At 45.4% G+C, this 71,200-nt stretch overlaps 2 protein-coding genes and 1 pseudogene across 5 annotated transcripts; 2 read left to right on the forward strand and 1 right to left on the reverse strand.

The window, feature by feature from the left end:
- The first annotated feature begins 5,984 nt into the window (after positions 1 to 5,984).
- On the forward strand, positions 5,985 to 20,850 carry LOC132235001 (zinc finger protein 709-like). Of its 4 annotated transcripts, XM_059696685.1 has the most exons (5): positions 5,985 to 6,240; positions 14,624 to 15,766; positions 17,540 to 17,666; positions 17,868 to 17,928; positions 18,299 to 20,850. In XM_059696685.1, exons 3-5 carry the CDS (start codon positions 17,633 to 17,635, stop codon positions 19,962 to 19,964), a joined length of 1,761 nt encoding a protein of 586 aa, XP_059552668.1. In that variant the 5' UTR covers positions 5,985 to 6,240; positions 14,624 to 15,766; positions 17,540 to 17,632; the 3' UTR covers positions 19,965 to 20,850. The 4 variants fall into 4 exon arrangements, with proteins under 4 accessions (XP_059552668.1, XP_059552667.1, XP_059552669.1 ...); XM_059696684.1 differs by lacking the exon at positions 14,624 to 15,766 and having other exon boundaries at positions 5,986 to 6,240; XM_059696686.1 differs by lacking the exons at positions 5,985 to 6,240; positions 14,624 to 15,766 and adding an exon at positions 7,739 to 8,150.
- Positions 20,851 to 31,034: 10,184 nt separating this feature from the next.
- On the forward strand, positions 31,035 to 51,027 carry LOC132235003 (zinc finger protein 709-like). Its single transcript, XM_059696689.1, has 4 exons — positions 31,035 to 31,416; positions 43,517 to 43,643; positions 47,276 to 47,348; positions 49,073 to 51,027. The coding sequence occupies exons 1-4, from the start codon at positions 31,414 to 31,416 to the stop codon at positions 50,553 to 50,555; spliced, it is 1,686 nt and encodes a 561-aa protein (XP_059552672.1). The 5' UTR covers positions 31,035 to 31,413; the 3' UTR covers positions 50,556 to 51,027.
- Positions 51,028 to 54,930: 3,903 nt separating this feature from the next.
- LOC132235014 (ATP-dependent RNA helicase DHX15-like) lies at positions 54,931 to 59,556 on the reverse strand (annotated as a pseudogene).
- Between the last annotated feature and the right edge of the window lie 11,644 nt (positions 59,557 to 71,200).

Below are 71,200 nucleotides of genomic sequence, written 5' to 3' on the forward strand. Positions count from 1 at the left end.
GAAATAGGAATGGGTATAATTGTTACAGTTACAGGTGTTAACGTAAAAAACCATTGAAACCTGTAAAGAATTTTTGTGAGTTTATTTGAGCCAAACTGTCAACATATGCCGGGAAGCAGAACCTCAATGGATTGAGATAATGCTCCAGAGAATGGCGGGTTACATCTGTATTTATACATTGCAATCAAAGGAGGGATGTAGGTGGGTTACATGAAATCCATTGGTGATAGACTAGAGAGGCGGGAGAAAGCAAAGGGGGGGAGGGAGAGAAACCCTGGGATTGGATGAAAAGTAAAATGATGGACACATACTAGGGTGGCTGCAGGAACAATTAACATGATAATGAAGGAATTTGTGGTAGCTGTCCTGGCACCCAACAAATTAGGTTGTTCCCCAAGGGGTCCAGAAAAAGGGAAGTTACAAATTATCCAGACATTTCAAAGGGTATATTATCATAGATGCAAAGGCACGTAGGCTCAGTGAAGGTAAAGGTTGATCTTGTCAGTAAAGATACCTGCCTAGGACATAACTACCCACCATAACTGCTTTTAGTTGAAGTTTAATTTCAGACCATCCTTTGTGGTACCTTTGGGTCTCTGAGTTTGCAAGACTGCCATGCAGGCCTCCCCTGAGCTTCTCAGGTTAGCATGTGGCCCTTTCGTCCACACAGGCAATGTGGCCTGGGGGTTTGCAAAGGGCAGGGGGCATCTGGGACTATATTACTTCCTTTCTGCAACATGGTTGTTAGTCTTTTCATGATAACAGGCAGCTCAGAGATGGGGAGGATGGGCTGAATTTCCAGGTGAGCTCCCAGGTCTCACGTGCAACTCCCAGCCAGATTAGAAAGTGCTTTTAAAATATATATGTGTGTGTGTGTGTGTGTGTGTGTGTGTGTGTGTATAATTGATTTCAGAGAGGAAGGGAGAAGAATAGAGAGATAGAAACATCAATGATGAGAGAGAGTCATTGATCGTCTGCCTTCTGCACGCCCTGCACTGGGGACCAAGCCCGAAACCCGGGCATGTGTCCTTGACTGGAATTGAACCTGGGACCCTTCAGTCCACAGACCGATGCTCTATCCACTGAACCAAACCAGCTAGGGCTAGAAAGTGCTTTTTAAAAATCAAAACAAAACAATTACGGTTAATGTTATGCCCATATTTCAAGATCCCCAATAGACCACACCAGGGAGCCAGCCGTGTCCAATGCAAAAGCAAAGAGTCTTTATTCGAGCTAGCTCGAGCTCCCCATCCACCACACTCACCGACACAACGGCAAGCCAAGTGGCAGAGAGAAGGAACTCTGTATCGAGAGAGGTTTTATAGGGTTGGAAGGGGAGGAGAAAGGACTGTGGGCCCTGCCAACTGGCCAGGCACAAGTCGGTGTCTAGTTACACAGGATGTGGTCATATCTACAGCGACTTCCCTTGATTGTCATTGGTTAGTTTAAAGAAGTCCTGGGTGTTGCTAGCAGAGGCTTGGGCTTCTGGGAAGAAGCCTTGCTGAGCATGTGGCCAAGGTAAGATGGAGGGCGTAGCCCTTACCCTGGGGCAAGATGGAGAGCGTAGTCCTCGCCCTTTCAGTTAACAGAGCATGATTAAATTTTCTTATTTCTTATAACTAAGACCTGCCTATTAATCAGTGGTGCTTTCAGAGAAAGAGCTCCCCCACCCTCCCAGGAAAAGATTTTGATCAGAAGGGAGAAATGATAAAGATTATGATGAGACTTTAAACTTTTGAACTTTAAAGTTTAAGGGAACATGATCAGTCTGGAGGGTCTGTGGAAGGAGTTAGGGTTTATGGGAGGAGTTATTGCACTCTCATCCTGAGAACCCTACAGGAAGAACTCTATGCTTACAACAAAGTTCTATGTTTGTAACTACCCCTTTCCAATAGAAAGGAAAAGGGAAGTTAAGGGATGCTGGGCACTATGTGCACATGGCTTGCCATGCCTGCATACACTGGATTGCATTTCTTTCTCTTTCCCAAATAAATCCTTTTTGGTGACAAAATGAGATAGGCAAGCACTCCACAAGTCCAGTTGTCAGGAGCCAAAAACTCATTAATCGATCCTTATATCCTTATATCATCCCTTCTTTTTACAGCCAATTAGCTGCTAGACTGAAGGACACTGCTGTCTGCAAGTTTTACTTTGATGGGCTTACATTTTGTGCCTTCCAGTCATGCATGTGCACTAGCAAAAAAGGCTGTCTTCCCCCCTTCCCTCCCTCATGACCCTCCCTCATTTAAATGCTAAAAGCCACATCCCTGGGTGGAGATTTAGCGTGCTGATTAGATATGCCCTCCTGGAAGAAGCTTGTAGTTCCACTGCAGGCCCGCAAATTCTCCACCACTCTATACTGAAATGTCACACTTAGATGTCATCTATTCCGCCTCAAATTCCTTAAAACTGTTCCCTGGCTTTTGTTCAGAGAGCAACATTTCTCCTTTTCCCTTTAAATGTTGTCTCCCTTGGTGTACAAGCTATTTAATAAACCTCCACCTGAGCCTTAATTCTTGTGGTGCACTTTGTTCATTTCTATCTTGGGATTTCCTAAAAAGCTAGGATGGGCCCTAACCAGTTTGGCTCAGTGGATAGAGTGTCGGCCTGCGGACCAAAGGGTTCAATTCTGGTCAAGGGCACGTACCTCAGTTGTAGGCTCCTTCCCAGCCCAGGTCCTGGTCAGGGCACTTGCAGAAGGCAACCAATTCTGAAAATCAATGGGAAAATATCCTCACTCTAGCCCAGTGATTCTCAACCTTCTGGCCCTTTAAATACAGTTCCTCATGTTGTGACCCCAACCATAAAATTATTTTTGTTGCTACTTCAATAACTGTAATTTTGCTACTGTTATGAATCATAATGTAAATATCTGATATGCAGGATGGTCTTAGGCGACCCCTGTGAAAGGGTCATTCGACCGCCAAAGGGGTCGCGACCCACAGGTTGAGAACCGCTGCTCTAGTCGGTTTACTCAGTGGATAGAGCGCTGGCCTGCAGACTGAAGGATCCCAGGTTTGATTCGGTCAAGGGCACATGCCCGTGTTTCAGGCTCGATCCCCAATAGGGGGCGTGCAGAAGGCAGCTGATCAATAACTCTTATTGATGTTTTTCCATCTCTTTCCCCCTCTCTCTTCCTCTCTGAAATCAATAAAAAATGTATTGAAAGAAAGAAAGAAAGAAAGAAAGAAAGAAAGAAAGAAAGAAAGAAAGAAAGAAAGAAAGAAGGAAGGAAGGAAGGAAGGAAGGAAGGAAGGAAGGAAGGAAGGAAGGAAGGAAGGAAGGAAGAAAGAAAGAAAGAAAGAAAGAAAGAAAGAAAGAAAGAAAGAAAGAAAGAAAGAAAGAAAGAAAGAAAGAAAGAAAGAAAGAAAGAAAGAAAGAAAGAAAGAAAGAAAGAAAGAAAGAAGGAAAGAAAGAAGGAAAGAAAGGAAGAAAGAAAGAAAGAAGCCCTTGGGTGAGGATAAAAAATTTAAAATAAGCCAGGATGGTTTAGCGGTAGAATTTTCACCTGACATATAAGAGCTCCTGTTTTAATTTCCAGCCAAAACTCTATATTGGTGTTGGTGATCTCTTTTGCCCTCTATCCTGGGAGATCACAAGAACCCAGGGAGCCGATAACAGAAACACCTGGTCAATATTGATTTTCAGTGGACGTAATGGAATATTCTTCAACCATAAAAACAAATGAAGTATTGATACATACCACAACAGGAATGTGCCCTGAGAAAAATGATGCTCAGTGAGTGAAGTCAGTCATGAAGACCATATCTACACTAATAAAAGAGAAAAATGGTAACTGGCATATGACGCTACCCTTTTCATTGGCTAATCAGGGCTATATGCAAATTAACTGCCAACTAGATGGTGCTTAATTTGCATATGTAGGCACAATGCAGGGAGGCGAAAGGGAAAGCAGGAAGAAGGCCCCTGCCACTGACAGTGATCAGAAACCCAGGGGGGAGCTAAGAGCTGGGGGGCAGGGCAAAGGCGGCCCCAGGGCCGCCTTTGCCCTGCCCCCCAGCCATGATCAGAGAATCAGGTGCCTTTTCTTCCCTGGCCAGTGATAGCAGGAAGTAGGGGTGGAGCCAGCGATGGGAGCTGGGCACGGTCGAAGCTGGCAGTCCCAGGAGCTAGGGGTCCCTTGCCTGGGCCTAAAGCGAAGCCCACGATCGCAGGGCCGCTGCAGCTGCGGGTCCCCGCTGCCCGGGCCGGATGCCTCAGCCAGAGGCGTTAGGCCTGGGCAGGGGCGGAGCCTGCAACCGTGGGGAGCTGGGAGTCCCCTGCCCAGGCCTAATGCCTCGGCCAGAGGCGTTAGGCCTGGGCAGGGGCGGAGCCTGCAACCGTGGGGAGCTGGGAGTCCCCTGCCCAGGCCTAACACCTCTGCTGGAGGCCTCAGGCCTGGTCAAGGGGCCGATCCGGTGATTGGTGATCAGAGGGTGATGAGGGTCAACTCCTCTGGCCGAGGCATCAGGCCTGGGCGGGGGGCGGAGCCGGGGATTGGGGGGATATGATGGTGCCCTTGCCCAGGCCTGAAGCCTGGGTCAGAGGCGTCAGGCTTGGGTGGGGGGTGGAGCAAGCGATCAGAGGGAGATGGGGATCCCTTGCCCAGGCATGATTCCTGGGCCAGAGGCCTCAGGCCTGGGCAGGGGCCAGAGCCAGTGATCGGGGGGAGATGGGGGTCCCCTGTCCAGGGCTGACACCTCTGGCAGAGGCGTCAGGCCTGGGCAAGGGGCCGATCAGGCGATCGGAGGGTGATGGGGTCTACGCCTCTGGCCGAGGCATCAGGCCTGGGCAAGGGGCAGAGCCAGCAATCTGAGGGGGCTGGGGGCAGAACCAGTGATGGGGGGAAATGAGGGTCCCCTGCCCAGGCCTGACGCCTCTGTCAGACAGAGGCGTCAGGCCTGGGCAAGGGGCCGATCCTGCGATTGGAGGGTGATGGGGGTCAACGCCTGAGGGCTCCCAGTATGTGAGAGGGGGCAGGCTGGGCTGAGGGACACTCCCCCCCACACACACCCAGTGCACGAATTTCGTGCACCGGGCCCCTAGTATTATATAATACCATGCATATGAAAGACCCCAGTAGTAACTCTAAGGTAGATTAGTGATTGCCCAGGGGTGGGGATTGGAGAAGGAAGATGGGAAGACTGAGAGTGATAGATAAATTGTACAATGCAGTATATGTACATCAAATCATCTTATTGTAATCTTTGTAAAGCGAAAAAGAAGTTTTCAAGCGCATCCCAAAGTTACATGACAATTTCTAAGTTTTGCTTATATCAGTAATTAAACCTTCGGGATATTAAACCCGTTGACATGTTGGAGTTTTCTAGGGTCACATGGAGAAACTGACCTAAAATAAATTTCCTTTAGTGCCAAAGGAAATCATTCCTCTCCCTTCCTCTCTGAAATCAATACACCTGAAAATGTAATGAACACACCTCCCACCTTGTGGTTAGCTTGAGAAAATCCTTGTGTTCAGCGGGGTTCCATTTCACACCAGCACCAAGTGCTCTGGGTTCTTTCTCTTAGGGACCAAATGAGAGGCAATGAGAAAGGCATAGGTGGAAGGTTCAAGGCTTGCAAGAACCAAAGACCCAAATGGAGCCAGACTCTATTACAGAAGGTCGGATTGTCTGTGTTTCTAAACCAGGGTCACAGTTCTACGAGTGAAGTCGCAGCCTTACGCCAAATCCTTGACTCCCTGCAAGACATCAAACCATCTTCCGCCAGGGCGGTCTGGCTGAACCTACTCTCTTGTCTGTACTTGCTCCATCTTGAAACTGAATCACGAATTCTCGGCGCACACCTCCGACCACGCCTTCCCACGACGCTGTGGAAAAGACAAAGGAGTCAGCCCCCGGCCAGGAAAAAAGTTCTGTTTGAAAGCCAATGTTAGTGGGGTAGGATGGGGGTGGGGGCGGGGTGGGGGCGGGCGTAGACTCCCGGCCTCAGACAGAAGCTAGGTCTGCAGAACCCCAGGTCCTCCCGGCGGTTGTCACTCAGGCACGCGGGGGCGCGGCCTTCCAAACCGACCAATCGGAGGCCTCCCTGGAACGGATGGGTGGGGCGACGGCCGGCCCCGGCGTGGAGGTCGTTTCTCCCCTGGCAACGCTCTAGGTCGCTCCTCGGCTGCCTCACGCCGACCCTGGTGGCTTGGCCACGGCCGCTGTCGCGCTGTGGTCTGTGCCGGTGGTGAGAGTCGTAGGCCGGACTCGGGGAGACCCAGGAAGCCTAGCCATGGTGAGTGTGCGGGCCGGGTACGGAGGAGGAGATATGGTGCGGGTCGGTACCGCCGGAACCGCCGGAACCTGCCTGGCCGGCCGGCCTCCCCAGAATCAGGTCCGAGTCCGCCTACCTGGGTGCCCCGGCCCACCGCTCGGATCCGTCTTCTCTGGCTCGCAGCGTGGGGGCCGGACCGGCCGCCGGGACCCCGGGCGTCCCGTCAGGTCTCCGCGGGACCAGTTGGGCCGGGCCTGGCACCTCCGTTGGCAGCTCTGCGCTCGCTGCCCGGCGTCTCCCCAGAGCGGGGAGGGTCGCGGGGAGACCGTCCGACTCCGCTCCCGAGTTTGTCTGTGGGAGGAGCTGTGGAGTGTGGCACCCGAGTCCCTCATTTCTCCCCATCGGCACTTGTTTTTTCCCTGAGTTTTCCAGATGTTGGGGGAGCAGGATGTCAGATCCACGTCCCGGGCCCCCCGCCAAGCTCTTCCCGGGGCTGGCAAAAAAATAAATAAATAAAAATTTAAAAAATCCCCCAATTTCCAGGTCCCTCCCCTCGTTCCCAAATGCGCTTCCCCTCTCGGATTCACTGCGTCATCATCCACTGTTTGTCATCGGTGGTGCAGCGGAGACAGCCCCAGTATTTTACTTTTTTACCCGTTTTTCACATAGTCATGAAGATGTGTTGTTGTTTGGTCTGAATATTGTACGTGAGAGGAGGTCCGAGAATACCCACCCGGAATACGTTGTATGAAATGCCCGTTGCTCCGCCAGGAGCTTGGCCGGCACAGGCGCCTCCTGGGAATCCTTCGGATGGCGGTTCTGTTGTTGTTGTTGATCCTCTGGTGAGGCTATTTTCTCCATTGATTTTTAGAGAGAGCGGAAGGGAGGGGGAGAGACGGAGCGAAACAGGCACCTGAGAGAGACACGTCCATCGGCCGCCTCCCGCACCTGCCCCACCTGGGGCGGGGGATCGTGCTGGCGACCCTGCAGCCCGAGGGCGGACGCTCTGTCCACTGAGACAAACCGCTTAGAGCTGGAGGTTCTTCTTTGTTTTTTTAATATATTTTTATTGACTTTAGAGAGGAAGAGAGAGGGAGAGAGAAATATCTATGATGAGAATCATTGATTGGCTGCCTCCTGCACGCCCCCTACTGGGGAGCAAGCCCGCAACCCAGGCATGTGCCTTTGACTGGAATCGAACCCGGACCCTTTGGTCCGCAGGCCAACGCTCTGTCCACTGAGCCAAACCGGTTAGGAGGTTCTTTTTATATATATATATATATTTCTTTATTGATTTCAGAGAGGAAGGGAGGAGAGAGAGATAGAAACATCAATGATGAGAATCATTGATGGGCTGCCTCCTGCATGTCCCCACTGGGGATCAAGCCCCAAACCCAGGCATGTGCCCTTGGCCGGAATCGAACCTGGGACCATTCAATCCGCAGGCTGATGCTCTATCCACTGGGCCAAACCGGCCAAGGCTGGAGGTTCTTTTTTTTTTAATCTTTTCTGGATGACCTGCTTTTCCCCAGGTTTGTCACCCTGATGAGGTTTATTGATTTATTTGCTTTCATTTTTCAGTGGGGATAGAATGTATTTAGTCAATAGAGCAAGAAAGACTGTAAAGTAGTTCTAAAGTGGTAAGAGAGTGGTGACTTTCAGAAAAAAAAATCCAGTATTCCCAATTAATTTGTAAAAAATTCTGATTTCACTATTTTCTTCCCTTCAGCATGTGTAGTAAGTCCCGAGGTCTCTTCTTTACTTTTGCATGTTTTCCAATGAAATTCCAGAGCTTAGACTTGGAGAGCAGATGTGTTCAAGTGTGATTTATTATTACAAAACAATGTGTTGCCATGGAAATCATAATCAACTGACAGCTTTATTTTCTGAAGGGAACAGATACTTGGGCTTTTCTGGTTTAACTGATAAAAGTGAGTTACAGTTTTCTTTCCCCTTTCCACATTATCACTGGATTTGAGTGATTTTGCTGTATTGTTCAGAAATTGGTTTATGTAATTTAAATATCAGTGGTGGTACCAGGCGTCTCCGGTGGGGAGCAGAGACCTGTAGTCAGTAACACAATCTAAGGCCTCGTTGAGCCTGCACAAGGACTTACTAGTAATGGAAGGCCCAGTTGTTCTTCCTGGGGAGCCTCCCCTGCAAGTGTCCTTCCTACCTGCTCACACCCACCATGGGCAGAGCGGTTACACTGAGAAGCTGCAGCCCTGGAAAGCTGCGGGTGCAGGTGCACAAGGAGGGGGAGTGGGGATGAGGCTCTTTCTGAGGCTGTGGTTTCTTAAGTCTAGACATTTTTAGATCCTATGTTTTAATTTTGCAGCCACAGTATAAGTGCACTCAAAGTATAATTTTTGCGCATAGAGAGTCTGTGAAGATCAGGTGGACAAAGGGTTTATGATTTGGGGACCTCATCTGGGTCAAAACATTGAACAATATCAGGCTGAGTTGCCTAATGTGACTGGAAGCCTGGGGGAGGGGAGCTCTTCTATGCTTATTTTAGTTTGGTGGTATTCTGTCATTTTTCCCCCCTCTGTCTTCTCTTTTTGTTGTTGTTAATCCTCACCTGAGAATATTTTTTCCCATTTTTTTTTTTCTTCTTAGAGAGAGAGTGGAAGGGGGAGGGGGAGAGGGAGAGAGAGAGAAACATTGACGTGAGAGAGATGCATTGATTGGTTGCCTCTCACTCCTGCCCCTACTGGGGCCAGGGATCAAACCTGCAACCCTTTACTGGGAATAGAGCCCGAGACCCTTTGGTGCTCGGGCCTGCACTCTAACCCAGTGTTTCTCAACCTTGACTACACATTAGAATCACCTGGGAATCTTTTTAAAATCCTGATTTCTGGGCCTCATCCTCCGGAAATTCTGTTTCTTTGTTACTAATGTTGTGGCCCCACCCCATAACATAGGCTTTTTTAAAAAATATTTTTTAAAATACATTTTTATTGATTTGAGAGAAGAAGGGAGAGGGAGAGAGAGATAGAAACATCAATGATTAGAATCATTGATCAGCTGCCTGCATGCCCCGCAATGGAGATGGAGCCCGCAATCCGGGCATGGCCTTGACCAAGAATCAAACTGTGACCTCCTGGTTCATAGGTCGATGCTCAACCACTGAGCCACACTGGCCAGGCTTTAATAATTTTTTTTTTTTTTTTAGTGTTAAAAGTATTACGTATGTCCCCATTTTTCCCCCCATTAACCCCTCCAGCCTGCCTCCTCCCCCATCCCCAGCCTAGGCCCTTATCATTGTCTGTGTCCATGGGCTATGCATATATGCATACAACATCCTTGGTTGGTTACCTCCCACCCACCCACCCTCCCCCACTTTCCCTCCAAGATTCATAGGCTTGATGCAAGAAGCTCTACACACTATATACCATTAGAGCTGTAGCTATGATTACCTACGGATCTCTCTTGAAAATAGAGGCTCTTGTGAGTACTGAGCATGTGATTATCTGCCCAGCTGCCCATTATGCTTTTGTTCCTGGAAGCAGCACTCCATCAGGTCAACACACTTGCCAACACCTTCATGTGACGAGATGGAGCCAAACCTTGACCCTCTGGCTTAAGCCACCTGTAGGAAGTTAATCTCTTCTTTCTTCAGTCCATTGAAAGTTGCTGTGGTGTTGGATGAGGTCACCATTCCCCCCAACAGTTCCCTCACGAATTCCTTGGGGTTAACTGAGTGTACAGCCCTGGGGAGTGCACAGACTTTAAGGACAAAGTTGCACATTTCTACATGATAGTGCTCAGTGGAGAGTTGCTGCTCTTCATCAGTTACAGAAGAAGGGAGAAGAACCAAGCAACACTTAGAGAGATGGAGTTACATTTATTATTACGCGTGGGGCCAGAGAAAAATGTCTCTAGAATTCTGGGCGAAGTCACACAGGAAGTTTCCTGTATTTATACCTTTTTACCCTCTTGGTCTCCCAAATATGGGATTTTCCGGTCCACTTTGCAAGTTCTTAAAGAGAGCCCTATGTGCTGGGGCTTTGAGACCTCAACCAAAGGCTTGGCCTGGTGCCAGCACTGATAACTTCGTCTGGGGAAGGTTTCATGGCCTCTCTGAAATGGGAGTAGTCTTATTTTCCTTTTTATTTAAGCAAGCAAGCATTTACAGAAGCCAAAACGCAGGGTTAAAATTTCAAACAGCAGTTTTTATATAAGATGGATGCTTTACAGCCGAAACCGGTTTGGCTCAGTGGATAGAGCGTCGGCCTGCGGACTGAAGGGTCCCAGGTTCGATTCCGGTCAAGGGCATGTACCTGGGTTGCGGGCACATCCCCAGTGGGAGGTGTGCAGGAGGCAGCTGATCGATGTTTCTCTCTCATCGATGTTTCTAACTCTCTATCTCTCTCCCTTCTTCTCTGTAAAAAAATCAATAAAATATATTTAAAAAAAAAAAAAGATGGATGCTTTACATCCATTAATTTGGACATTCCTGATAAAGGACCAATCCCAATGTCACCAAACATCAGGCAGTCATCTTACTAGTGGCCAAAAATTGCCCCATCTACATGTATTCATAGTTAACTTAATGATTGACTTTTAGAGGGGCCCCTTTGTGATAAAAGAACTGCAGCAATCTTTTGACTCACAGATGCCCAAATTATAAATCAGGGTAACACTTATCTCTACATGTACTAGGTCCACAATACAAGGACTCAAAAGGACACTCCTCATTCACATTGGAGTTCCAGAATATACAGTGCCCCGCGCTTTAACAGGGCTGTCAATGGAATTTTCACCCCCCTTACTGGTCTAGATTCATATAGTACCATACTGGCTTATTGAAATAAGTTCAAATGAGTTGAATGAAAAATGCCCTATTTCAGTCATAGTATCAAGGTGAATTGTAATAATTCTTCATTTTTTTTCTACCACAGGTTTTTGTGGGGTTGTTGTTGTTTTTTAGAGCAACTTGAGTATCTACACAGTTTGCACACTTTTTTAAAAAAATCTTTACCTGAGGATATTTTTTCCCTTGATTTTTAGAGTGACGGGGCGGGGGAGAAGAGAGAAACATCAATGTGAGAGAGACACATTGACTGGTTGCTACAGACTGGGGCCAGGGATCGAACCTGCAACCAAGATGCATGCCCTTGCCTGGGAATCAAATCCAAGACCCTTTGGTCTGCGGCCGATGCTCTAATCACTGAGCAAAACTGGCCAGGCAATTTTTTTTATTCTTGTATGACTGTGGTACATTTGTAACAATTGCTCAACCAGTATTGATAAAGTGCACTATTTATAATGGCATTGATTTGTTTTATCAATATGTGGGTTTTGGCAGATGTTTTTTTGTTTGTTTGTATTTGTTTTTATACCCGAGAGTGCTGGGGGCAGGGCGGAGGGGAGGGCAGGCAGCCCCATTCGCTCCCTGGCCCTCTCCCCCTGTGTCTCCTCCATGCCACTTGGCAGATGTTTAATGACATGTATCCTGTATTTCTGTATCATATCCTTTCACTTCCCAAAAAATGTCTTAAGCCCTACCTATTGTTTCATCCCTCCCCCTGACCTCAAGTCCTTTACAACCAGAGATCTTTATATTGCCTCATAGTTTTATCTTTCCCAGAATGCCCTATATTTAGAATCAAAAAGTGCATAGCCTTGTCAGATTGCTTTCTTTCTCTTAGCAATAATAGATATCCAGCCGAAACCAGTTTGGCTCGGTGGATAGAGTGTCGGCCTGCGGACTGGGGGGTCCCAGGTTCGATTCCGGTCAGGGGCGTGTGCCTGGGTTGCGGGCACATCCCCAGTGGGGGATGTGCAGGAGGCAGCTGATCGATGTTTCTCTCTCCTCGATGTTTCTAGCTCTCTGTCTCTCTCCCTTCCTCTCTGTAAAAAATCAATAAAATATATTTTTAAAAAATAGATATCCACATACAGTACTAATTACCTTAGTACTTTTAAGGTTCCTTCATGTGTTTTCATGGCTTAATACCTCATTTCTTATCACTGAACAGTATTTCATTGCATGGATTTACTACTGGATGTTTGCGTTTTGAAGGGTATCTCACAACTCTAATTCTTGCTAATCCTAATATATAAAAACCCTGGGTCTTAATGACCTGTCACAACAAAGGCTCAACTGGAAGTCAGTCCTACAGTCAGCGCTGACTGCTTCCACTGCAGGCATGGTGCCCAGCACTGGCTGCTGAGGGGGCTGTGAATCAGGGCCAGAGAGAGGCCTGAAGAGAGAAGCAGGGACTGATCCTTTGCCTCTGTGGCAGCTTTTGATCAGCACTTACGCCTGTCTCTCTCTCTCTCTCTCTCTCTCTCTCTCTCTCTCTCTCTCTCTCTCGCAGTCTGGCCAGCAGCCACACCTCCATTTCTCTCCAGGCCTCCACAGGAGCTGCTAATCAGCCTTGCCTTTCTGGTCAGGCCCCATTGATAGGCTCAGAAACGCTGACTGGCATAGGAACCAACCAATCAGAATGGAATCTGGGTGCTATGAGGAGCGAATGGCAACCTAGGAGACGGAGCTTTTAACGTTGATTGACATAGGAACCGACCAATTAGAACCAAATATGGGTGCTGTGAAGAAACAATAGCTGTCTAGGAGGCAGAGCTTTTGACGTTGACTGGCATAGGAACCGACCAATCAGAACCAAATCTGGGTGCTGTGAGGAGACAAAGGCTGCCTAGGAGGCAGAGCTTTTGACGCTGACTGACATAGAAACTGGCCAATCAGAACCAAATTGGCCAGCAGAGGAGGGCAGTTGGGAGCGAGATCAGGCTGGCAAGGGAGGGCAGTTGGGGACAACCAGGCCAGCAGGGGAGGGCAGTTGGGGGCGAAATCAGGCTGGCAGAGGGCAGTTAGGGGTGATCAGGCTGGCAGGCAGAGGCAATTAGGGGTGATCAGGCAGGCAGAGGCAGTTAGTGGCGATCAGGCAGGCAGGCAGGTGAGCAGTTAGGAGCCAGCGGTCCCAGATTGCCGGCAGTCGGACATCCTCCAAGGGGTCCCCAATTGCAGAGGGTGCAAGCTGAGCTGAGGGAACCCCCCCTCCATGCACGAATTTTGTGCACTGGGCCACTAATTATGAATAAAAGGCCTACAAACATTGACGTGTAGGTTTTTGTATAAACATAAGGTTTCAATGCATTAGGTCAATACCAAGGTATGTGATTGCTGGATTTTACTATATGTAGTAATTAAAGCTGGGGACAGTAAAACAAGGAAGGGCTTCACATAGAAGAATCAATAGAGAGCCTAGGCAAGGCTGCTTTGGCTCGTTGAGAAGTCAAAGAAAGGAGACTTTGGAGACAGGGTCAGCGGGTTAGCCCAAGATGAGCTGCTACTGCGCATTGTTCCCCTGGTTGTAAATCTGGTGGGGTCACTTAGAGTTTAGGAGATGCGTGCCTGTGGGGAAGAGAGGGAAGGGCAAAGGGCAGGCATGCTCCCAGGAGGGAGAGCTCCATATTTAGTTTTGACAGAAAGTTCCTGTCTCCCACAACCTAGGTATGTGCCCTGACTGGGAATCAAACCCGGAACCTTTTATTTTTCAGGAATATGCTCCAAACCAATTGACCCATCCACTAGAGCAGGAGTTTTTGATTTTAATAAAGTGAAACTTTTTTTTTGGTGTCTTATCTAAAAATGTATCACAAACACAAAGTCACCTAGATTTTCTTATATTTTAAATTCTAGGAATTGTTTTTACTTTTGTATTTTACATTTAGATGTATGATCTATTTTGAGTTAATTTTTGTGCAAAGTTTAAATTCTGTACACGTACATTCATTTTTCATGTATGTATGTGTTGTATGTGGATATCAATTATGGTTTATTTAAAAGACTTTCTTTTTTCTTATAATTACCTTTACTCATTTGTCAAAGATCAGTTTACTATGTGTCTATAGGGAACCAGTTGACTTGTATATTCTTCAGTCTGGCTATTCCAGGCATTATCTCTGTTATTGTGTTTTTCCCCCCAGATGTTTTACATAGACAGTCATGTCAAATGGAATAAAGACATTTTTGATTCTTGCTCCCCAATCTGTGTACCTTCTATATTCTTTGCTTTTAAAAAAATATTTTTATTGATTCTAGAAGGAGTAAGAGATAGAAACATCAATGATTAGAGAGAATGTTCGATTGGCTGCCTCCTGCACACCCCCTACTAGGGATTGAGCCCACAACAGAGGCATGTGCCCTGACCAGAAATTGAACCATGACCTCCTGGTTCATAGGTCGATGCTCAATCACTGAGCCACTCTGGCCAGGTATATTCTTTTCTTATTACATGGCTAGGGCTTCCAGTACCATATTGAATGGGACGGTGAGAGGATACCTTTCTCTTCTCATCTTACCAGAAAAGCATCTAGTTTTAATTATCTATAATAATAAAAGGGTAATATGCTAATTAGACTGGACGTCTTCCAGACGTCCTTCCTGATGAAGCCGGGGCCTGAGGGAAGCCAGGCCAGATTCCAGATGCCTGCCGGAGGCTGGAGGAAGGAAGCCCAGGTCCTGGGTGCCGGAGGGAAGCCAGTGCCAGCAGCTGGGGGAAGGAAGGCCTACTCTTGCACAATTTTCATGCATCGGGCCTCTAGTATTAAATATGTTAACAATAGGTATCGTGATGTTTTCTCAAGAGAGAATTTCCTCTATTACTAGATTATTGTCATAAACAGATGTTGGATGGAATAAAATACCTTTTCTTGTTCGTTTGCCCTTCCTTTCACTTCTAATAGTAATTTCTATCTTCCCTCTTTTCAATTATCTTGACTAGATGTTTATAAATTTTTTTCAGTGGACCAACTTTTGGTGTTTTTTTCTTTCATACTTGAAACATTTTACTCCACTTTCTTCTTGTTTGCATGGTTTCTGAGAAGAGGTCTGATTTAATTCTAATCTTTTTTTTTCTCTATACTAAAGGATGTTTCCCCTTCTGACTTTTTTCAATGTATTTTCATCTTTGATTTTTCTCTAGTTTGGACATGATATTCTTGGTTTGCATTTCTGGTATTTTTCATGCATAGCTTTCACTGAGCTTTTAAAAAAATTTTATTCTTGATTTGAGAGTGAGAGAGAAACATCGATTTATTATTTCACTTATTTGTGCATTCATTGGTTGATTCTTGTATGTTCCCTCACTGAAGATTGAACCTGCAACCTTGGCGTATCAGGATGACACTAATAAACTGAGCTACCCAGCCAGGGTAGTTCACTGGGCTTCTTAATTATACAATTTGCTGACTATTATTAATTTTAGTAGGAAAATCTCAGTGATTACTACTTAACTATTTTTTCTGTTTGTCTTTTCCTTCAGGTATCCCCATTATGTGCATTTCAATCTTCTGTAATTGCTCCAATGGTTCATGGATATTGTGTTTTGTGATGTTTGTTCTTTTTGTCTTTGCATTACAGGCCCTGACAGAATATTGGGGCTATATTTTAAAATGCTGTTTTATTTTCTCTTTTGCAATGTTGAAGAGAGTGGCTTGATTTTTACTTCAGTCCTCTGATAGATCTAAGAAAAGTTGTTCATTACTAGTTTTTGTTTTGTTTTGCTTTTTCTACGAGGTCAGTAATGATGGCTTCCAAGTTCCTTAAATGTCCAACCAGAAACTGGAATTCTCTGACTCCAGTTGATGATTGACAGATGACAGCTTTCCAGTCTCATCCCTCCTCATTCCCCTTTGACTCACATCTACACAAAGTGATGAGTTCCTTGGTGCTCCTTTCTTTAAAGGTGGCAGAAGATTTGGTTCTCTAGGGTCCTGCTCTCGTGTGTGAACCATAACTCTAACTCATCCACTAACCTCAATTTTACAAACGGTCCAGGCATCTCTTTTTGCTTTCTTCCGCCATCTCATGACTACTAGAGAGGCCTGCCTGCCTTGCTTTTTCCACAGGCCTCAAGTATGGGAGTAATAAACTCCTTGTACATTCTTTGCAATAGGTGGTGTCCTCAACTATGGGATTTGAGATGTGCTCAGGGTTCGAGACATCATGCTGCCTTAATCCACGTGGGAGCTTGGGAATTAGAGAACTTGGGAGTGTACCCTCTAGGGTGGCTGGTCAGGAAACACTTTCTTCTGTAATTTAAAAATGGAGATTATATGACCCAGCAAGTGTTGCTCAGTGGTTTAGTGTTAACCCATGAGCCAAGAGGTCACAGTTCAATTCCCGGCTCATGACTGGGTTGCAGGCTGGATCCCCAGTAGGGGGTATGCAGGAGGCAGCTGATCTATGTTCCTCTCATGTCTATCTCTCTTTCTGTCTCTCTCTAATCAATAAAAACATATTACATATATTTTTTTAAAATGGAGATTACATGTTCTTTTGAAGGAAAGCACTGCTGAATCCTTCGATGTATGTTATGCTCATGGGCAAATTTGCAATCAAACCTTTGTGTATTTCACTGAACGCAGTTGCAGTTGGCAACTCTCAGCCTGTTCCTCAGGGTCAAGAAGGTGCAGGGCAGTGTTCTGTTTCTGCCGTAAAGAGCTCTTCTGGCACATTTATTACTGTATGTTCCCATGTCTGCCAAAAATTGTCTCCATGCAGCCCTGAGGCACGTGAGTATAGGGATTTCGTGGTCTGAGTTAGGTCCTTTACCTAGTGTCTGAACTCTGGCTTCCAATTAATTTTATAGCCCATCAAATTGAATGGAGAGAGAAAGGCAGAGGCAAAAGCAGTACTTCTTCACAAAAATATTTCGATTTTACGAGCTGTGCCTGACTACTTCTAAAGGCCCAGGATACTTTAGGGATGATAATGGCCAGCTGTACCTTATTAAAAGTTGGATTTCCACTGGTCTCTTAGACTTCTCATGTTTGGAGATGAGAAAGGGATTCCTTCCCCTCCCTCCCCCCCCCCCCGCCCCCATTAAAATTGTGTGCAGATTTGACCTTCTGCATCATGGAGGGCTGTAAGTGATTGTAATAATAAAGGAGATGAAGAGTTTTTCTCACAAGGTATTGATGGTCTTAAAATGATAATTTTGTTTTATTTGTATAGAATTTCTGTCACTGCTCAACATTCTCTGAACTCTGCCATTACAGAAAAATAAGATGTAATGTGATCACAGTAAAAATGTGTAAATCATTTCCATGTGCTCATCATGCTGTTAAATTTATAAGGAAGTATATTCATGTTTACCAAAGTCATCCCAATAAATTTAATAAAAATGTATAAGGAAGTGGGTATGGATAGAGAGTAAGTTTCTGATGATCAAATCATGGCATGAATGTTCGGAGATGATAAAATCATACATAAGCTTCCTATAAATGGAATATAGATGTCATGTGCAGTCTCATGCATCCTCCTTTAAACATACTTGGGATGTTTTAGGATCCTGTGGCCATTGAAGATGTGGCTGTGAACTTCACCCTGGAGGAGTGGGCTTTACTGGATACTCCACAGAAGAAACTGTATAGAGATGTGATGAAGGAAACCTTCAGGAACCTGGACTCAATAGGTAAGGATGAGGGCATTCATCAGTTGTCACTAGAGAACAAATACTTTTTGATCACCATCTTTTTCCCAAGGTGCAGATTGTGGAAAGGAGGACATTGGCTAATAAACTAGGCATAGACACAGCTAATACTGAACATAGAATCTAACAATTTTTTATAACTTATTAATATTTTGGAATCATTTTTCTGGGTTTACATTTTAGGCCAAAACTGGGAAGATCATTACATTGAAGATCTGTACAAAAGCCAGGGGAGAAAACTAAGGTGAGTCACACTCACAATAGAAAATAGTATCTCATGTGAGAATCCTGGTGTTATGAATTTTTAAAAGAAGGAAACAATAAACAGTTCCTGCTTCAAATTTAGTTATTCTTAATTTTTTTTAACCAGAAATACTTTCTTTATATGTGACATAAATATTTAGTGTTTGCAAAAATAGTTTACTTGGAAACTGTATTAATAAGTCCTATATATTACTGTTTTGGTGAAATCCTCCTGAAGAACATTCACTATATCCAACTTCAGAGAATTCAGACAAGGCTGGAAATTTACACATTTCATATAAATCCTAATAAGTAGTTTGAAAAGTACGGTTTTAAAAAATCATTAGTAATGTGCTTCTCATTTTTTACAGAAGTCAAATGGTAGAAAGACACTATGAAAGTAAAGAGGGCAATCAACATGGAGAAAATTTCAGCCTTACCCCAAATCTCAGTCTGAACAAGAAAACTACTGGAGTGAAGCCGCCTAAATGCAGTATATGTGGAAAAGTCTTCATGCATTATTTTTCCCTTAATATGCATATCCGAGGTCACAGTGGACACAAACCATATGAATATCTGAAATGTAGAGAGAGGCCATATAAATGTAAGGTGTGTGGGAAAGCTTATATTTCTTCAAGTTTATTTCAAATACATCAAAGGAAGCACACTGAAGAGAAAACATATACTTGTAAGGAATGTGGGAAAGCCTTCCGTTTTCTCACCTCCTTTCAAATACATGAAAGGGTTCACACAGGAGAAAAGCAATACGAATGTGAGGAATGCGGAAAACCCTTCATGTGGCTCACAAGCTTTCGAAGACACATGGCCATGCACACTGGATATGGACCTTATAAATGTAAACAATGTGGAATGGTCTTTAGATATCACCAAGCTTTTCAAACACACGAAAGGACTCACACAGGAGATAAAGCCTATGAATGTAAGCAATGTGATAAAGCTTTCAATTCTCAACGAGGTTTCCAAATACATCAAAGCTATCACAAAGGAAAGCACCCCTATGTATGTAAACAATGTGGAAAAGTCTTTAGATATCATCATACTCTTCAAGCACATGAAAAGATTCACACAGGAGAGAAACTCTATAAATGTAAGCAGTGTGGTAAAGTTTTCAATTCTCATCGAGGTTTCCAAGTCCATGAAAGATATCACAAAGGAGAGAAACCCTATGAATGTAAGAAATGTGGTAAAGCTTTCAGTTCTCACCAAGGTTTTGAAATGCATGTAAGAAATCACAAGGGAGAGAAACCCTATGCGTGTAAGGAATGTGGTAAAAGTTTTAGTTGTTATCGAGGTTTCCAATTACATGAAAGAAATCACAATGGAGAGAAACCCTATAAATGTGAATGTGGTAAAGCTTTTGTTTACTACTATGCCTTACAATTACACAAATCAACTCATACTGCAGAGAAATCCTATGAATGCAAGGAATGTGGGAAAGTCCTCAGTAACCACAAATGCTTAAAGAGACACGAGAAATTGCACACAGGAGAGAAATCCTATAAATGTAAGCAATGTGGGAAAGCTTTCATGCATCTGTCAGGATTTCGGACACACATGAAAATGCATGCTGGAAATAGACCTTATCAGTGTAAGGAATGTGGGAAGGCTTTCATTTACCCATCAGGTGTTAGAGCACACATGATGCAAGTACATGTTGGAAATAGGCCTTATCAATGTAAGGAATGTGGGTTAGCATTTTATTTTCCCAGTACATTACGCAGGCATGAAATGACTCACACTGGAGAGAAACCCTGTGAGTGTAAACAATGTGGTAAAACCTTCAGAGATCACAGTTATTTAAAAATACACGAAAGAAGTCATACTGGAGAGAAACCCTATAAATGTAAGCATTGTGGTAAAGCTTTTATTTCTCAGCTAGGTTTCCAAGTACATGAAAGAAGTCACACTGGAGAGAAACCGTATGAATGTGAAGAATGTGGGAAATCCTTTGGTTATCCCAGTTCCTTCCGAAGGCATAAAAAGACTCACAGTAAAAGTCCTGCTGAATGTAAATAGCATAGGAAAGACTTCAGTCGATCCACATCCTTACATGTGGGGTGGGGGTAGCTATAAATATATGAGTAACATGAGGAAGCTCGATGGAAATTAATCCATGTGTAATGTTCTAGAAAACTTTCAACATGAAAGTTATTATAAACTAGAGGCCTGGTGCACAGAGTCATGCACTGGTGGAGTCCCTTGGTCTAGCCTGTGGGGATCGGGCCAAAATTAGCTCTCTGAAATCCCTTGAGGAGCCCCAGATTGTGAGAGGGCAGTTCTTGGGTGACACACCCCAGAATCAGGCTCCCTTCTCTCTGGTCCCAGGTGCGTCGCCCGAAAAACCTCAGCTGCCAAGTCACCACAGCTTGGCAGCTCCTGTGTTGAGCATCTGCCCCCTGGTGGTCAGTGTGCGTCTTAGCTGCTGGTCGAAAGGTCAGCCAGTCACTTGGGTTTTGTATATAGAGATGTAAGTATTGTGTTTATCGAGCCTCCTTAAAGTGCGTTGCTGGACTATGGATTCCTACTAGTGATTTTCCAAGCTGAATATTCAGATAACTGTAGCATATCATGCAGCAATAATATATGATTATAGGTAGTGCTTTCTCCCCCCCTTTAAATCAGTTAATATTTCCATTTTGAAACGATGGATTCATAGATGAAGTGTATTTTTAATATGGAGTTGGGTTTAATTTTTTCATAATGTATTTGTTGTGTATTAAGGGAATATTGAAAAATGAAAGTTTGGTTTTGGGGATTTTCCTATTGGTTTTGTGACAGTTCCTGGATGTCCTTAGTCTATTATATATATTCTACCTTTCTTAATGAGAAAGCTCCTTTTTAGGTATAGGAGTCTTTTTTCATGTTCCACATCAATAAACCATTGGAATACATTTTATGTTAAGTATATGATAGTTTCATGTGAATTATTGTTTTCATGTGGATTTCTCCTTGGCAACACCAGGGTGTTGTGAGCTAAAAGGATGTCAGAATCAGTGGCAGAACATATAGGATGAACCGATTCCCCTTAGTCACAGCTGTCACATTTTATCAGACCTGCTTTCTTAATTATTTCTGCAATACTTAAAACTTGATTTACTTTAAATGAAAAAACAAATGACTCTAGAACAGGGATGGGCAAACTTTTTGACTCGAGGGCCACAATGGGTTCTTAAACTGGACCGGAGGGCCGGAACAAAAGCATGGATGGAGTGTTTGTGTGAACTAATATAAATTCAAAGTAAACATCATTACATAAAAGGGTACGGTCTTTTTTTTTTTTTTTTAGTTTTATTCATTTCAAACGGGCCGGATGGCCTGCGGGCCGTAGTTTGCCCACGGCTGCTCTAGAATTTGTTGAAATTCCATTAGTGTCTTTCTCCAAGACACTATAGAGGCATCCAAGAGTCTCCAAAGCCATGGTGGACATAAATTCCCCAGGGCATTCTCATTCAAGAGACTTTGCTGTATCCAGTAGAGCAGCCATTGCTGGCAATGACAAAACCCTTTTGTACTGGAGGCCCTCCCAGGCCTTGGGTTAATCTTGTTCTGCAGTCTGCCTCTCCTTTTGCCTTAGGTCATGAATGGGGGACCCTCGGGCTTTCTAGCTATAGTTCTCATTGAAGAGATACTAGTACCTACAGCACAGAGCGAAAATGGTGCCCCTGGTATATCCCACCTATAAGAGGAAGTGTGTTTCCTTAACATTAATTCAGTCTGTTTTGAAGAAGGTAACTTTTCTAGACATACTGGCCACTTTGGGAATCTCTTAGGAGCACATGAGATTCATATGCTTTATAGACAGTATGCCTGCACCACACCTGGTGGAGGCCCCTGCAGAGATGCTGCATTTTGTCCTTAGATTGAACAGGCCTGATTAAAGACAGGACACCAGCAGCAGATCTGTTAAATGCCAGACAGTTATGTTAGCATTAGAGAACATCATGGCCAGAATCGAACTCATTTACACATTTTCTGGCACTAGCCGATATCTAGCTGTCTCATCTTACCAATAGCAGTAACTCCTTATCCAATGTCACCCTTTGGCATAACGAACTCGGAATATCTTGCTTCACAGTAACCAAGTACAAGTCAAGTAATGGGTGGAAGCCTCAACACTAAGCAAAGATCACAGTAGAGCTAGACTCGGTATTACGTATGATGAGGTCATGTTTAAATGCGCTTGTAAACCAGGATTACAGTTCCATAAGTGGCTTTGCAGCCCATGCCAACCCCTCATCCAGAAAGGACCTCAGACCCTCTCGTCCCAATCTGGCCTGGGCGCCCCTCTTGTTCAGGACAAGGGAGGCCCTCTTTCTGGAAACTGAGTCTGGAATTTCCAGCGCACACATGGTTCCACTTCAGGAAGAGCTACCAATACAGGAAGACACCATTGCCCCTCTAAGGCCACGGACCAGTTTGGGTAAAAAGGGTCTTGGGGGCCAAAACCGGTTTGTCTCAGTGGATGGAGCGTCGGCCTGCGGACTGAGGGGTCCCGGGTTCGATTCTGGTCAGGGGCATGTACCTGGGTTGTGGGCACGTCCCCGGTGGAGGGTGTGCGGGAGGCAGCTGATCGATGTTTCTCTCTCATCGATGTTTCTGGCTCTCTATCTCTCTCCCTTCCTCTCTGTAAGGAATCAATAAAATATATTTTTTAAAAAAAAAAGGGTCTTGGGGGATGAGGAGGACAATCGCGACTCATTGGGGGGGGGGGGGGGGCGGGGGTTATGCCTGGGAGGGACTGTGGCCTGTGGTGTTCCCAGTCCCTCCTTTCTCCCTAGGGGACACATTTTCTCCTGAGGTTTCCAGTGTGTGGCAAGCTAAGTCTTTAAGTCTACGACCCATTGATTAATACTAAGATGGCCAAGCTGAGGATCCTTCATGCTTATAAATTTATTTTTTCATGCACAATTAGAAAAAGCTGCTATAAAACTAGGCAGAATGAATGGAAAACATTAAATTGGCCTCCGCTTCCATTTAAATAAATGGACCAACCTATGATGCTGTTTAAGTGCCAGCTCATTTGTGTGTGTGTGTGTGCGTGTGCGTGTGTGTGTGTGAATCCTCACTCAAGGATAGCAACCTAGGTGCCTGCCCTTGATCGGAATCAAACCCGGGACCCTTCAGTCCATGGGTTGATGCTCTGTCCACTGAGCCAAACCAGCTAGGGCTCAACCCAATTTTTGAGGTATTAAAAATGACTGTCCTTATTTTAAAGGGGGGAAAGTCATGTCCTGACCAGTATGGCTCGGTTGGAGCGTTGTCCTGTACACCTAAAGGTCACCGGTTTGATTCCCAGTCAGGGAAAGCTGGGGGTGCAGGTGCACCTGGGCGAAAGGTTGAAGTAATGCCGGTGGTCTTAATCCAGCATCTAGAAGGGTTCAGGAACCTGGAGAAGGTGCTGTGGGTAAATTAAATAAGAGTCCAGAGACAAAACAATTTTGAAAGGCATTATAGGGAGTCAGAGAAGACTTAGCTAAAGGGACTAAGTTCTCCTTGTCTCGGGACCCCTTGCTATTTATTAACACAATTTGTCCTAATGCAAGGTAGATATACATCAAAGGCCAGGGTTAGTATACAGAAGCATTGTCAGATTGGGGAATTGCCTTCGGCTGTTCAGGTGTTTGGCCAGTAGGAGGCAATAACATGTAGATTGAAATGCCCTCAGCTGCCTGGCAGCAATCATTTTATGCATCCTTTTCAGGTTTGGGGAGATGCCCTCAGCCACCTCCAGATTCAGCCCTGCTGACATCCTTGAATTGGCTTCCGGCAGCGAAGCCCCTTCTGAGGTTTTAGTTATGCTTCCCCTGCGCCTGTTTCTAGGCATACAGGTTGGAGTTTTGCATCCACAATGTGGGTGCACTCAGAGAGTCATTTGTGCACGTTGAGAAAGTCTGTGAAAGTCAGGAGTGTGTCCTGGGTTAGGGATTGTGAATTTGGGAGTTCATTTGGGTCAGAACCTTCAACTAAATCCAGCTGAGCACTTCCTTGTTGTGAGCTGAAGCCTGAGAGAGGGAGCGTTTCCATTATTCCCCGGGGAGAGGCGGGTGTAAGCTCCCAGACTTCACTCCTGGGGCTGCTCAGGTGTCCCTCCTCACCTTCCCCAGGGACAGATCCACTGCAGGGGTTTTTTCTGTCTCAACCTGGAGAGTCTGGGATGTGAACCTCCTGAAAATGGCTCTCCTGTCCTGTGGGAAGCAGGCTGCTCATCTGAGCTGATTCCAGTACTGTGTTTCTTTCCTTTGGATCCTTTATCCACTGAGTAGTGCAGGCCTTTGGCTCTAGTTTCCCTGAGAACTTGGACTCTGAAACTGTAAGATGACAGAGACAAGAGGTGAGAAAAGCAAGAAAACTGTGGAACCAAGTAGAATTTTGATCCCTTTATAAGAGAACCTGAAGAAATGAGTTGAGTTGCCCCATGTCCTTTTAGTCAGCAAGAGATTTGAAATTTTTCTTTGTATGGTTTGTACTTTTATAACTATTAGTGTTTAAAGAATTTAAATCTTAGAATGGTTAGTAAACAGTAAATTATGGTATGTATAACTCTTTGTGTTTGTTTTTTATTTTTTAATACTTTATTTTATGGATTTCAGAGAGGAAGGGTGAGGGAGAGAGAGCTAGAAACATCAATGATGAGAGAGAATCATTGATTGCTGCCTCCTGCACGCCCCACACTGGGGATTGAGCCTGCAACCTGGGCATGTGCCCTGAATCGGGAATCGAACTGTGATCTCCTGGTTCATAGGTCAAAGCTCAACCACTGAGCCATGCCAGCTGGGCTCTGTGTTTACTTTAAATAAATCTGTACGATAGAAAAGTCTAAGGTAAGATGACTCCCTGCAAATATCTTCTGGCCCCTCCAGCACTCTTAACTCCAGCCACCCCCAAAAACAGTTTTGATCATTTCTTGAGCCTCCTGTTCGTGTTTCTCTATATAAAACAAACCATTGCAAGTACATATTTTCTTATGTATGTTTTTCCTTGTAATAAGCTATTAGACTCCACATTTTTTGTTGTTTGCTGACAGCTTAAGCCGCCCCCTCCCTCTTCTCTTGTGTCCACATAAGGGAATAATGGAAACGCTCCCTCTCTCAGGCCAATGAGAAAACCTGGGGCTTCCTCCTCGGGCACTGGCTTCAGATTCCAACCACACAAGCCCCGGCCTATGTGCAGAATCTTGCTCAGGCCCTACCGAACCCACAGCTGACACCCACACCAAGCTCCTTTCCTTGCTTCCTGAAGCCATTTCAGAGCTGCCGGAGAGGCACCCTGCCCTCTCCGGAGACCTCTATTATGTCCGTTGTAAGCCTTTTCCTGCCTCCCCTCTGGGCCACACTAGAATCGGTCTCAATATGAGGACCACACCTCTGCAGGTAAAGGTACCATTGGGTATGTAGGCAACACGTCCCCACATGACCACCATGGTTCATTTGTCTCGCTCTAACTTGCTCACCTGCTCTGCTGCCTGCTGCCTGCACTGTGGCTGCTGGGCTCTGGGGAGCTGTGCTGTGAGCTGTGCTGCCCCGTGTGGCATTGCTGAGCCTACCAAGCCTCAGTTCTATGTGCAGAGTGGGCAGGTTTGAGAAATTCTAGATATTTGGGAGCAGGAGTGTGGGGTTGAGACCCTCCTTAAAGTGGTCCTGGGTTATTGCCTTTGCTGGAATTTATCTGTGTGTTAGAGAGAAGCTGTGACAGAGGCTGGGTTGGCCCCAACATGCCCTGGTGTCAGGGGTCAGAGGAAAGACTACACCCTGTACGAGAGGTGGGTCCATCTCATGGTCACTCCTGAAACATCAGTTATTTATAAAGAGGAAGAGAGGGAAAAAGGTAGTCAGTAGGTGGCCAACTGAGTCCACACCCGCCCCGCCCCTCCACCCCCCCCCCCCCCCACCCTTCAGTACCTCCACTGTGGCTGCTCCTGCCTCTACTGCAACACAGAACCTGCCCTTGGGATTAAGGGGACAACACCCATGGCACCCTGTGGCACAGCCAAGCGATTAGTTCAAACCTGATTCCAGCTTAGGTCCTTGAACTCTATAATGTAACCAATTATGGTGGAAAGGCTTCTAACGCTGACAGTGCTAGTTAGAGGCTCTCTGGAAGGAAAAAAATGATCAATGTTAGCATGCCTCGTTTATTTGGACTGCTTTATTGGGCTTTGCTTTATTGCCCTTTGCAAATGTTGCATTTTTTACAAACTGAAGACAAGACCTTCCACCAGCAAAAAGATTACAACTCGCTTTATTGCTATACTCACTTTCAGTGTGATGGTCTGAAAAAGAGAGGGCACACCCTTTCCTGAAGTAGAGCAGATCTTCAAGTAATGTGGTTTCCTTCAAGGTCATCTTGCTATAAAGTTGCTGAGGGGAAAAGTGAGACAAAGCCGCGAGCTTCATGGGCACTGGCTCACACCACTGGAGAAGCCAAATGCTGGTCACTCTGCTCTTTCCCGAGGGGGAGGAATCCCAGGCCCGCAAGGAGTCTCTTTTGGCAGTGAGGCTGCTGCTGCGGAGAAGGGGCGATGTGGGTAAAATGAAGCTGTTATTCTTCCTGCCTACAGTGTGTCTGTCCTCCATTAATTTGCTCAGTGTGTGCTGCAACTTCTCCACTGGACTCTCAGAAAGATACTTTCCTCCTTGTGTGGTTGTCAAAATCAGTGCACTGGGGGAGATTTTAGTAGAAAACTCATATTCCACCATCTGCTGACATGTCTTTCACTTGTATTGACACCATTGATGTTTATTTATTTATTTATTTTTTTAAAGCAATTTTCTTTTTTTTTTTTTTAATTAAACCTTTATTGTTCATATTATTACATTTGTTCCTTTTTTTTCCCCCCCATAACTCCCCTCCTCCCAGTTCCCGCCCCACCCTCCGCCCTCACTCCCCACCCACTGTCCTCATCCATAGGTGCACGATTTTTGTCCAGTCTCTTCCCACATCTCCCACACCCCTTTCCCCCCCAAGAATAGTCAGTCCATTCCCTTTCTATGTCCCTGATTCTATTATAATCAACAGTTTATTCTGTTCATCAGATTATTTATTCACTTGATTCTTAGATTCACTTGTTGATAGATGCATATTTGTTGTTCATAATTTGTATCTTTACCTTTTTCTTCCTCTTCCTCTTCTTAAAGGATACCTTTCAGCATTTCATATAATCCTGGTTTGGTGGTGATGAACTCCTTTAGCTTTTCCTTATCTGTGAAGCTCTTTATCTGACCTTCAATTCTGAATGATAGCTTTGCTGGATAAAGTAATCTTGGTTGTAGGTTCTTGGTATTCATCACTTTGAATATTTCTTGCCACTCCCTTCTGGCCTGCAAAGTTTCTGTTGAGAAATCAGCTGACAGTCGTATGGGTATTCCCTTGTAGGTAACTGAGTTTCTTTCTCTTGCTGTTTTTAAGATTCTCTCTTTATCTTTTGCTCTTGGCATTTTAATTATGATGTGTCTTGGTGTGGTCCTCTTTGGATTCCTTTTGTTTGGGGTTCTCCGCGCTTCTTGGACCTGTAAGTCCATTTCTTTCACCAGGTGGGGGAAGTTTTCTGTCATTATTTCTTCAAATAGGTTTTCAATATCTTGCTCTCTCTCATCTTCTGGCACCCCTATAATTCTGATGTTGGTACGCTTGAAGCTGTCCCAGAGGCTCCTTACACTATCCTCGCATTTTTGGATTCTTTTTTCATTTTGCTTTTCCGGTTGGATGTTTTTTGCTTCCTCGCATTTCAAATCATTGACTTGATTCTTGCGCTCCTCTGGTCTGCTGTCTGGCGTCTGTATAATATTCGTTATTTCAGTCCGTGTGTGCTTAATTTCTAGTTGGTTCCCCAATATAAGATCGAGGGTCTTATTAGTTTTCGTGTAGAGCTCATTAAGTTTATCGGCAGCTTCTAAACAGTTCTTGAGAGACCTTAAAAGTGTGGTTCTGAACTCTATTTCTTCCATTGACAATTTTGTCCTGTTTCTTTGTCTCCGCATTTTGTTATGCTTTCTTGGTGCACCCCCTAGTGGTCTTTGTTCGCAGTCTTATAGATAAATCTTGATTGCTGTAGCTAATTCCAGGGAGGGTTTGACCTCCAGGCCAAGTGGCTATGAGATTCAGCTGTGTCAGCGGTGAGAGAACTTCTGTCCTCTAGGGAGGTGCTAATCTAGCCTTTGCCTGAGGCTATCCGGCAAATGCCTCTGTGCAGGGCTTGGGCGGGGCGGGTCGCACAGGATCAACAGGGTGGGCCGGAGAGAGCAGTTATGGCGGCTCTCAGTCCTGTCCCAAGGGGCTCTGCCTCTCTGAGTCCCAGCACCCGCTGCAAAGCTCGGAGAGAAAGCTGCACTCGCTCTGACCGAAGCCAGACAGTCCCGCTTCTTCCGCCTGAGTCTGGGTCCCTAAAGACTCGCCCGGATCTGGAGCTCAGAGTCTGCGACTCCCTCCCGATTGAAAACAACAACCGCGCCCTCCGCCGCCAGCCTGCTCCGCGCACTCCGCACCTCAGAATTTGACTTCAGCACTGCGCCTCCTCTGAGTGTCCGTATGCGTTTCTCTTTCCTCCTAGTTGTAGGACTTCCACTCAGCCAGCGCCCCTGTGGTTCTGGGTGATGTCCCTTCCGTTTTTTGGTTTCACTTTTGAAGTAGTTGTTCAAAGCAGCAAACTCCGGCGTTAACCTATGTCGCCATCTTGGTTCTCTCGACACCATTGATGTTTAAAGTGACTATTGAAATAGCTGGATTAATACCTACCATATTTTTATCATTTTTATTTGTTGCTCTTGTTCTTTGTTATCTTCCACTTCTACCTTTTCTGTCCTTTTGTTTTTTGTGTGGTTGGTGTGTTTTGTTGAGCATTTTACAAGAATACATTTTTATCTTCTTTTAGCATATCATGCTGTTTGGTTTTTTTACTTTCTTAGCCATTGCCCTTGAGTTTGCAGTATACATTTATAAATAATCCAAGTCCTCTCTGAAGTAACACCATAGCACCTCACTGGATGTGCAAATTTCTTAGAGTGTTCCCAATTTCTCTCTCCCTGTCGTTTGTAACATTGCTGTCATTCATTTCACGTATTCAAAAGCTATAATTACTGAACATATTGCTGCTATTATAATTTTCAACAAAATGTTCTCTGTTAAGTTAGTTAAGAAAAACAAAACAAATTATCTTATTTTTCCTTTATTTATTCCTCCTCTAACACTCTACCTTTCTTCATCATCCACCTTCTTCCTGATGAATTTCATACATAGCGGGGGTATTGGTGACAAATTCCCTCAAATTTAGTCTCAGAAAGTCTTTATTTCTCCCTCACTTTTGAAAGATAACTTGGCTTGATACAAAATTCTAGTTGGATGGTTTCTCTTTCAACACCTTATTTCCCAAAACTCTCTTCCTGCTTTCATTGTTTCTAAGACGAAGTTCAATTTCAATATTATCTTTGTTTTTCTAAGGTTCACTCTCCCACCCTTCTTTTAGATTTTATCTTTGACTTGCTGTCCCCAGACACTTCCATTCTGTCATAAACCCTTTTATATATTTCTGGCAGCAACATGTTGTCAGCCCAACCTAGAGTGGGGGCTCACCTGACCCTGCAGGTGAGCATAACAGTTTTAGAAGAGGTAACATGCTATATATTCTCTTGACAAGTACCCCAAATCTTTACATCTCAATACATATAATCTGTTCTTAAAAGGTACATATGATGATACATTTATGTAACCCATTTTTCTAAATAGACACATGGCTTGTGTCAGCTGCCAAAACCATCAATGAAAACTCAGATTGCCAATTTACAGGACAAACCTATGCAAATTATATTATTTGAAAAACTGAATTTCTTTTTTGTTAATTCTCAGCAGAGGATTTTTCCCCCCACTGATTTTTAGACTGAGTGGAAGGGAGGGGGAGAGACAGACAGAGAAACATTGATGTGAGAGAGAGACATTCTTTGTTTGCCCCCCACCCTCACCCCCGCCCTGCCCACAGCCCAGATTGACTAGAATCCAAATAGAACCCTTCAGTCTGCCAGGTGACAGCTTCAACCACTGAGCCAAACAGGCTAGGACAGGGCCTCAATTTCTTCTTAAAATTTTTATCATCAAATATATTCGGATAAGAACATACAAAATGCGTTACGGTACAATTTAGTCATAACAATATTAACACCCTTGGGATCAAGATTCACAAATGGCCAAAACCGGTTTGGCTCAGTGGATGGGGCATCGGCCTGCGGACTGAGAGGTCCCGGGTTTGATTCCAGTCAAGGGCATGTGCCTGGGTTGCGGGCACATTCCCAGTAGGGGATGTGCAGGAGGCAGCTGATCGATGTTTCTCTCTCATCGATGTTTCTAACTTTCTCTATCTCTTTCCCTTCCTCTCTGTGAAAAATCAATAACATATATTAAAAAAAAAAAAGATTCACAAATGGCCTGTGGCAGTGGGGAGGGTCTCCTGGTGTTTCTGTCCTGATTTAGCTCTGTTATGCCCCACAGATGGCCACTGTCCTGATTCTTTATTCTTTGCCATCTATTACTTTTCACTAAGCAGTGTTCTATCAGTTTTGCCTCCTTTGACCTTTCACCAAATGGGTATGAATGGGGTTCCTAGAACAGGTTTCGGGTGGTTACTTTGCCTCATATGTTTCACACATGCTGGCATCTGGGGCTTGGGGCCTGGTCTAGGACTGTGGGCTTCAAACTTCCCTCCAGAGCCAAGTGCCCCTGACACCACAGGATTCTGTAAAGTGCCAGATGAGTGGGGGTGGGGGTGGGGGACCCAAGGGCCGACCTTTCCCCTCCGGAAATGGCCAGATATCAAAATGGACCCAGACTGATCTTTACCTATGGTGAGGTCATTTTTTAAAAATATATATATTTTATTGATTTTTTACAGAGAGGAAGGAAGAGGGATAGAGAGTTAGAAACATCCATGAGAGAGAAACATTGATCAGCTGCCTCCTGCACACCCCCCACTGGGGATGTGCCCACAACCCAGGTACATGCCCTCGACCAGAATCAAACCTGGGACCCTTCAGTCTGCAGGCCGGAGCCCTATCCACTGAGCCAAACCGTTCAGGACGCGAGTCATTTTTATCATTTTTAAGAGAATGTGAAGAAAAGTCACAGTTCCTGAACGGCCTTAGGCTGCGAAGGGCAGATTGTGACCCGCTGCCAAGACAACCTGGGCTCATTGACCTGGCCTGCTGTCACTCAGTCGTGGTAGGGCGGGGCCTTGCAGCTGTCCAATCAGGAGAGTCCTTGGTAACAATTGTGGGCGTGGCGCTTCGCTACGCGGGTGGACTGCTCGCGGGGAGCGGATTTCTCGCCGGTAGCTTCCAGCCCCGGCCACGTCGTGGGTCCTCTCGCTCCGCCGAGGGCCTGAGGGGGCTGGACGCGTCCTCTGTGGTGGTGGCCAGCGCTCGCCGCCCGCCGCGGGAGGGAGTCGGAAGGTGGAAGGCAGGCAGGGGACTCCGGGAGCCGAGAAATGGTGAGTGGGCGGGGCGGGTGGCGGGAGACCCGGATGGGGAGCTGGGGATGAGGAGCTGGTCGGCACCCGCCGAGGCGGGCAGCGCCTCCTCGAGGTCCCTTCGGCGTGTGCGGACCGGACCCGAGTCGCCGGGACATCGGTCCGCTCCGGCGCAGCGCGGGGCCGGGCGGCAGCACGACCCGGCGAGTCTTCCCCTCACTGCCCCCCCGCCCCCCCATTGCGCGGGGACCACGGGAAGGGCCGCCAGGGCCGATCGTGACTCAGTCCCAGGGCTCTGCGTGGCGGAGCCGTGGTGTGTGTCCCCTTCCCCTCTCTCTCCCCCGGGGCCTTGTCTTCCCCTCACTTTCCAAATGTTCGGGAGGCAGAGCCGCAAACCCACCCCCCTGTCCCTCAGCCACCTCCTCCGAGGGCGGCCATGAAATCCCGACATTTCCGATCACCCCCCCCCCCGCCCCCCATGCCAGAGGCCGGCTCACCCCCAAGTCGCGGCCTGTCATTAGTTGTCTTCCGGGCGCATTTCACACGGACGCAGTGTGGTCTTCACCCACCGGGCCGCGGGGGCTCTTCGGGAACTTATTTGTGAGTGTGTTTTACAGGAGAGGAGCGTGGGAATGGCCACCGGGATGGGTTGGCGGGAAGGCCCTTTCCCGTGGGAGCGACAGGCTGGGGGAAGCCCTCGGTGACTGCCCCGGAGACGCCTGTGGCGGGTGCTTTGCGCAGCCCCGGCCGCCCTGCCCCTCCCTAGGTTTGTCACTTAGAAAAATGTTCACTTGAAACAGTTTTTCAATAAATTAAACATTTTTCAAATCACTCGAGCTTGGGATACAGGAAAAGTATTTACAAAGAGGCAATAGAGAGGTGAATATCAGGGGAAAAAATATTTCATTGTTACATATGAGTCAAAACTTTTGTTTCCCTTCCCCTTCCTCCCCCCTACCAAATGGGTGTAGTAATATTCTGATGTCTGTTATCTTTTTTTGTTAATCCTCACCCGAGGACAGCGGTTCTCAACCTGTGGGTCGCGACCCCTTTGGCGGTCCACCGACCCTTTCACAGGGGTCGCCTAAGACCATCGGAAAACACATACATAATTACATATTGTTTTTGTGATTATTCACTATGCTTTAATTATGTTCAATTTGTAACAATGAAATTGGGGGTCACCACAACATGAGGACCTGTATTAAAGGGTCGCGGCATTAGGAAGGCTGAGAACCACTGGCCTAGAGGAAGGCTGATGGAGGGCACAAAGATGGTTACTCCAGCCTTTGTTCCTAGAGAATATCTCAGTGGCCTCTAGATGTGTGCCTTCTGGCCAAAGCTCCTGGACAAGCAAATAAGCCTCTTTCCCAGAAAGACTGGAGTGTTTTAGCCTGCTGTCGCAGGGCTGTGCCAAGACTAGTTTCTCCTTTGTGGTTCATGGGACCCAGGAATGAAAGCCCCACGAGTTAACCAGAGCTAGACAACTGGTGTGTCTCCTGGGCAGCAGCCAGAAAAACGGGGGCACCAAGTATAAAGCTCTGCAGGAGATACTGGTAAGCTAGAGCAAGACAGAGGTAAAATGTAAGTATTGCACCTGCTGGGCTCAGTCTTTGTAGAGTATTTCAGTAGGCCCCACATGTATGTTAAATTAGATGCCTGCCTTTCAGGCTGCAACTATGAAGTTAAGTTAATAGGCCTCTTTCACAGAGAGACTGGATATGTCAGTCTGTTGCCTCTGCTGTACCCTCATTGTGGTAGCCAGTTAAGAACTCTTTCTTGATTTGTTACATTCTTTTGGGATCCTCAAGCATAAGCCCCAGAGCCAGGTAATCTGTCCACCAGAGCCAGGTGATCTAGAGTTGCTTCCCGGGTGATAGCTGCAAAATTAAGGCACATGTCCAAGGGCACAAGTCCTGCAGGATGTCGGATTACAGGAGAGAGGCAGAGGAAGAGTGCAGACATTGCACCCACAGACCTCTGTCTTTGGGGACTATTTCAGAAGGTCCCTAGATTTTTATTAAAGTAGACACCTGCCCCTCAGGCCAAGGAGATTATATATACAAATATATATATATATATATATATATATGGCTAAGTGTAGCCCTAACTGGTTTGGCTCAGTGGATAGAGTGTTGGCCTGTGGACTGAAGGGTCCCAGGTTCGATTCCGGCCAAGGGCATGTACCTTGGTTGCGGGCACATACCCAGTAGGGAGTGTGCGGGAGGCAGCTGATCGATGTTTCTAACTCTATCCCTCTCTCTTCCTCTCTGTAAAAAATCAATAAAATATATTAAAAAAATAAAAATATAAAAAATAAAAGGCTGTGTCTGTCCAACTGGTGGCTATGACGCACACTGACGACCAGGGGGCAGACGCTCAGCGCATAAGCTGCCATGACGCACACTGGCCATTTAAAAATAAACAGCACCACGGACCTGGCCCCAACAAACCAACACTCGGCTTCCCCCAGGTGGGACACAGGCCCTGCCACCACCCTGGAGTGACACCCCACCAAATCTCAGCCAACGCTGCCCACACCCATGGCGCAAAGTGCAACCCACAACCCAGCCCAGCCAGGAAACAGTGGCTGTGGGCACCGGGTAATGACATCACATAGCAACGCCTTGCTTCCTCTCCCTAGCAACTAGCATCTTTGGAGTTTGCTTTATAGCCAGGTGCAAACATTTCACAGTTTAACCAAATGTTTGTGAATCGTTTTCCCGTGCCTCATCTCATTTGATCCTCACAGAAGTCCTGGAGTAGGTAGATAGATGTGGAATCCTATTTTCATTAGCAAGACGCGAATAGCAATATTAAAATATTTCTTCTAATGTGCACAAATCTGTGCACCGGGACACTAGTTTAAAATAAGCAAGTAAGCCTCTTTACAGAAAGTCTGGGCAGTTTTCAATTGGCTGCTGGAAAATGCTGGTGAGTCCCCACACATGAGCTCTTTAAGAACTGTTTCTCAGTTTGCTGTAGCTTCGTTGATCTCCTAGATGCAGCCCCATTAGCTTTCAAAGGGGTGCATCTTCAGGTGCAGGTGTTAAAAGTTGAGGTACCAGATATAGGGTTCAAGACCTTTGCTCCTGAAGGAGAAGTTTAGGGTTTTCAGTTCCATCCCAATTATGGGTTTCTACAGCAGGAGTAGGGTTCATGGCAAGTTTGTATCTCAGCCTCTCCTACCTGCTTTGATGTGTTTTATTTCAAGGAAATTGTTCTGTGTGTACCTGTAGATTTGGTTGTATCTGTGGGAGGAAATGAGTTCAAGATTTCTCTTACATCACACTTTGAACTGGACTACAGTGGGGCCTTGACTTACGAGTTTAATTCATTCCGAGACCGAGCTCATTAAGGAGCTCGTAAAGGAGCTCGTTAACTCAAATTACTCTGTCAACTCAATGCAGAAAAACAGCCGAGAGACTGTTGGTATCTCAAAAAACTCATTAGTGGGGACACTTGTAAGTCAAGGCCCCACTGTATTTTATTCTGCTTACTTTGGGTTTAATTTGATCTTTTTTATTGTTTCCTCAGGGAGATGCTTACTTCATTGATTGTAGATCATTCTTTTCTCTAGTGTATTTGTTCAGTGCTATAAATTTTTTTCTAGGCACTACTTCAACTGCATGCAGACAACCTCTGATATGTTCTACTTTCATTTCATTTAGAGATGGTCTCTGACTTACATATTTTCAACTTTACACTGGTGTGAAAGTGATACCCATACAACGATTTTGTTTTTCACTTTCAGTACATTATTCAATAAATTACATGAGCTATTCAGTACTTTATTATAAAATAGGCGTTGTATTAGGTTATTTTTGCCCTAATGTAGGCTAATGTCAGTGTTCTGAGCACATTTAAGGTAGGCCAGGCTAAGCTATAATGTTTGGTAGGTTAGATGTATTAAATGCATTTTTAATTGCCGATGGGTTTATTGGGACATCACCCCTTCATAAATCAAGGAGCATCTGTAATTCAAGAGAAACTATCATTTCTCTAGAGACCTGTTCGATCCGTGTGTTATTTTTAGAAGTGTTGTTTAGTAGCATTCTTCCTCCGGGGGGCACGCCCACACCATTCTTCCCTCTCAGGTGTGCATCTTCTATCTAAACCCTAAGTCCCCAGGAGACTTGCCACCAGGGGAGCAAAGGGCGGCAGCAGCTTGTCCTGGGCTAACCCCCTGAACCTGTCTCCAGGGCCCCCTTTTCTCTGATTTTCAGTGAGCTGACAGCAGCCCCACCTTGGCTCCCTTCTGTCGCTGTGACCCTTACTTCTCTGTGAGCCAAAGCAATCCTGCCCAGGCTCATTTCTTTCCTGTAACCTTTCTAGGGAGCCAAAGCAGCCTTGCCTAGGCTGCTGCTACCCTAGGCCCTCCCTTATTTCACTGTCCCCAGCTTTAATAAACATACTCTCAAAATAAAAAGTAAAAGTGTTGTTTCATTTCCACGTGTTTGGGAGTTTACCAACTCTTCTCCTGTTACTTACTTCTATATTATTGCCACTGGGATCTAAAAGCATTGTTTTGTATGATTTCTGTGCTTTCACATTGGTTAAGGTGTACTTTATGTTCCAGAAGATGGTCTGTCTTGATGAATGTTTCATGTGAACTTGAGGAGAGTATACATTCTGCTGTTCGTGGACGAAGTGTTCTGTGGATTTCATTTAAACCAGTTGTTTGATGGTGCTGTTTGCTTCAACTACAGTCAAGCACCACATGATGACGTTTTGGTCAGCAACTGAGTTCATGTATGACAGTGGTCCCCATAAGGTTATAAGGGAGCCGAAAAACCCCTATTGCTTAGTGGCGTCATAGCTGTCATGATGTCATAGCACCACATGTTACAGTTACGATTGCCTGGCAGTGGTCGGCAAACTGCGGCTCGCGAGCCACATGCAGCTCTTTGGCCCCTTGAGTGTGGCTCTTCCACAAAATACCGACTTCTGCGCATGTGCCACGAAGTTTCAATCACACTGTACGTGCACGCCCGCATGTGGTATTTTGTGGAAGAGCCACACTCAAGGGGCCAAAGAGCTGCACGTGGCTCTCGTGCTGCAGTTTGCCAACCATGGGCTAGGCAGGGGTCCTCAAACTTTTTTTTAAAAATATTTTATTGATTTTTTACAGAGAGGAAGGGAGAGGATAGAGAGTTAGAAACATCGATGAGAGAGAAACATTGATCAGCTGCCTCCTGCACACTCCATACTGGGGATGTGCCTGTAAACAAGGTACATGCCCTTGACCGGAATCGAACCTGGGACCCTTGAGTCCGCAGGCTGACACTCTATCCACTGAGCCAAATCTGTTAGGGCGGTCCTCAAACTTTTTAAACAGGGGGCCAGTTCACTGTCCCTCAGACTGTTGGAGGGCCGGACTATAGTTTAAAAAAAAACTATGAACAAATTCCTATGCACACTGCACATATCTTATTTTGAAGTAAAAAACCAAAACGGAAATAAATACAATATTTGTATTTGCATGTGGCCCGCAGGCCGTAGTTTGAGGACCCCTGGCCGCTAGAGTATCTAGTAAAGTAGCACAGGCTTTAGCGTAGGAATAATGGACTATACTTCATAGCCTGGATGTTCAGTAGGCTGCACCATCTAGGTTTATAAGTGCACTCTGATGGCCACACAGCAACAAAATCACCTATTGACGCATGACTGTATGCCCTTCCTGATTTTTAAATTTTTAATATTTTTCTGATTTCAGTGAATTTCCTGATTATCAATGACATGATTAGAGATCTAATTACAATACAGTTGATAAAGAAATTTGCTTGTCTGTGCATGTCTGAACATTTTAAGGTGACAGCTAGAATTATAAATGATAACATAGAACATTTTAGATCTTTAGAAATTTTATGTAATTTCTAGGGCATATTATTTTGGGAGTAATAAATGCTTACAAATACAACATAATTATTATTCCTTATTTGACAAAGCTTCCCTTGTATATTAGCATGTCAAACAGGCCTAATTATTTTCATTTCCCCCATTTAGAAAGAGAGGAAGATCATTTTAAATGTTTCATCTTAAAAATCTCAACGTTATTTTCAGGTAAAAGAAAATACTTTAATTTTTAAATTTTGGGAAGTTTGTCAAACTGTCAAAAGTTTTAAAACACTTGATCAAATATAATCATAGGTCTCTGTGAAACAATACTTAGTTATCCATTAATCATGGTGACTTCACAGGCAAATACAGAAAGTTAAATAGTTGTAAGCAGAATTTAGCTCTTTTAATATTGGTTTACCTAAGCAATCAAATACCTGATGATACAGAGCACAGGCAATCATTTTAATAAAACAAAAATCTTTGCTTTCTCTTTATCATCTCTTATTAAGAGCATGCCAGTTGCCCCTGGCCAGCATGGTTTAGTGGTTGAGCATTGGCCTATGAACCAGGAGGTCATGGTTCAATTCCCCGTAAGGGCACATGCCCAGGTTGTGGGATCAGTCCCCAATCTGAGGCGTGCAGAAGGCAGCAGATCAATGATTTTCTCTCATCATCATCGATATTTCTATCTCTTCCTTTTCCTCTCTAAAATCAATAAAGAAGTATTTTTAAAAAAAGAACTTACCAGTTGTAAAGGAAAACTTTGTCCTTTTAGCAGATAAAGAACATATTTTATTTTTACATAAGTATACTGTCAATTCTAAAGCTTATAATAAATTTATTCAGTATAATAAATTTATTCAGTCCTATCCAGCTTGATCATATACAAAATTTTTCCCCTTAGGATTTCTTTTCTTATACAACTTTCCTTTGTCATTCCCTCAAAAATCCATTTTCATACCTTATACCTTCTCTTACTAAAAACATATTTTTTCTTGCATTCAAAGTTGTTTCCCTTATTATTCCTAGTAGTTTTAATTACATATATTGGAATTTCTACCCTTCAAAACCTCAATTTCTAATGAATACTAAGTAAGCTATTGTGAACTGATACATCAGTTTTTATTTTTAGATTGGCAAATTTATTAATATATTTCATAATTTCAAGAAACACATGTACTTAAAATAGTACAGTCTTTCAGTGTGATACATTTACTAACAAACCCAAATTTATCTTTTAGTTTCTCTGTAATAAACCAAAAATAGATACTTATTGAACAATTAATGTTCCAATATTTTATCTTATTTGAAAATGATCTGAATATTCAATTACTTCCATTAGTTAATTTAGCTAGCAAAACTTTAAACTTTCAAGTTAGCAAAAGATTTTAGAAACTATTTTTAAGTACATATAATTGTTGCTAAAAAGTTTCACCTATGCCAGAACCGGTTTGGCTCAGTGGATAGAGTGTCAGCCTGTGGACTGAAGGGTCCCAGGTTCGATTCCGGTCAAGGGCATGTACCTTGTTTGCGGGCACATCCCCAGTATGGACTGTGCAGGAGGCAGCTGATCGATGTTTCTCTCTCATCGATGTTTCTAACTATCTCTCTCCCTTCCTCTCAGTAAAAAAATCAATAAAAAATATTTTAAAAAACAACAACTATTTGTCCATACCTATGTATTTTACTTGTCCTCAATAATATGTTTGGATTACCCACAAAAATTTTATGAGATGTTAAGCTAAGTCATCCATCATTCTAAGTTATTTTTGTTGATACATTTGTAATCCTAGGTAGGTAACAGTATTACATTTAATTCTGATAACTCTAAAGACTTGCCTATTTTAATTAACTTTAACACCAAGTATTATTCCAGAGCCTGAAAAACATTTTGGTTAGTTTCTGTTTTATTTCTTCACCAGTAGCCCGGTGCACAAAATTCATGCACTGGGGGTTGGGGCAGGGGAAGGGCTCCTCAGTCTGGCCTTCACCCTCTCCAATCTGAGACCCCTCAGGGAATGTCTAACTACCTGTTTGTGCCCTAACAGATAACAGCTCCATTGTTGTTTCTTTCTTATGCTTAAAACCATTGGAATTAGTAGGTATTCAAAGTGTGTATACATTTTGGGGGGACACCCTGTATATCTCTAGTCAGCAGTGAAAGAAACCAACAGCAGATTTGGAACCCCCAGACAGGGAACCTCGCTCACTCCCCACATGTCTCCCCACTTCACTTTCCACCTTCGTGGGCAGCAGGAGAATCAACGTTTTCTCTCATTAATTTGGAAAAGCACGTCCTGTCACCCGCTGCCCCGCAGGAGTGCGCTAGGCCCCAAGCAAGCGAGGCTCAGTCAGGGCAGCCTTCGCTCATGGGTGCTGGCACCCAAAGTGCACATTCCTCCTCTACAGTTGCCCCGACTATCCCACTGTTTCACTGAGAGGACGGAATTCCTCTCCACCTCTGGGTTCTTGATCTTGAACACTGACCGAAGGCACCTCAGCGAGGGCCGCCCATGCCCACCAGGTGTGTCTGTCTGCATCTGCTCCCGCCTCAGCACCTGCATTAACCCCCAGAGGTGATCTCGTAGCTGCACTGGCCTCTGTGGGAACAGGGCATCACCACTCCGCCCTCTCACTGTCATCTCACAGGCGCCCACCTCAGCACCCAGAACACCCAGACACTCTCCAAAGGATGTGAATGCATGAGAGGGGATGTGTGCACATCCTATGGGGGTGTAGGCACGCTGGGTTGATGGAAATGCGGTGAAGAGGCGGGGGGAACTTGTGCACGCCTTGGTTTGCAACTGTTGCAGGCGCGGGAGGGTGACAGTGTGCTGGGGGACGGTCGCACACCAGGGGGGGATGTGCACACTGGAGGCCTCTGGCTTTGCAGATCCGCAAACCCCGTGGTGCGGCCAGGAGGACGTCAGTCTGGCCCGCCACGGTGGCTGTCCCTGCGATCCTGCACCTTCTGAGCCAGGATGCGGATCTTGCGCAGCCACTCCTGGGCGCTGATGGCCTGCAGGCGCTACTTCAGCTCAGCCTGCAGGCTCCGCTTGGCACACTCACAGCTGTCACCACCGCCATGTGGGGAGTACAGGCCGCCCTCTGCCGGCCTGCCTCCCCTGTCCAGAGGCTCTCTGCGCTGCTCACCTGCCCAGAGTGACGGGCTGGGCGGAAGCCAGGCGTCCTGCCCTTCCCAACCCTGGCTGATCCGCCCCTGTGCGAGCTGCCGCCCCACCAGGAAGGGTCAGGGATCCGGGTCCTGGGACCGCGGACAGCCTCAAGTACTGCCCCGCCCGGCAGGTTCATGGACCCGGGTCCTGGGACCGTGGACAGCCTCAAGCGCTGCCCCCCGCCTGCCAGGGTCACAGATCCATGTCTTGGTCCCGTGGACAGCCTCATGCTCTGCCCCCTGCCCGCCAGGTCACGGATCCGGGTCCCAGACTGCGGACAGCCTCAAGCGCTGCCCCCCGCCCGCCAGGTCACGGATCCGGGTCCCAGGACAGCGGACAGCCTCAAGCACTGCCCCCCGCCCGCCAGATCACAGATCCGGGTCCCGGACTGCAGACAGCCTCGCGCTGTCCCCCGCCCGGCAGGGTCACAGATCCAGTCCCGGACCACAGACAGCCTTGCCCGCTGCCGCCCACCTTCAGTATACAAATTAGCCGCCATCTTGTTGCTTTAGGGTGGGGGTCTCCACTGGGGTGCCTGGCCAGCCTGGATGAGGGGATGATGGCTGTTTGCAGCTGATCACACCCCCTTCAGGGTGGAGGTCCCCACTGGGGTGCCTGGCCAGTCTGGGTGAGGGGCTGAGGGCCGTTTTCAGGCTGGCGGGTGACTGAAGCTCCCAACCTCTCCTTTTTTTCTTTTATTCTGGGATTTATTTACTTTCTATGGCTGTCACTGGAGCTGAGAGCCGGCTTTAGCTCTGAGGCCCGGCTGCAGCTCTGAGACCTCGGCTGCTGAAAGCAGGGATATGGGTTTGTTTGGATTCTATAATTGAAACACTGTTGTGATCCTGCTGGCTGAAGCCCGGCTGGCCGAAAGCAGGCTTCTGGGGTTTGTTTAGCTTCAATATTTGCAACATTGTTTCTTAGAGTGTAAGCTCAGAGGCCCGCAGCAGCAGGCAGGGAACCTTGGCTTCCTCCATCACTGGAGCAAGCAAGCCTCCTGTCTGCTTCAGCTGCCTGGCCGCCAGCCGCCATCTTGGTTGGCAGTTAATTTGCATATCGCCCTGATTAGCCCATGGGAAGCGTGTCGGAGCTATGGTTAATTACCATGTTTGTTTATTATTATATAGGATTTATATAAGTGCCTAATTTTTAAGTTAATTAAACAGAGCTTTTTACAAACCAATTTTGTTAATATGCTCTGAAAGCAGACACATATCCACATATATAATCAGATGTAACCAGAGATCTGGTAGTTTAATTTTTAAAATTTCAGCCATGAGACAGGTACAATAAAGCAAAAAGTTCACGAATTTATTACAATTGGAATAAGTTAAGTTTATTTGTTCAGGTGGCTAAGGCTCTTACTATTTTTAGAGAAGAACTTTAATACTTGCATTTGTCCTTGACAAACAATTTTTAAGAAAGCAGGTACAGGGCAGAGGGGGAGGGTGCTGCGTAGGTGAGGGAACCTTTTCAATTACTTGTGCTTCAATTACTTGTATCATGCTAAGTAAAATAAGTCAGTCAGAGGAAGACAAATATCACATGATATTACTCAAATGTGGAATCTGAGTAGCAAAATAAACTGATGAACGGAGTGGATCCAGAAGCATGGAAGCATGGAACAGAGTGTGGAATCTCAGAGGGAAGGTGGTGGGTGGGAGGTAATCAGCCAAGGACGTTGTATGCATATATGCATGGCCCATGGACACAGACAATGGGACGGTGAGGGCCTGAGGTTGTGGGCAGGGGAAGGCTGGAGGGGTCAATGGGGGGAAAAAGGAGACATACGTAATACTTTCAACAATAAAGAATTATTAAAAATAAATAAAAGGCTCTCCTTTCCGGTGGCTCAGAGTTTAGAGCATCAGCCCCAGACTTGCTTCAGTGGGGCTTTGGTGCTTTGGTGCTCGCTGAGTCTTCCCCTTGAGTTGTAATCTGCATGGTCTGAAGCTGACCACCAGGTGCATTGGCTCTGGAGCCTCCTGGGAGGTGCAAAGTCAGCCACTGCCTGTGCTCTGTCTGGGGCCACCCAGCAGGAGCTACAGAGCGATTTGCAGATGGCTGCTACTTGTGTTGATCTTGGAGGTATTCAGGAAGGCCAAGCTCTGAACCAAGGTGGACTGCTGCTAGAGCCAGGCCTGGGGTCACTTATCGAGAGGTATGGGGCATACTGAGGCCAGCTGCTGCTTGTTTGAGAGATATTTGAAAGCCCGAGCCAGGACAGGCCATTCATATAGAAAAGCCACTGCAAACAGCTTGGGTGGGGCTGCAAATTGGATGGGGTGGGGTCTCAGGGAATCACCCGGGCTGGGCAAAAAGTGTAGGCCAGGTTGATGGAGACTCAGATATGGCCCCTGCCCGTAGCATTGTGGTGGGGAAGTATCAAAGGAACAATAACCTCTGCCAGTACTTCTGTCTGGAAGAAAGCTGCCCTTCCCCAGCCCTCACCCTGATGCCAGACAGTTCATTTCATGCCAGTATGTCCCTGTCATCTTTCGAGCTGTCGCCCCAGTGCTGGAGCTCAGAGAGAGTAAGTCTGTGTAAGTCCATGCACCAGGTCTTTAAGAGGAATACCTGGGACGGCAGCCACACTCCATCTCAGCCACTGTACCAGCTGGTTTTCATGGCCAGAAATTTTAGGGACTCCTCTTTCCAGCACTGGAATTCTGGGCTGGGGGGTCTCGTGTCACACTAGAACCCTTCGCTCATCATGGGGGAACTCTGTCGCCGAGATATTCCTCCTGATTTTTAACCACAATGTGCATGTGGGACTAGCCCATTCCCTGTCTCCACTCCTACCAATCTTGATGTGCCTTCTGTATAGCCTTAGTTGTAGGACTTCTGTACAGCTAGATATCAGGTGGTTCTAAATGATGGTTGTTCTGTAGTTCAGTTGTAATTTTGTGTGGGGATGGAAGTACTGCATAATGCTGTTAAATTTATGAGGAAATAAGTATGGACAGAGTGTTTCTGATGACCAAGACATAAAATAAATGTTGAGAAACCACAGAATCCTATGTAACCCTTCTATAAATTGAGTGTAAATGCCCAGTGCTGTCAGATTGATGCATCCTACTATATAGATATTTGCAATGTTTTAGGACTCAGTGACCTTTGAGGATGTGGCTGTGAACTTCACCCTGGAGGAGTGGTCTTTACTGGATCCTTCACAGAAGAAACTCTACAGAGATGTGATGAGGGAAACCTTCAGGAACCTGGCCTCCATAGGTAAGAATGATGACTTTGTTACTTAATTTGTCAGTTAGAGATCAAGTTTGTTTGTTTTTTTATTGCTTTTACTGCATCCCAGAAGTTTTGACATGTCGTATTGTCATTCTCATTTGTCTCTATCTTTTGATCTCACCTTTTATTCTTTGACCTTGTCAATTTTTTAGCAGCATGTTATTTAATCTCCACATATTTGTGGGGTAGGTTTTTTTGCTTTCTTTTTGCAGTTGATCACTAATTTTAAAGCATTGTGGTTGAAGAATATGTTGGTATGAGTTCAGTCTCTTTTTTTTTTTAAAGATTTTGTATTGATTTTTAGAGAGAAGAAAGGGAGAAAGAGACAAACATTGATGTGAAAGCAAAATATCAATTGGCTGCCTCCTGCCCACCCCCGACTGGGGATCGAGCCAAAACCTGGGCATTTCCCCCAACCAGGAATTGAGCCAGCATACTTTCCGTGCATGGGACAGCGTCCAACCAACTGAGCCTCATTGGCTGGGGCGAGTTTAATCTTCTTAAATTTGTGGAGGCTAGTTTTGTGACCCAACATATGGTCTGTCCTTTTTTTTTTTTTTTTTTTTTAATATATTTTACTGATTTTTTACAGAGGGGAAGGGAGAGGGATAGAGAGTTAGAAACATCGATGAGAGAGAAACATTGATCAGCTGCCTCATGCACACCCCCTACTGGGAGTGTGCCGCAACCAAGGTACATGTCCTTGACTGGAATCGAACCTGGGACCCTTCAGTCCGCAGGCCGACGCTCTATCCACTGAGCCAAACCAGTTAGGGCATGGTCTATCCTTGAGATTCTTCCATGTGCACTGGAGAAGAATGTATAAGCTGATGTCCTGGGATGAAAGGCTCTGGAAATGTCAATTATGTCCATTTCATCTAATGTGTCATTTAAGGCTGATATTTCTTTATTGATTTTCTGTTTGGATGATCTACCTATAATTTTTATTGATTTCAAGGAGAAACATCAATGATGAGCGAGAATCATTGATTGAGTGCCTCCTGCACGCCCCCTACTGGGGATTGGGCCCATAACCCAGGCATGTGCCCTGACCTCCTGGTTCATAAGTCAAAACTCAACCACTGAGCCACCACCGGTCAGGCTATAATTGTGTTTTTTACAGTTTCTCCTTTTAGTTCTCTTAGTAGTTCCTTTATATTTTGGTGCTTCCCTAATTGGGTGCATATATATTGAAAAGTATTGTATCTTCTCTTTTAAAATTTCATTTATTTACTTATTTTTATTTTTTTTAATCCTCACCCAAGGATATTTTTTTCATTGATTTCTAGAGAGAGTGGAAGGCAGGGAGGAGATGGGGAGAAAAACATCGACATGAGAGAGAGACATCAGTTGGTTGCCTCCTGCATGCACCCTTACTGGGGCTGAAGAACGTGCATCCAAGGTAGGTGCCCTTGACCAGGAATTGAACCCACAACCCTTGGGCCCACAGGCTGGTGCTCTAACCACTTAGCAAACCAGCCAGAGAAAGAAGTGTTATATATTCTTGAGGTAGTTTCCCCTTTCTATATATATAAAAGGCTAAGTGACTGGCCAACCAGCCAGTACATATGATGTGCACTGACCACCAGGGGGCAGATGCTCAACGCAGGAGCTGCCAAGCTGTGGTAACTTGGCAGTGGCGGTTCTCAGGTGACGCACCCCGGAACCAGAGAGAAGGGAGCCTGATTCCTCACGAGGCTGCATGATTCCACCTTCGGCCATGGGTTACTGAATCTGGTTTACTGCTGAGCTGCAGTTCTTCTAATTAATTTCCTTTCAATGTGCACGAATCTATGCACGGGACCACTAGTATCATTATAAAATGTCCATCTTTGTCACTTATTGCCTTTCTTATCTTGAAATCTATTTTGTCAGATATAAGTATGGCTACATCTGCTTTTCTGTGGATGCCATTTGCTTGGAGAATCACTTTACACTCTTTTACTATGAGTCTGTGTTTGTCTTTGCAGCTTAGATGTGTCTCCTAAAGGTAGCATAAGGTTGGGATTTGTTTTTTGATCCTCTGCTACTCTGTGCCTCTTTATTGGTGAGTCCAGTCCATTGACATGTAGGGTAATTATTTATTGTCTGTGGTTTTCCTGTAGCCATTTTATCCTTTGTTTTCTAGTAGCTCTGTGCCTCCATGGGTTCTTTTTACTTTTTTTTTTTTTTTTTAATATATTTTATTGATTTCCCACAGAGAGAAAGGGAGAGAGAGAGAGAGTTAGAAACATCGATGAGAGAGAAACATCGATCAGCTGCCTCCTGCACACCCCCCACTGGGGATGTGCGCAACCCAGGTACATGCCCTTGACCGGGATCGAACCCGGGACCTCTCAGTCCGCAGGCCGACGCTCTATCCTCTGAGCCAAACCAGTTTCGGCTCTTTTTACTTTTTTTAATCTTTATTGTTGAAAGTATTACATGTGTCCTCTTTTTCCATTGGTTCTTTTCCTTTGTGTTTCTCTCCGTTGTTTTTGTTCGGTGGTATTTTATATTTTTTTTCTGTTTCCTCTTTTTTTAAGTTATGTGTCTCAGTTTTGTTTTTTGCTTTTTGGTGTGGTCACAATTAGGTTATGTAAAAGAAAGTTTCATATATATAGTAGCCCTTTTTCTTCTGAATGCATCTAATCTCCACCCTCTTTGCAAATTCAGACCTTACCATACCCCTTTGTCACAAATTATTCCTATTTGCTCTGTGAGTTCATTTCTGAATTGCAGTAGATATTGCCTTCATTCTCTATTTTAATGTTATTACTTCCTTTAACCTTTATGTGACATTTAAGTGTATAATACCCTATTCTAAAAAAGGGTTGTAATATCCTGCTTCTGTGTGCCTGTTGGTGATCTTACTCATGCTTTTGTGACCTTCTGTTCTTTGTTTCAGGTATTATAACCCCTTGAGTATTTCCTATAACACGGGTCTTCTTGTGGTTTATTCCCTCAGCTTCTGTATGTGTCTGGAAAAGTCTTTATTTCTCCTTCATATCTAAAGGATAACTTTGCTGGATATATTATTCTTGGCTGGTAATTTCTCTCTTTTGAGAAATTGCTGATTACCAGACAACTGTGGCCATACCTCTGTGCTATGTCCTTGCACAGGTCCCTAGCTTCAGCCACAGCACGTACGGACCACTCCTGCAGGAATGCTCATTGTATCTATCTGCTCCTCTCTGCTGAAGGGAATGTCTGTGGCCACTTGATTCCTCCCCTCTCTGGGCTGAGACCTGCAGTGGGCTTCAGGCTGTGAGCTCCAGGCTCTGTCTCTGGCACCATCTCAGCTCTTGTTTCTTCCCACCTTTCCAGTTTGCTCCCACTTCCCACCTTCATATGTTTCATTGTTTGATCTCTCAGACATGTTTATGCATTGAGCAGGGAGTCCTTTGTTGAATGATAGCTGTTCAAATTGTGGAAACTTTAAGGGGAGAAACCAAGAGGACCTCTCACGCTGCCATTCTTCTGACCAAGAACAAGTATTTCTTGCATATCAGTGTTGTTTCAAGATGTGGAAAAATGAGTATATTAGTAAATAAACTAAGCATGGTAACAACTCATCATGGACTTAGAATCTAATAATTTTTCTCTAACTTCTAATAATTTGGAATTGTTTTTTCTAGGTATGCATTTAGAGAAAAAATGGGAAGATCATAACATTGAATATCAGTACAATACCCAGGGGAGAAAACTACGGTGAGTCACTCAATAAGCAGCATTGTTCCATATAAGAATTCTAGTATAGCCCTGATCGGTTTGGCTCAGTGGATAGAGCGTCAGCCTGCAGACTGAAGGGTCCCGGGTTTGATTCCCATCAAGGGCATGTACCTTGGTTGCGGGCGCATCCCCAGTGGGGAGTGTGCAGGAGGCAGCTGAATCGATGTTTCTCTCATTGATGTTTCTACCTCTCTATCCCTCTCTTTCTCCCTTTCTCTCTGTAAAAAATAAAATATATTTTTTTTAAAAAGAATTCTAGTATGTCATGGATTTATATTTTATTTATTTTAATTTTTTAATGTTTATTTTTTATTATATATTTTTATTGATTTCAGAGAGGAAGGGAGAGGGAGAGAGAGGTAGAAACATCAATGATGAGAGAGAATCTTGCATCGGCGGCCTCCTGCATGCCCCTACTGGGGATCAAGCACGTAACCCAGGCATGTGCCCTTGACTGAAATCGAACCTGGGACCCTGCTGGGGTCCAACCCCATCAGGTCCAGGGGTCCCCAAAGGTGTGGATGGAGTAGGCGAAGAAGGAATGACACGGAGACAGCGTTCAGTTGATCAGCAGCCTAGCCAGGATCTCTAGCCAGGATCTCCAGCCAAGTTCTGGTCTGGATCTCCAGCGAAGTTCTGGTTAGGATCTCCAGCCAGGTTCTGTGTCCATGTTCTCTTGCTAGGTTCTCCAGCCAGGTTCTCCAGGTTCTCCAGCCAGGTTCTGTAGCCATGTTCCCTCGCTAGGTTCTCCAGCCAGGTTCAGTCACCAGGTTCTAGTCAGGTTCTCTTGCCATGTTCTATCCAGGTTCTGTAGCCAGGTTCTGTCTCTAGGTTCTTCAGCCAGGTTCTGTCACTAGGTTCTGTCTCTAGGTTCTGTGGCCAGTTTCTGTCCAGGATCTTTTGCCATGTTCTCTCCAGCGAAGTTCTTCTTTCTCTAGGTTCTGTGTAGGTTCTGTGTCTAGGTTCTGTCTAGGTTCTGTGTCTAGGTTCTGTGTAGGTTCTGTGTATGTTCTGTGTCTAGGTTCTGTGTCTAGGTTCTGTGTCCTGTTGTCTTGTTACATCTGTATTTATACCAGTTGATTCCAATCCTATCAATCTCTATTCCAAAGGTTAGGGCGTTTCTTATCTCCATTCCAGGGAGTAAAGATTATGTAGCTTAAGCATGATTGTTCGTAGTTAAAGTGATTAATTACCCGCCTGGCACTTAGTTAAGGGGTTTTATTCCCTCCCTAACTTCAGGGGAAAATCCCTACCTGGGGAAACAACCTTTCTCAGAGAGGTGACCTTGGTTAAAACACATAGTGCCAAGAAGGTGAGCAAACATATTAAGAACAGTATGCCATATATGCCAGGTCCCTTGAAACAGCAAGGATGGACCGGCTCCCGGCAGGACCCTTCAGTCCACAGGCCGACACTTTATCCACTGAGCCAAACCAGCTAGGGCTGTCATGGATTTTTAAAAACAAGCAAATAAAACAATTTCTACTTCAATTTATTTACTCTTAACCTCATATATTAATATCACTGTTTTCATAATAACCAAGGTCTAGTCCTTTTACAGAGCATTCAGTATATTGAAACAATTCAGAAAAGACAAAAAAACCTTCACTTTTGTTATAAATTATAAAAATGTAATCCAATACCCTACTAGTAAATAGGAAATTAACAAAGAAATCACTAATAATGCTTCTCATTTTTTACAGAAGTTATATGGTAGAAAAACTCCATGAAAGCAAAGGAGGTAGTCAGTGTGGAGAAACCATCAGCCAAATTCCAAATCCTGATCTGAACAAGAGAACTACTTCTGGAGGACAATCACTTAAATGTAGGGTGTGTGGAAAAGACTTTGTGCGCCATTCATCCCTGAATATACACATCAGATCTCACACTGGACATAAACCTTATGAGTATCACAAATATGAAGATAAGCCATATAAATGTAAGGAATGTGGGAAAGCCTTCAGTTACCACAAATCTGTTCACAGACATGAAAGGACGCACACTGGAGAGAAACCCTATGAATGTAAGGAATGCGGGAAAGCCTTCATGTGGCTCCCAACCTTTCAAACACACATGATAACACACACTGGAGATGCTCCTTTTAAATGTAAGGCATGTGGGAAAGCCTTTAGCTCTTCCGCTTCATTCCGAGCACATGAAAGAATGCACACTGGAGAGAAACCCTATGAATGTACACTGTGTGGTAAATCCCTGAGATCTCTTCTAGGTTTGCGAATACATGAACGAAATCACACTGGAGAAAAACCCTATGAATGTAAGCAATGTGGTAAAGCCCTCAGTTGCCCCAGTTCTTTTCGAAGACATGAAAGGACTCACACTGCAGAGAAAAAATATGAATGTGAACATTGTGACAATGCCTTCAGTTCTCCTCTAGGTTTACGAATACATGAAAGAATTCACGCTGGAAAGAAGCCCTATGAATGTAAAGAATGTGGTAAAGCTTTCATTTCTCTCTCAAGCATTCGAACACACATGATAACACACACAGGAGAAGAACCTTATAAATGTAAAGAATGTGGGAAGGCATTTGTTTGTCCCAGTTCTTTTCGATCACATGAAAGGACTCACACTGGAGCAAAACCATATGAATGTAAACAGTGTGGTAAAACCTTCAGTTGGCCCAGTTCCTTCCGAATACATGAAAGAACACACACTGGAGAGAAACCCTATGAATGTACAGAATGTGGAAAAACCTTCATTTACCGCACAACCTTTCAAGGACACATGAGAAAGCATACGGGAGAGAAACCCTACAAATGTAAACAATGTGGGAAAGCCTTCATTTCTTCTTCAAGTGTTCGAACACACATGATAATGCACACTGGAGATGGGCCTTACAAATGTAAGGTATGTGGGAAAGCCTTCAATTTTCCTAGTTCATTTAGGGTACATGAAAGAACTCACACTGGAGAGAAGCCCTATGAATGTAAAGAATGTGGTAGAGCCTTCAGTTGTTACACATCATTTCGAACACATGAAAATACTCATACTGGAGAAAAACCCTATGAATGTAAAGAATGTGGAAAAGCCTTCATTTACCGTACTACCTTTCGAGGACATGTGAGAATGCACACTGGTGAGAAACCATACCAATGTAAAACATGTGGGAAAGCCTTTAGTCGACCCAGTTCCTTTAGAAGGCATGAAAGATCTCATACTAAATAGAAACTTCTTGAATGTAGCAATGTGGAAAAAGACGACAGTTGGCCTTCATCCTTACATGTGAAAACTCCCACTGGAATGAAACCCTGTAAATATTAGTAATGTGAGAAAGCCTGATGTAAATTAATCCATACATAATGTTCTGGAACACTGTAATATGAAAGAATTATTATAGAAGTTATAAATGTATTGTCTTTATTAGGGCCTCATTTTTAAAGTGGACCTCTGAAGTGTGGAGATTTACTGCTTCCAAAAATGAATACTGAGGCAATACTCTTCAAGCAATACTACATAAGATTAATAGGTATTTCCTCCTTAAATCAGTTAACATTTTTCTCTTACCATTTTGGAGACTATTTGATCTATGGGTAAATTGAAGTGTATTTCTAATATACAGGTAAGCTTAATTTTTATGTTTCCATTGTTTTGTAAATGAGCAATTAATAAATGATATTTTGGTATTTGTTGGGATTTACCTACTGGCCTCCTGTGCCAAGTACTGGATATTCCTTGCCCCTTACATATTCCATCTTTCTTATGAGAAAGCTACTCTCTTTGTTTTGGCCAGAAGACCCTTATTCCATTTTCCTTGCTAATAAAAGGTGGCATAAATGTATAAATATTGTAAAGTTTATCATAGAGTACAGTCTCATGTGAGTGACAGTTGATCCTTGAACAATGCAAGTGTTACAGGTGCTGACCTCCCACATAGTTGAAAATCTGAGTATAACTACAGCCTTGGAGCTGATGTTTGGGCTGTGTAGGTCAATTGAAAAAAAATCCATGAATAAGTGGATCTACAGAGTTCAAACCCATGTTATTCAAAGGTCAACCCTACATTGCTGTTTGTCATTCGTCAGGCTAGGACTTAAATAATAGACTTTGCATTAAGACAGATCTGTTATTGGACAATAAAATATAGAATTGGAGATGACTCTCCTAAATTGTGTTTGGCACTGGGTAATGTGACAATTTCTAGAATCTGTATCTTTTATGGTTCCATGTAAGCTGCAGCTGAGAAGGAGGAATCGAAGGAGTCAAATGACGACATGGGATCGATATGATTTGAAATTGTTCTCTTACCAGTTTTAGAGAGATGGTTACAAAAGACCCTTATTTTTGTCTTGATTCATCATGGTCACTGAATAGCTTTGTCTGATGATGGAAGTGATTGACATTTTAATCTCAACACAATAAGAGATTGCAAGGCCAGCTCCCAGTCCACTGGAACACCTTCCCTACTCATGATCTAAATACTGACATATTTCCTACAGTGTATTGGACAGACACTGTTTATTATAAAGTACATCAGTGAAAATATATAAATTCCCTTAGTAAAGTACATAAAAGTTTTTGTCTCCTTTATAACTCAAATGAGTCCTATATGTTTAGGTAACTAGTGAAAGAACACAAACCTAGCAAGGGAGAAAGACATGACCACTATTCCAATCAAGCCTTTGTTACTAGAGATCATACTCTTGATGCTAATTTCTTAACATGCCTCATCTAGATTCAAAACATACCTAGTTTAGCACTGCTCATCAAGGCACTGTGGGTCTTGGGGCATGAAACAAATGTCTTGCAGTCCTGGTGCTGATATTTTTGTGAGAGAAGGGAGATGGTTAACAAATGGTAACACTTTGGTTTAGAAGATGAAAATAAGGGCTTGGGTAGAATATAAAAAATAATGTGAGCTCGGCTGGCGAGGCTCAGTGGTTGAACATCGACCTATGAACCAGGAGGTTACGGTTTGATTCCCAATCAGGGAACATGCCCAGGTTGTGGGCTCGATCCCCAGTGTGGGGTGTGCAGGAGGCAGCCAATCAATGATTCTCATCATTGATGTTTCTATCTCTCCCTCCCTCTCCTTTCCTCTCTGAAATCAATAAAAATATATATTTAAAAAAATAATGTGAGCTATTAGGGCAGCTGTGAGAAACACAGCAACGGAAGTAAATGAGCCGCTTCTGCTCTTACAAGAAAAAAGCTGAATGAACTAAAAATTCATCAGAGATTTGAATTTATAGGCTAAACCACTGCCCTGAAAACTGGAGGGACAAGAGAATATATAGAATGGCCACTGACTGGGAGCAAAAGCTACTGGAGCCAGCAAACTGTGGTAACAGGAATAGATGAACTGCTGGAGACACAGTCTGGACTAGCTTGAGAATATTCTGGGGCCCAGTCATAGGGTACCCCCAATAACTCTTAAAGTTTAACTCAATGACCCAAAGCCTCATGCTTTATACAGTCAAAGGAGAAAAACATCTTGAAACATTCTGTTCTCTGTACCCTATGCCATCCCTCAAAGAAAATTAATTTGCAAAAGCCTTATCTGACCTGGGGAAAGGGCCGTTAGCCACCTCCAACTGTTCTTTTGTTCTTTAAATATGTTTTTATTGACTGTTTTTAGAGAGAGAGGAAGGGAGAGGGATAGAGAAATAGAAACATCATCGATCTATCAGCTGCCTCCTACTGAGGATTAAGCCTGCAACCCAGGCATGTGCCCTGCCCAGAAATAGAACTGGTGACTATTTGGTGCATGAGACTACACTCTACCATTGAGCCACACCAGCCAGGCCAGAACATGTTTGTTTGGTTTTTTTAAAATATATTTTATTGATTTTTTACAGAGAGGAAGGGAGGGAGATAGTTAGAAACATCGATGAGAGAGAAACATCGATCAGCTGCCTCCTGCACATCTCCTACCAGGGATGTGCCCGCAACCCAGGTACATGCCCTTGACCGGAATCGAACCTGGGACCTTTCGGTCCGCAGGCTGACACTCTATCCACTGAGCCAAACCGGTTACAGCCTGAACATGTTTTTAATGTTATCTTCTGTGCTGTTCCTAAGTTTGCTATTAAAATACATTAAACTGCCCTAGCTGGCTTGGCTCAATGGATAGAGTGTCAGCCTATGGACTGAGGGGTCCCAGGTTTGATTCCGGCCAAGGGCATATGCCTGGGTTGCGGGCTCCATCCGAGTAGGGGGTATGCAGGAGACAGCCAATCAATGATTCTCTCTCATCATTGATGTTTCTATCTCTCCTTCTCCCTTCCTCTCTGAAATCAATAAAGAAATATATTTTAAAAATACATTAAACTATAAAAAATATAACAAAATACTTAGGAACAAATTTAACCAAGGAGGAGAAAGAGATGTATACTGAAAACCACAAGACATTCATGAAAGAAACTGAAAGACACAAGTAAATGAAAGGGTATCCCATGTTCATGTACTGGAAGAATATTGTTAAAATATTCATACAACCCAAAGCCATCTAAAGATTCAATGCAATCCCTATTAAAATTCCAAAAATGACATTTTTTACAGAAGTAAAAGTAGTCCTAAAATTTATATGGAACCACAAAGACCTTGAGTAGCCAAATCAATCCTGTGAAAGAAGATCGAAGTTTCCTGATTTCAGAAACCCTTCCTGCCCTGGCTGGAGTGTTCAGTAGTTAGAGTGTCAGGCCATGCACCAAAGGGTCACCAGGTGGATTCCCAGTCAAGGGCATGTACCTGGGTTGCAGGCTCAATCCCCAGTCCCAGTCAGGGTACATGCCCAAGGTTGCAGGCTCTGTGCCCAGTAGGGGGCATGCAGGAGGCAGTGATCAATGATGTTTTTCTCATTGATGTTTCTATCTATCCCTTTCCCTACCTCTCTCTCTATAAGTCAATAAAAACACATTTAAAAAAAAAAAAAACTTTCTCACATTCTTCAAAAAAAAAAAAGGGTTAGCCCAGCCAGTGTGGCTCAATGGTTCAGCATCAACCTATGAACCAGGAGATCATGCTTCGATTCCCAGTTGGGGGCATACCAGAGGCAACCAATCAATGTTTCTCATCACTGATGTTTCTATTTCTCCCTCTTCCTTCCTCTCTGAAATCAATACAAATACATTTTTTTAAATAAAATATTTTAAAAATGGATTAAAGACTTAAATGTAAGACCTGAGCCTTAGCTGGTTTGGCTCAGTGGATAGGGTGTCGGCCTGCAGACTGAAGGGTCCCAGGTTTGATTCATGTTAAGGACATGTGCCTGGCTTCTGGGTTTGATCCCCAGTAGGGGGTGTGCAGGAAGCAGCCGATCAATGATTCTCATCATGGATGTTTCTATCTCTCTCCTCTCACTTCATCTCTGAAATAAAATAAAAAAGACCTGAAACCATAAAACTTTTAGAAAAAACATAGTCCATAAGTCCCTTGATGTAGGTTCTAATACAATTTTCTGAATCTGAACAAAAAAACAAAGGTAACAAAAGCAAAAGCAAAGCATAAACAAATGGGAGTACATCAAACTAAAAAGGTTTTGTACAATGAAGAAACCATCAAATTATTATATTATTATGTTTAGTATAAATAGACTTTATTGAAGTCAGTGCCTCTACTGAGACAGAAGATTGTATCTACATAAGCACAAGTTGTAACATTTCACAACTTCTAAAAAGGAATGTCAACAATTACAACGATCATGCATACCATGGTCGATAATCACATTTTAGAAGCATTTTCAACCATTTCTAAAGAAATGCTTATAACATTATTATATATAGAACTACTTTCAATAAACTGCAAAATATTGATTGACTTTTCCAGTATGAGCTACAATGTGAACACAAAAGGGAGGCATAAATGTTTAATTTATGAAATCAGAATGGAATATTTACTGTAAAGAAAAATTAAAAAGCTTTCAAATAAAGGCCATTATTGAACCAACGTGAAGAGCACAACTTGAACTTTTCAGTTCATTCATCTTTTAAAGCTGTCCTCTAAATAACTTCAGTTCTAAGCATTGAATTCAGTACTGTGAATATTCCTTGGACTGAAGTTTGGCAATGATGTGGTCCAACTGTCTCTGTTTCACACTGTGGGAAATTGCTCATGTCATAATTTCACCAACCATTCTGGCTTGATATCTGTACACGTCCGAATATAATTCTTTGTTGTAAGAACAAACTCATTATAAAGCACCCATTCAGGCTTGTGGTCAAGAACAGTAGAGGGCCGAAACCGGTTTGGCTCAGTGGATAGAGCATCGGCCTGCGGACTGGAAGGTCCCAGGTTCGATTCCGGTCAAGGGCATGTACCTGGGTTGTGGGCACATCCCCGGTGGGGGATGTGCAGGAGGCAGCTGATCGATGTTTCTGACTATCTCTCTCCCTTCCTCTCTGTAAAAGATCAATAAAATATATTTAAAAAAAAAAAACAGTAGAGGGATGCAACTGAACCACCTGGTTATCTTTCACAGTTAAGTAATGCCCTGTTCGTTCGAAATGTGCCACCTGCATAAAATAACCAGTAACCAAAGCTTTTCTTATATTAATACTAGAGGCCCAGTGCACAAAAATTTGTGCACTCAGGGGGGTATCCCTCAGCACGGCCTGTGTCCTCTCACAGTCTGGGACCCCTTGGAGGATGACCACCTGCTGGCTTAGGCCTGCTCCCCGGGGATTAGGCCTAAGCTGGCAATCAGACATCCCTCTGGCAGCCCGGCAGCCCTCGGGGGATGTCCACTTACCAGCGGGAGGCAGACCTAAGCTGCAGTCGGACATCCTTAGCACTGCTGAGGAGGCAGGAGAGGCTCCCACCACCACCGCTGTACTGGCAGCTCTCAGCCTGGCTTGTGGCTGAGCAGAGCTCCCCCATGTGGGAGCTCACTGACCACCAGAGGGCAGCTCCTGCATTGAGCGTCTGCCCCCTGGTGGTCAATGTGTGTCATAGTGACCAGTCATTCCCAGTCATTCTGTTAGGGTCAGTTTGCATATTACCCTTTTACTATATAGGATAGAGGCCTGGTGCACAGGTGGGGGCTGGCTGGTTTGCCCTGAAGGGTGTCCCGGATCAGGGTGGGGGTCCCGCTTGGGTGCCTGGCCAGCCTGGGTGAGGGGCTGATGGCTGTTTTCAGGCTGGCCACACCCCCCGCGACCCAAGCTCCCAGCCTTTCTTTTTCTGGGATTTATTTATCTTATATAATTGAAACTTTGTAGCCTTGAGCGTAGCCCAGGGCCGGCCAGGGCAGGCGGGAACCTTGGCTTCCTCTATCGCTGGGAGCAACCCAAGCCTCCTGCTGCTCGAGCTCAGTGGCCGCCGCCATCTTAGTTAATTTGCATACTCACTCCTGATTGGCTGCTGGGCGTTGTTTGAGTGTAGTGGACTGTTAATTTGCATGTTTCTCTTTTATTATATAGGATAATCATCCCTGCTTGTAAAGTCAGTACTTCGACGAGGCAAATTAAATGTCCATAATTCGAGATAGCTGCTGGCGAACATTGTCAGCTGACATCAGGGACCTGTAGTTAATGAAGTTGTCATAACACCACTGAACCGATTCATGATTTTGTTTAAAAGCGTGGTATACATTAAGCAGTGTCAGATGATCTCCATCTATGTGGGCAAATCTCATCTTGGCCTCATCTGCAGCTTTCTTGGCCTCCATGGGGCGAACAAAACACTGTGGGACTGACAACATAGCAGTAATAGATAGGACCTCATTAGAACAGTTGTAGTCACAACTTGCAATAACCATTTTAGCGAGCTGTGGATCTAGAGGAAACTCTGCCATCATGGATCCCAATTCAGTCAGATCTCCATCATCATTTAAAGCAGCCAGATAGGGAGGCCAGGGGATTGTCAAGGGCCGGGGGGGAAAAGGAGACATATGTAATACTCTTTGTAATACTTTAAGCAATAAAAGAATTAAAAATAAATAAATAAATAAATAAATAAAGCAGCCAGATAATTCAAAAGTTCTAGGGCTCTCATCAGAGTTTCAGGAGCTGGTGGATCCATAAGATCAAAATGCACCAAATTATCAATACCAAGTTTCTTCAACTGTAACACAACTGATCCTAAATTAGAGTGCAAAATCTCAGGATAAGTATGATCCTGCATTTCTGTTTTATAAGCTTTCTCTGTGTAAAGTCCGAAGCATTGCCCAGGTCCAGCACGACCAGCCCTTCGTTGGGCTGAAGCTTTACTAATAGCTGTCACCAAAAGGGATTCAACTCTGATTCGAGGATTATACACCTTTTGTTTTGCAAATCCAGGGTCAATCACAAATACCACACCATCTATTGTCAAGGATGTCTCTGCAGCCCTGGCCGACTTGGCTCAGTGGATAGAGCGTCAGCCTGTGGACTGAGGGGTCCCAGGTTCGATTCCGGCCAAGGGCACATGCCTGGGTTGCGGGCTCGATCCTCAGTGGGGGGCGTGCGGGAGGCGGCCGATCAGTGATTCTCATCAATGATGTTTCCGTCTCTCCTGCTCCCTTCCTCTCTGAAATCAATAAAGAAATATATTTTAAAAAAAAATGTGTCTGCAAAAAAAATTAAAAAAAAAAAAAGATGTCTCTACAATGTTAGTTGACACAACTACCTTTCTTCCAATTGCTCCATTCTGCTTTTTTGGAGGCGGAGGTTCAAAAATGCGTTGCTGCTGCTGAGGTGGGAGTGTAGAATACAATGGAATGATTTTAATGTCACCAACTTCAGGGCCCAAATCATCAACCTCACGTTTTATTCTCTTGCAGGCTTCATCAATTTCCTCTTGACCAGTTAAGAAAAGTAGAAGATCTCCCTCCTCTTCTTCACTCATATGAATTTGGATCACTGTTCAAATTGCTGCTTCGAGGTAATCTCTCTCTGGTTCAGGAGTATAAAAGATCTCAACAGGATGCATACATCCAGGAATAGTTAAGAGAGGAGAGTTATCAAAATAAATCTTGAGCCGAAACCGGTTTGGCTCAGTGGATAGAGCGTCCACCTGCGGACTGAAAGGTCCCAGGTTCGATTCCGGTTAAGGGCATGTACCTGGGTTGCGGGCACATCCCCAGTGGGAGATGTGCAGGAGGCAGCTGATCAATGTTTCTCGCTCATCGATGTTTCTAACTCTCTATCTCTCTCCCTTCCTCTCTGTAAAAAAATCAATAAAATATATATTAAAAAAAAATCTTGAATTTTCCTGCATCTAGAGTAGCACTCATAACTATAACCTTTAAATCTGATCTCTGTCTTACAACTTGCTTCAGAACACCCATGAGAATATCTGTAGCCAATGTCCTTTCATGCGCCTCATCAAGAATTATTACACCATAATGCTCCAGAAGGGGATCATTCATAGCTTCACGAAGTAACATCCCATCAGTCATGTATTTAAGAATGGTTTTTGCACTACTGCAGTCTTCAAATCGAATGGAGTAACCAACTTCCTGGCCCAACATCACATCCATTTCATCAGCAACTCTCTGAGCCACACTCATTGCAGCCACTCTCCTGGGTTGGGTACAGGCAACTCCTCTCTTGGGTCCTGGTGATGATCGCACGTACCCCACACACCACTGTGGAATCTGTGTTGTTTCACCAGACCCAGTTTCACCAACCAGTACAAAGGACTGATGTCTAACCAGAATATCTGTAAACCTATCCTTGTATTCCCAAACAGGGAGCTGACGCCGTTTCTTTAAAATATCATAGTATCGAGGAGTATGGGGCAAATTGGTAAATGGATTAATGCACTGTGGAAGTGATGTGTGTCCTGCATGTCCGGTGTGTGTTGAATGTGCTGAGTGGGTTGAGTGAGCTGAATGGGAAGCTTTTAGAGGTGGTAATCCAGCACTGATAAGCATAGCATTAGTGGAAGCTCGCAATTCCTTCTCTTTTTCTTTCTCCCTCTCCCGCTCTCTATCTCCTCTATCACGTTCTCGGTCCCGATCTTTTAGACCGATCTTCCCGGTCACGATCTCGATCCTTCCCATCGGTCCCCGCACGCTTCTTGCCGGAGGGGTAATCCTCCCCCAGGTCTAACCGGTGCCGCTTGGACATCTTCGAGCGTGCGATTGCGAAGGAAGTGAAAAAGAGAAGCCGGCGGCCTTATCGGCGCAGTCGACGGCAGCTACTTACCTCTGGAGGGCCCCCACCCCTCCCGCTACAACAGCCTACACCGTGCGGCCGGAACCAGGAGGTAAAATGGCGGCGGCGACGAGGGCTGGGCCTGCGTATGCGCTTCCGCAGCGTGCCGTGCGTGCGTGAGCGCGCACGCTCCGGAGGCGGGAATTCCAGGCCCGCCCTACTTCCTTCCGCAGGCCTCCTTCTCTTCCAGGCTCGTATGGCACAGGAGCGGCTGCTGGGACGGAGGATCCCGGAAGGCCTTCACGCCCCTCTGATCAGGAAACTGAGAGGAAAATGGTCAGTCCCAGCTAGGAAACCCTATCTATCAGGAGTAGCCTGGCATTAGGAGAGTTTGAGAAACCAATCGAGATCATGCAGCTGGTAAGGGGCAGAGCCGGGAGGTTGTAATGCCACCCTCAGTCACGCTCAGGGTAGGGCTGATTGAGGGGTTGGGGCACCGCCCCCTGTCACACTCAAGGCAGGGTTGATGGGGAGGTTGCGGCGCCACCCCCTGTCATGCATATAGCAGGGCCAATCAGGGGGTTGGGGCGCTGCCCCCTGTCACACACAGAGCAGGGCCCATCAGGGTGGTTGGGGCTCTGTACCCTGTCACGCACAGAGCAGGGTCAATCAGGGGGTTGGGGAGCTCCCCCCTGTCACTCACAGAGTAGGGCCGATAGGGGAGTTGGGGCACCGCACGCTGTCACACACAGAGCAGGGCCAATCAGGGGATTGGGGCGCTGCCACTGTCACACTCAGGGCAGGGCCGATGGGGAGGTTATGGCTCTACCCCGTCACACACAGAGCAGGGCCTGTGGGGGGGGGGGGGCGGGTTGGGGCACCGCACACTGTCACACACAGAGCCGCAGGGCAATCAGGGGGTTGGGGAGCTACCCCCTATCAGGCACAGAGCAGGGCTGATCAGGGGGTTGGGGTGCCTTCCCCTGTCATGAACAGAGCAGGGCGGATAGGGAGGTTGTGGCCCTGCCCCCTGTCACACACAGAGCCACAGGGCAATCAGGGGGTTTGGGTGCTGCCCCCTGTCACGCTGATTCCAGTGCCGGGAGGCCTCGCAGCTCTACTGATCCCGGTGCTGGGAGACATATTACCCTTTTACTATATAGGATAGAGGCCTGGTGCACAGGTGGGGGCCGGCTGGTTTGCCCTGAAGGGTGTCCTGGATCAGGATGGGGGTCCCCACCTGGGGTGCCTGGCCAGTCTGGGTGAGGGGCTGAGGGCTGTTTTCAGGCTGGCGGGTGACTGAAGCTCCCAACTGCTCCTTTTTTCTTTTTTATTCTTTTTTATTCTGGGCCAGCTTTAGTTCTGAGGCTTGGCTCCAGCTCTTAGGCCTCCGCTGCTGAAAGCAGGTGTCTGGTTTGTTTGGGTTCTATAATCAAAACACTGTTTCAACTCCAGCTCTGAGATCCCGGCTGGCTGAAAGCAGGTTTCTAGGGTTTTGTTTAGCTTCTATATTTGTAACAATGTTTCAAACTGCAAGCTCAGAGGCTGGCAGCAGCAGGCGGGGAACGTTGGAGTCCTCCGTCACTGAAGCAAGCAAGCCTCAAGTTCACTTCAAGCTGCCTGGCTGCCGGCCGCCATCTTGGCTGGCAATTAACTTGCATATCGCCCTGATTAGCCAATGGTAAGGGTAGCGGAGGTATGGCTAATTACCATGTTTCTCTTTTATTAGATAGGATATATATAGATATAGATATATAGATATAGATATAGACACAATAAAATATTATTCAAGCCGAAACCGGTTTGGCTCAGTGGATAGAGCGTCGGCCTGCGGACTGAAAGGTCCCAGGTTCGATTCCGGTCAAGGGCATGTACCTGGGTTGCGGGCATATCCCCAGTGGGATATGTGCAGGAGGCAGCTGATCGATGTTTCTCGCTTATCGATGTTTCTAACTCTCTATCTCTCTCCCTTCCTCTCTGTAAAAAATCAATAAAATATATTTTAAAAAATATATATTATTCAGCAATTTATTAAAAAAAGAAAAAAAAAGAAAAAGAATGAAGACATGGCTGGTTTGGTTCAGTGGATACAGTGTCGACCTGAGGACTGAAGGGCCTCAGGTTTGATTCCCGTCAAGGGCACATGCATGGGTTGAGGGCTTGGTCTCCAGTAGGGGGTGTGCAGGAGGCAGCCAATCAATGATTCTCTCTCATCATTGATGTTTCTATCTCTCCCTCTCCCTCTCTGATATCAATAAAAATATTTTTTTTAAAAAATGAAATCTTGCAATTTGCAACAACATGGATGGACCTAGAGGGTGTTATGCTAAATGAAACAAGTCAGAGAAAGATAAATACTGTATGATTTCACTTATATGTGGACTCTTAAACAGAAAAAACGAAAAAAACAAAACAGAAACAGACCCATAAATATAGAGAACAAGCTGATGGTTGCCAAAAAGGAAAGGAGAATGGGAATGTAAATAAATAAATGGCAAAAAAAAAAAAAAAAGCAAAAATAAACAAATGGGTAATTCTCACCTGAGGATATTTTTGCATTGATTTTTTAGAGAGAGTGGAAGAGAGAGGGAAAGACAGAGAATTAGCGATGTGAGAGAAACAACACATCAATTGGTTGCATCCTTTAGCTATCATAACCTAGTACAGGGGTGGGCAACCTTTTTGTGAGTGCGTGCCAAAACCAGCAAAATCTCTGACTCAAAATTCTTCTGCTTGCCAACCCTAATTTTTTGAGAACATGTTACACCTACTTGATATCTCTTAAGGTGTACATATGTGAAGAACCTTGAAGACATAATAAAATTCATTTGAGCGACTAAAACACAGTATATGATGATGAAAAATACATTTATTTTTTAATGTATACATGTACACTGATAGTCCGACAGAAAACTTTATGACTCCGTTTGATATTATCAGTGGGACTTTTGCTGCTGCATCACTGATGACAGAGATTTTACATCAGGTTTATATTTCATGACCTTCAGAGATATGCACGAGCTACTACTTTCATCCGTCAGGCTACTCCTATTCCGAGACTTAACAAAATTCATCGCTGAGAACAAAGATTCACAAGCGTATGTGGGTGAAAACATGGAGAGTAACGCTGTTGCAAAGTTTTTTAAACAGAAAAAAATTTTCTGGAATGGCATTCCAAGTCCTCAATAGTTCGTTTTCGACACTATTGAAGTTGCTCTTCCCCTCTCTCATCAATCCATGTCTATGGTCTTTAAGATAACTTGTTATGTAAAATTATTTATTTATCTAAGATGCACCTACACTGAATTTATCTGAAAAATAAAAAAGTCGATATTAAGAAAAAAATTGTAAACGGAAGATTATAAGAGAGGGTTTCATGTGCCAGCAAAAGTTACTGGCGTGCCACATTTGGCACGCGTGCCAGGGGTTGCCCACCCCGGCCCTAGTACCTCTGTCCCACCCACCAAATGGCTTTAGGCATCACTAAAATACTTTCTAATAAATTTGCCCATTCTAGGTATTCCATATAAATGGACTTTTACACTATGTAGGATTCTTCCACTTAGTATATTTTCAAGCTTCACCTATGTTGCAGCGTGTATCAGTATTGGATTTCTTTTTATTGCTGAGTAACATTTCATTGTACGGATACACTCTGTGACATTCTTAAAATGGCAAAACTATAGCCCTAGCTGGTTTGGCTCAGTAGATAGAGCGTCAGCCTGCGGACCAAAGAGTCCCAGGTTTGATTCTGGTCGAGGGCACATACCTTTGTTGCAGGCTCCTCCCCAGCCAGAGCCCTGGGCAGAGTGCGTGCAGGAGGTAACAAATTGGTGTGTTTCTCTCACATCACTGTTTCTCTCATCTTTCCCTCTCTCTAAAAATAAATGGAAAAATATCCTTGGGTGAGGATTTAAAAAGAATAGGGGGGGAAATGACAAAGCTATAGACATGTGAGGACATAGCAAGAGGTTGCTGTCTGTAAGCCAGGAAGGGAGCCCGCACCAGGAACTGAACTGGCTGGCACCTTGCTCTTGGACTTCCCAGTCTCCAGAACTGTGAGCAATACATGTCTGTCACTCAAGCCACCTTGTCTGTGTTTAGACCCCTGAGCTGACTAAGAACGATAGCAAAGAATTAAACCCATCCCTCCAGAAATGTGTCCCAGAGGCGACAGGGTGTTGGGGTTAAGCCTGAGCCTTGGAGTTGGAAAGAACTGAGTTCACCTTGGATAAGCCACATGAGCTCTCTGAACCTGTTTGCTCTTCTGTAAAATGATAAGGCTGTGGTGAAGCCACCTTCAAACTGCATGACACACGGACTGGCACCCGGGGAGCCCTCAGTAAGAAGGGCAGGTGCTGTTACTGCTTGTGCAGTTGTTCATGCAATGACACTGCGGGGTAGGCAGGGCCCGGGCCTCCATGACTGCAGGTGGCAGGCTGAGGGGCTTGGGCTTCCTTCCAGAGCCGGGAGCCATGGGAGAAGTGCGGGCAGGGGAGAGGCAGGGAAAGAGAACCTTGAGACCGGCATGGAATTAAAGGCCGGGTGATGGGTGTCCGGCCCTGGGTGGTGGCCATGGGGATGGCAGGCCTGAGAGGCAGAGAGGTGTTCAGGACAAGTATAGGTGTGGTAACCCCAGGACCCAGGTTGGGAGGAGCAGTTTAGGGGATAAGGAGTACGTCAGGGGTTCAGTTTTGACCTAGCTTTGTAAATAAATGGCAAAAAAAAATCCCCTTCTTTCTGCCCAGGACTTTTCTTTCCTTCTTTTTTTTTTTTTTTTTTTTTTTTGGTTCTCACCTGAAGATATTTTTCCATTGATCTTTTAGAGAGAGTGGAAGAGAGAGGGAAAGACAGAGAGAAATATCGATGTGAGAGAAACATGTCGATTGGTTGCATGAGTCCTGACAAGGGCCCTGGCCCGGGAGGAGCCTGCAGCCAAGGTATGAGCCCTTGACGGGAACCGAACCTGGGACCCTTCGGTCCGCAGGCCACGCTCTATCCACTGAGCCAAACCGGCCAATAGATGGCTTTTCTCACTGTGCCTTCCTGAAAACTCCTACTGGTCCTTGAACGCGGACCAAAGCCCCCTCCTCCGAAAACCTCTCTCTAGAAGCCAAGGCCATCTGCACTTTCCTGAGAAGAGCGGGGTTCATCGGGTTACCCGGCGAACATCTGACTCCCCACACATTCACTCCGCACTCCTCTGGGAGAGTCTCGAGGACTGGCCTTGGCCGAACCATTGCGGGGGGGGGGCCTCTGCGGGGGGCCTCTGCGCGGCGCAGGAAGGGCTGGGAAGAAGCCTTTGCTCGCCAAAAAGGACGAGCGGTCAGCCCATGTCGCTGCAGTTCAGGCTGTAGCCACACGAGGGCAGCAATGAACAGGTCAAGGATCCGAAAGGTATTCAGGCTCCGGCGTTCCGCTCCTTTTTTTTTTTTTTTTTTAATTTAATGAGTAAAAGGGGTATAACCCCACGACCCAGTGTTTTCCTTCCGCTCCAGGCGCCCAGTGGCGGTGCCCCTCAGTGCAACAGCAAGTGGAAGTTATACAAAACCTAAATTAGATCAGTCCCTGCTCTAGGAGCTCTCCACTGAGCCCACCTCACTGGGGATAAAAGCCCCTCCTCCGGCCCCCACAGCCCCTCGCGATCTGCCCCCGACACGCCCTCCTCGCCTCCCCGCCTTCCTGTCCTCCCACTGTCCCCCTCGCTCCCTCTGCTCCAGCCACGCTAGCCTCCCGGTTCCTAAAAGCAAACACACTCATTAGTGTCTGGGTTTGGGGTCAGCTTTGATGCCCCGAGTAATCCATCTCTGTAGTTACTTTGTAAATGTGTAATCCGCTTAAACGATACCGTGAGAAACACGGTTTCCCTTCCCTGTGGTTAACGCTGCAGCTGTTCTGTGGCTTTTACACCTGGCCACGTGGACCATCGCTTTCCAACAGGCCATTGGGTCCGTATTTGGGTCCATGTAGAAATGCAGTGGGTTGAATTCGCTTAAACATTTTATTTTATTTTTCCCTTTTAGTATGAGTACTGAAACACTTTATTTTTATTGTTTAATATCTCAAGAAAAATGATTTTAAATATAATAATGTTACATGCAACAAACATTAATATTTCAAGAATAAAAGGATTTTAAGTATAATATTACCAAAACTGTGCTAACATAGCATGATTATCACAAAAATTGTAGGAAATATTAAAAATCTGCAAATAACAGGATTACTTCTATTATATTCTAAAACATTTTTTCCTCTGGTTCTATGTTTGTTCACCAGTTTATGTTGTTCATTATATTCCACAAATGAGTGAGATCAAGTGATATTTATCTTCCTCTGACTGGCTTGTTTTGCTTAGCATAATGCTCTCCAGTTCCATCCATGCTGTTGCAAATGGTAAGAGTTCCTTCTTTTTTACAGCAGCACAGTATTCCATTGTGTAGATGTACCACAGTTTTCTAATCCATTCATCTGTTGATGGGTACTTAGGCTGTTTCCAGATCTTAGCTATGGTAAATTGTGCTGCTATGAACATAGGGGTGCATATATCCTTCTTGATTGGTGTTTCTGCTTCCTTGGGATATATTCCTAGAAGTGGGATTATTGGGTCAAATGGGAGTTTCATTTTTTTTTAAAATATATTTTTATTGATTTTTTTACAGAGAGGAAGGGAGAGGGACAGAGAGTTAGAATCATCGATGAGAGAGAAACATCGATCAGCCGCCTCCTGCACACCCCCCACTGGGGATGCGCCCGCAACCAAGGCACATGCCCCTGACCGGAATCGAACCTGGGACCCCTCAGTCCGCAGGCCGACGCTCTATCCACCGAGCCAAACCCGTTAGGGCGGGAGTTTCATTTTTAATTTTTTGAGGAAACCCCATATGGTTTTCCACAGTGGCTGCACCAGTCTGCATTCCAACCACCAGTGCACGAGGGTTCCTTTTTCTCCGCATCCTCTCCAGCACTTGTCGAAGCTGCTGCCTCAACTGACATAACAGCAATTCCTGGAAGTCTTCATGGTTCAGAAAGCATCCCCAGGACTTTTGGACGATGGCTATGTTCTCTACGGTTCTTTGTTGATTTGTTGATGATAGCCACTCTCACAGGTGTGAGATGGTACCTCGTTGTCATCTCTCAGATGATTAGTGACCTTGAGCATGTTTTCATATGTCTCTTGGCTTTCTGTTTGTCCTCTTTCAAAAAGTGTCTATTTAGGTCCTTTGCTGATTTTTTATTGGATTGTTTATCTTCCTTTTGTTAAGTTGTGTGAGTTCCCTATAAATTTTGGATATTAAACCCTTATCGGAGATAACATTGGCAAATACATTCTCCCATGCAGTGGGCTTTCTTGTTGTTTTGTTGATGGTTTCTTTTGCTGTGCAGGGCTTTTTATTTTGACATAGTCTCGCTTAAACATTTTAGATGGCCTTTATTAAAGTGATACATTTTATTTTTTAACCTGCTGAATGCCACCACCAAGCAAGCCCTTCTGAGGTCCTTAGCAGTTATTATAAATTTGAAAATTAAACATATAAATAGGGGGCCATGTGTTATCTTAAACATTCTGTACTTCTTCTAAACTCAAATTATCACATACTCTTCAACTTGAAGTTATCAGCCTGAAATCAATTAGTCGTCTCTGGAAGGAGCCACAAAAACCTGGTAAGCTTGTTCCCTCCAAGTGGTGGCTGGGGGACCAGAGTAGGCTTCTCACTGTGAACTATTTGGGATTTTTAAAATTGAGATTAGGGGAGGGGGCTTCAACTTAATACACATAATAGCCCTGGCCAGTGTGCTCAGTGGTTAGAGCATCGGCCCGTGCACCCAAGGGTTGTGGGTTCCATTCCAGATCAAGGGTACATGCCTTGGTTGCAGGTTCAGCCCGCAGGATGCCTGCAGGAGGCAACCGATCGATGTGTGTGTGTCTGTGTGTGTGTGTGTGTGTGTGTGTCCCTCTCCCTCCCTCCTTCCAATCTCCAGCCAACAGTCCTACAGGCGAATGCCATCAAGGGGCTGGAGCGTGGACGCAGGCAGACTGCGAGCACCCAGGCCTGGCCACTTTGAGCAGCCGTCCAGAGAGCCAACGCTGGGTCTCCCCGACTGCAGGCTCATCTCCCTCAGCAATCGTCCACGCTTTCGTCAGCCTGACTATTTAGGTAAATATTGTTTTCCTGGTTACAAAAATATTACCAGCCCGGCTGGCATGGCTCAGTGGTTGAGCATTGACCTATGAACCAGAGGGTCACAGTTCGGTTCCCAGTTGGGGCGCATGCCCAGGTTGCAGGCTCCATCCCCAGGAGAGGGCTGAAGGAGGCAGCCGATCAATGATTCTCTCTCATCGTTGATGTTTCTATCTATCTTTCCGTTCCTCTCTGAAATCAATAAAAATATTTTTAAAATATATATCACCAGCTTACAATGTTTAAAGAGGAATGAAGTAAAGAAATTAATAAAGTAGAAATTAATAATGTCCCATATCAGCTCTCCCCAAAGGATACCACTCTTCATTTGGTTCCTGTTGGCACTAGAATTTCTTCTCGGTGTGTAGGACTGAGTACGTGCAGTTTTGTATCAAGATATAGTGTGACTGCCCTGACCGGTTTGGCAGAGTGGATAGAGCGTGGGCCTGTAGACTGAAGAGTCCCAGGTTCGATTCCGGTCAAGGGCATGTACCTTGATTGCGGGCACATCCCCAGTGAGGGGTGTGGAGGAGGCAGCTGATCGATGTTTCTAACTCTCTATCCCTATCCCTTCTTCTCTGTAAAAAATCAATAAAATATATTTTTTATAATTTAATTGTGTTTTATTTCTTAGAGTATTACAAAGAGTATTACACATGTCTCCTTCCACCCCCTGTGACATTCCTCCAGCCTCCCCTACCCCCCAGTGTCTTGTGTCCATTGGTTATTCTTACATACATGCATACAAGTCCTTCGGTTGATCTCTTACACCCCCCCCAACCCTCCCCAGGCTTCCCACTGTAGTTTGAAAGTCTGTTCAATGCTGCTCTGCCTTTGTATCTATTTTTTGTTCATCAGTTTATAATGGTCTTTATTATCCATACATGAGTGAGATCCTATGGTATTTTTCTCGGCTTCCCAGGAGCCGTCGCAGCCTCGTAGGGGCCGTCTCAGCCTCACAGGGGCCGTCCCAGCCTCACAGGGGCTGTCTCCCATTCCAACCTCACAGGGGCTGTTTCAACCTCACCGGGGCCATCCCAACTTCACAGGGGCCGTCTCAACCTCACCGGGGCCGTTTCAACCTCACCGGGGTCGTCTCAACCTCACCTGGGCCGTTCCAACCTCACCGGGGCCGTATCAGCCTCACCGGGGCCATCCCAGCCCCACAGGTGGATAGCCAGGTAGGTAGATGGATGTAGACACTGATAGATAGGTATTGGTATCGGTAAACAGAAATACAAAGATAGATAGAAGTATAGACAGACAGATGGTATAGATTTGTCTTTGACTTGCTTTGTTCCAGACTGATCTTTTTAAATGTTTTTATTGATTTCAAAGAGGAAGGGAGAGGGAGAGAAAGACAGAAACATCAATGATGAGAGAATCATTGATCAGCTACCTCTGGCACACCATACACTGGGGATGGAGCCTGCAACCTGGGCACGTGCTCCGACCAGGAATTGAACTGTGACCTCCTGGTTCATGGGTTGCTGCTCAACCACTGAGCCACGCCGGCCAGGCAAGACTGATTTTAAAAACACAGCTTGGGCCCTTGCTGGTTTGGCTCAGTGGATAGAGCATCGGCCTGTGGACTGAAGGGTCCTGGGTTCAATTCCAGTCAAGGGCACATGCCCAGGTTTCGGGCTCAATCCCCAGTGGGGGGTGTGCAGGAGGCAGCAGATCGGTGATTCTCTCTTATCATTGATGTTTCTATCTCTTTCTCCCTCTCCCTTCCTCTCTGAAATCAATAAAAATATATTTAAAAAGAAAAAGAAAATAATTATTAAAAACAAAAACAACAAACAAACAAACACAGCTTGGACCCCATCCTCCAAACCTGTTCCTCTCCAGATCAAGCACCCACTCCATAGCTCCAGGCCCTTGTTCCTATGGCCCCGTTAGCCTCTGCTCCCCACCTCCTGATAACCTCCCACTGGCCCCTGCCCTCTGGCTCTCCTCATACCACTCGTGCCAGTCTGGTGCCCACCCCCCTCACTGGCCGGTGCTTGTCAGAAGTAACGTTAGCCCAGTGCCCACCCTGCCCCCACTGAGTGTACATTGGGTGGTCACTCAGACCTGCATTAGGGAACTCTTGGTGGGAGGATGGGGAAAGGGTGCTTGGCAATGGGGGACACTGAGAAGTGGGTGCTGGGGTGCTACTTGTATCAGGTAGTCGGAGGAGGTGGCACTTCGGCCAAGTACTCCATGACAGGAAGGTGGGGGAAGCGCGGCCCAGTGGAGGGAACGGCGAGGGCAAAGGCACGGAGGTGGGAATGAGCTGTCCTTCGTGTGACCTGAGCGCCGTGACCAGGATGTGAGGGAGAGGCCAAATCTAATCAGGGTCACTGAGGTATCTCTGAGATACTCCGGGGCAGATTACCGACCACAGCACCACTGACATTAGAACCAAAGCAGCTGGAACGGAGTTGGTGGAACCCACTCAAGGCATGAAGCCAGGAGGGGCATCCGGGAGGCTGCACATTCAAACCAGAGGGAAGAGGGGTCCTGAAGGGCACTCCTTTGCTCCACCTGCCCGCCCCAAGGAGCAACGCCTTTGTGCGCCTGGATTCCAGATGCCAGGGGAACACAACAGGGAACCAGACCAAGACGTTCTTATCCCAGAAGAGATCTCTCTGGTGGGGAGACGGACCAAAAGCAAGATGTGTGGCTTGTCGGTCATGATAAGGGTGACAGAGGAAAACGCCGCAGGAAGGGAGTCAGATGGGGGTGGAGGGTGCATTTTACATACAGAAACTTGAATACAATGGGAAAGGGGGGGCGGGGGGTGATCTGGAGGCGGAAGAGCCTTCTGGGCAAATGGAACAGCACGTGCCAAGGCCCTGAGGTCAGAGTGTGGCCCTGTTCCAGGAGGGTAGAAAGGCCAGAGAAGAGCAAGGGAGAGGGGAGGAGTGGGCAGGACACAGAGGTGCCAAAGGAGGAACTCAGCCACGGACCTAACATAGCTGTTGGGACGCCAGGCAGGACTGGAGGGGAGGGAAGCTCTGAGCCCAACCCTGACCCACCCTCACAGAAAAGCAGCAGAGCAGGGACCCCTAGGCAAACGGAGGGAGAGCAGCATATGCAGAACCCGGGAGATGACGGAGCGACAGCCAAGAATCCACAAGTTTCACTGCACACGTTGCACAAAGTCTGATTTGTTTCAGTCATGTGCACAAGCTTTTGCATACTTTTTAATTTAAAAAAATATATAAAATGTTAACACTTTAAGACTTTATAAAATAGTATCACTAGCATCCCATTTTTCTGTGTCCTGTTTTTTGTTCATTCTCACCTGAGGATATTTTTCCATTCATTTTTAGAGAGAGTGGGAAGGAGGGGGAGAGACACAGAGAACCACTGATGTGAGAGAGAGACATCAGCTGGTTGCCTCCTGCATGTGCCCGGATCAGGGCCGCCAGGGATCAAGCCTGCAGCCAAGGTAAGTGCCCTGGACTGGGATCGAACTTGGGACCCTTCAGTCTCGGGCTGACGCTCTCTCCACTGAGCCGAACTGGCAGGGCTATCCCATCTTTCTGAAGACAAATGTAGGCATAGAAAAATGAATGAATAGTGACTCTCCAGGCAGAGAGATTACTGGAGAGTGTCACTGTTTTCT

This window comes from Myotis daubentonii, chromosome 5, assembly GCF_963259705.1.
Source record: "Myotis daubentonii chromosome 5, mMyoDau2.1, whole genome shotgun sequence".
NCBI lineage: Eukaryota > Metazoa > Chordata > Mammalia > Chiroptera > Vespertilionidae > Myotis > Myotis daubentonii.

Bases quoted from the DNA above. Each gene is read 5' to 3' on its own strand.
- LOC132235003 (XM_059696689.1), top strand. The intron at 43,644-47,275 runs GTAAGAATGATG...TGTTTTTTCTAG, and splicing joins CAGGAACCTGGCCTCCATAG to GTATGCATTTAGAGAAAAAA. The intron at 47,349-49,072 runs GTGAGTCACTCA...CATTTTTTACAG, and splicing joins ACCCAGGGGAGAAAACTACG to AAGTTATATGGTAGAAAAAC.
- LOC132235001 (XM_059696684.1), top strand. The intron at 17,667-17,867 runs GTAAGGATGAGG...TTTACATTTTAG, and splicing joins CAGGAACCTGGACTCAATAG to GCCAAAACTGGGAAGATCAT. The intron at 17,929-18,298 runs GTGAGTCACACT...CATTTTTTACAG, and splicing joins AGCCAGGGGAGAAAACTAAG to AAGTCAAATGGTAGAAAGAC.